At 45.2% G+C, this 68,537-nt stretch overlaps 2 protein-coding genes across 4 annotated transcripts; both read right to left on the bottom strand.

Annotated features, from left to right (window-relative positions):
- Positions 1-8,287: 8,287 nt before the first annotated feature.
- Positions 8,288-17,421, bottom strand: LOC134339505 (zinc finger protein 229-like). 2 transcript variants are annotated; one of them, XM_063036089.1, is made up of 2 exons: positions 17,389-17,421; positions 8,288-12,009 (listed from the first exon to the last, which is right to left on the bottom strand). In XM_063036089.1, the coding sequence occupies exon 2, from the start codon at positions 11,204-11,206 to the stop codon at positions 9,845-9,847; it is 1,362 nt and encodes a 453-aa protein (XP_062892159.1). In that variant the 5' UTR covers positions 11,207-12,009; positions 17,389-17,421; the 3' UTR covers positions 8,288-9,844. The 2 variants fall into 2 exon arrangements, with proteins under 2 accessions (XP_062892159.1, XP_062892158.1); XM_063036088.1 differs by having other exon boundaries at positions 17,274-17,395.
- Positions 17,422-28,281: 10,860 nt separating this feature from the next.
- LOC134339354 (zinc finger protein 229-like) lies at positions 28,282-60,336 on the bottom strand. Of its 2 annotated transcripts, none has more exons than XR_010016381.1 (2): positions 60,284-60,325; positions 28,282-28,617 (listed from the first exon to the last, which is right to left on the bottom strand). XR_010016381.1 is itself a non-coding variant. In XM_063035782.1 (2 exons), the coding sequence occupies exon 2, from the start codon at positions 53,465-53,467 to the stop codon at positions 52,031-52,033; it is 1,437 nt and encodes a 478-aa protein (XP_062891852.1). In that variant the 5' UTR covers positions 53,468-54,170; positions 60,284-60,336; the 3' UTR covers positions 49,039-52,030. The 2 variants fall into 2 exon arrangements, 1 of the variants encoding a protein (XP_062891852.1); XM_063035782.1 differs by lacking the exon at positions 28,282-28,617 and adding an exon at positions 49,039-54,170 and having other exon boundaries at positions 60,284-60,336.
- Positions 60,337-68,537: the final 8,201 nt, after the last annotated feature.

The following is a 68,537-nucleotide window of genomic DNA, read 5'->3' as shown; positions in this document are numbered from 1 at the left end:
AACCGGGGTACAGGCACACAGTTTCCTGAATGTGGAGATATGGATGGACAGGATGGGGGAGGCAGTGTGTATCACTCAGGACACTCCTTACATGATTTGCAACAAAATTGTACAAGTGTACAAGATGACGGCTCAGACTGCTGCATGCAGCTCTGGTCACCTGGGACAGAGTCACAGAGCACTACAATACAGACACTGGTCCTTCGGCCCATCTAATCCATGCCAAACTATTATTCTGTCTCATCCCACCTACCTGCGCCTGGACCATACCGCTCCCATCCACGTGACGATCGAATTTCTCTTAAATGCTGAAATAAAACCCACATTCACTACTTCTGCCATCAGCTTATCCCACTCTCACACCACTCTGAGTGGAGATGTTCTCCTTACATATTTCACCTTTCACCCTTAACCTAGGATCTCTAGTTCTTCTAGAAACATAGAAACATAGAAAATAGGTGCAGGAGTAGGCCATTCGGCCCTTCGAGCCTGCACCGCCATTTATTATGATCATGGCTGATCATCCAACTCAGAACCCTGCACCAGCCTTCCCTCCATACCCCCTGATCCCCGTAGCCACAAGGGCCATATCTAACTCCCTCTTAAATATAGCCAATGAACTGGCCTCAACTGTTTCCTGTGGCAGAGAATTCCACAGATTCACCACTCTTTGTGTGAAGAAGTTTTTCCTAATCTCGGTCCTAAAAGGCTTCCCCTTTATCCTCAAACTGTGACCCCTCGTTCTGGACTTCCCCAACATCAGGAACAATCTTCCTGCATCTAGCCTGTCCAATCCCTTTAGGATTTTATACGTTTCAATCAGATCCCCCCTCAATCTTCTAAATTCCAACGAGCACAAGCCCACACATCAAAGTTGCTGGTGAACGCAGCAGGCCAGGCAGCATCTGTAGGAAGAGGTGTAGTCGACGTTTCAGGCCGAGACCCTTCGTCAGGACTAACTGAAGGAAGAGTGAGTAAGGGATTTACAAGCCCAGTTCATCCAGTCTTTCTTCATATGAAAGTCCTGCCATCCCAAAAATCAATCTGGTGAACCTTCTTTGTACTCCCTCTATGGTAAGGATGTCTTTCCTCAGATTAGGGGAACAAAACTGCACACAATACTCCAGGTGTGGTCTCACCAAGGCCTTGTACAACTGCAGTAGTACCTCCCTGTTCCTGTACTCGAATCCTCTCGCTATAAATGTCAGCATACCATTTGCCTTTTTCACCGCCTGCTGTACCTGCATGCCCACTTTCAATGACTGGTGTATAATCACACCCAGGTCTCGTTGCACCTCCCCTTTTCCTAATCGGCCACCATTCAGATAATAATCTGTTTTCCTATTTTTGCCACCAAAGTGGATAACTTCACATTTATCCACATTAAATTGCATCTGCCATGAATTTGCCCACTCGCCCAACCTATCCAAGTCACCCTGCATCCTCTTAGCATCCTCCTCACAGCTAACACTGCCACCCAGCTTCATGTCATCCGCAAACTTGGAGATGCTGCATTTAATTCCCTCATCCAAGTCATTAATATATATTGTAAACAACTGGGGTCCCAGCACTGAGCCTTGCGGTACCCCACTAGTCACCGCCTGCCATTCTGAAAAGGTCCCGTTTATTCCCACTCTTTGCTTCCTGTCTGCTAACCAATTCTCTATCTACATCAATACCTTACCCCTAATACCGTGTGCTTTAAGTTTGCACACTAATCTCCTGTGTGGGACCTTGTCAAAAGCCTTTTGAAAATCCAAATATACCACATCCACTGGTTCTCCCCTATCCACTCTGCTAGTTACATCCTCAAAAAATTCTAAGAGATTCGTCAGACATGATTTTCCTTTCACAAATCCATGCTGACGTTGTCCGATCATTTCACCGCTTTCCAAATGTGCTGTTATCACATCTTTGATAACTGACTCCAGCAGTTTCCCCACCACCGACGTTAGGCTAACCGGTCTATAATTCCCCGGTTTCTCTCTCCCTCCTTTTTTAAAAGGTGGGGTTACATTAGCCACCCTCCAATCCTCAGGAACTAGTCCAGAATCTAACGAGTTTTGAAAAATTATCACTAATGCATCCACTATTTCTTGGGCTACTTCCTTAAGCACTCTGGGATGCAGACCATCTGGCCCTGGGGATTTATCTGCCTTTAATCCCTTCAGTTAACACCACTTCCCTACTAACATGTATTTCGCTCAGTTCCTCCATCTCACTGGACCCTCTGTCCCCTACTATTTCTGGAAGATTATTTATGTCCTCCTTAGTGAAGACAGAACCAAAGTAATTATTCAATTGGTCTGCCATGTCCTTGCTCCCCATAAACAATTCACCTGTTTCTGTCTGTAGGGGACCTACATTTGTCTTTACCAGTCTTTTCCTTTTTACATATCTATAAAAGCTTTTACTGTCAGTTTTTATGTTCCCTGCCAGTTTTCTCTCATAATCTTTTTTCCCCTTCCTAATTAAGCCCTTTGTCCTCCTCTGCTGAACACTGAATTTCTCCCAATCCTCAGGTGAGCCACTTTTTCTGGCTAATTTGTATGCTTCTTCTTTGGAATTGATACTATCTCTAATTTCTCTTGTCAGCCACGGGTGCACTACCTTCCTTGATTTATTCTTTTGCCAAACCGGGATGAACAATTGTTGTAGTTCATCCATGCAATCTTTAAATGCTTGCCATTGCATATCCACCGTAAATCCTTTAAGTGTCATTTGCCAGTCTATCTTAGCTAATTCACGTCTCATACCTTCAAAGTTACCCCTCTTTAAGTTCAGAACCTTTGTTTCTGAATTAACTATGTCACTCTCCATCTTAATGAAGAATTCCACCATATTATGGTCACTCTTACCCAAGGGGCCTCTCACGACAAGATTGCTAATTAACCCTTCCTCATTGCTCAAAACCCAGTCCAGAATAGCCTGCTCTCTGGTTGGTTCCTCGACATGTTGGTTCAAAAAACCATCCCGCATACATTCCAAGAAATCCTCTTCCTCAGCACCTTTACCAATTTGGTTCACCCAATCTACATGTAGATTGAAGTCACCCATTATAACTGCTGTTCCTTTATTGCACACATTTCTAATTTCCTGTTTAATACCATCTCCAACCTCACTACTACTGTTAGGTGGCCTGTACACAACTCCCACCAGCGTTTTCTGCCCCTTAGTGTTACGCAGCTCTACCTCTATCGATTCCACATCTTCCCGGTTTATGTCCTTCCTTTCTATTGCGTTAATCTCTTCTTTAACCAGCAACGCCACCCCACCTCCTTTTCTTTCATGTCTATACCTCCTGAATATTGAATATCCCTGAACGTTGAGCTCCCATCCTTGGTCACCCTGGAGCCATGTCTCTGTGATCCCAACTATATCATAATCATTCATAACAATCTGCACTTTCAATTCATCCACCTTGTTACCAATGCTCCTTGCATTGACACACATCTCACCCAACCTCAGGGGTAAAAGCCTGCTTGTGTTTACATAGAAAACCCACAGCACAATACAGGCCCTTCAGCCCACAAAGTTGTGCGGAACATGTCCTTACCTTAGAAATTACCCATAGCCCTCTATTTTACTAAGCTCCGTGTACCTATCCAGGAGTCTCTTAAAAGACCCTATCGTATCCACCTCCACCACCGTCGCCAGCAGCCTATTCCACGCACTCACCATTCTCTGCATAAAAAACTTACCCCTGACATCTCCTCTGTACCTATTTCCAAGCACCTTAAAACTGTACCCTCTTGTGTTAGCCATTTCAGTCCTGGGAAAAATCCTCTGACTATCCACATGATCAATGCCTCTCATCATCTTATACACCTCTATCAGGTCACCTCTCATCCTCCGTCGCTCCAAAGAAAAAAGGCCGAGTTCACTCAACCTATTCTCATAAGGCATGCTCCCCAATCCATGCAATATCCTTGTAAATCTCCTTTGCACCCTTTCTATAGTTTCCACATCCTTACTGCAGTGAGGTGACCAAAACTGAGCACAGTGCTCCAAGTGGGGTCTGACCAGGGTCCTATATAGCTGCAACATTACCTCTCAGCACTTAAACTCAATCCCACGGTTGATGAAGGCCAATGCATCATATGCCTTCTTAACCACACAGTCAACTTGCGCAGCAGCTTTGAGTGTCCTATGGACTCGGACCCCAAGATCCCTCTAATCCTCCACACTGCCAAGAGTCTTATCATTAATGCTGTGTTCTATAGTTTGTCCTATCTAAATCTCTAATACTTTTGTATGCTCTACGAAATCTCCCCTCGTTCTTCTATACTCCATGGAATAAGATCCCAACACTAATAAGGCCCTGTCTATCCTCATATTTATATATCCGGCCACTTTGGATACCTCCAAAACTTACACGTTGCTGATTTCAGGCTCACAGTTCTACAACTTCCTGGTGGCTTCTTCGAGCTCTTCCTAAACAATAACATTAGTTATCCCCCAATCCTCCAGCAGCTCACCGATGGCCAAGGGCATTTTAAATACCTCTGCCAGGCCCACTGCAGTTATTGCATTAGTCTCCCACATGGTCTGACAGGACACCTTATCAGGCTCTGGGGATTTATCCACCCTAATTTTCCTCAAGACAACAAGCATCTCCTCCTCTGTAGTCCATATCTGGTCCTTCCTGCTGCTTTGCCATAGCTCACAAAGGTTGGGGCACAAACTCCCCTGTAGTTAGCAGTCACCGTTCTGGGGTGATTGACCATCTTACAATTAAACACCGGCCACATTCCCTGCTCAAGGAGTTTACTGTTGTGTGTTTGGGGAAATGAGAGGGGCCCCAGAGATGGGGAAGAGAATCCCAGAGTTGGGCTGGGGTAGGATGGGGGCATCCCAGAGGAGGGGGGGGGTAGGTGACTGGGAGAGGGAGGAAAATTAGGAAGGGGTCATCCCAGAGACTGAAGCGAGGGGCTGTCTCAGAGATGGGGTGTGGAAAGCTTCATCCTGGGGTGAGATCATCCCAGACACGGGCGTGGAAGTGGGTGGAAGGGGTCATGCCAGAGTTGGTGGGGAGGAGAAAGGGTACTTCACAGAGTTGGGCAGATGGGGTGAATGGGGGCAGAGAGTGTCCCAGTGAAGGTGGAGGGGTATTTAAGAGACAGGGGCAGGACATAGTGGATATCCCAGAGAAGAATGGAGTGAGTGCCTCAGAGACAGGGGCGAGGGTATGAGGGTGACATGATGAGACATGGTAGAGGACACCAGGGAGGAGGGCTTTCCAAAGATGGGAGTTGGGCGCAAAATGGGTGCCCTAGAGATGGGGAAGAGGGGGAGTGGGCATCCCAGGGGCAGAAGGGTTTGAGGGAAGGGAGCCACCAAGAGAGAAGGGGAAAGGGGTGAAGGAGAGGGGTGTAGGGGCAAATCACTGACAAGAAGGGGGCAGAGGCAGACCAGAGATGGGAAGAAGGGGGTGACTGTAGGAGAATTGAGGGGGAAGAGCAATGGGGGAAAGGTACGTCACAGGGAATGGGGATGGGGGGGTGCAGTAAACTGGAAAAGGAAATGACCCAGAGACGGGGAAGAGGGGCGCAGATGGTGGTGGGGGGGGGTAGTGTTGTAAAAGGGACACAGAGACAGGAGGAGGAGAGGGGTATCCCAAAGATGGGATGAAGGAGTGATAGAAGGAGTATTGAGGGGGAAAGTGTGTGTCGTAAAGAACGGGAGGTGGGGTTGGAGAACAGCCAGAAAGGGGGCAACACAGTGTTGGAAGGGGGGAGGGTGGGCAGAGAGACCCAGAGACTTGGGAGACTGTCTAAAAGACAGGCAGGATGGAGAAAAGGACGCCCTAGGAACAGGGTTCGGGTGGGATGTGAAGGTCCTGTGCTCATGATGTCACCCTGGAGAAGGGAGGCAGGGGGAAGGGGTCTTTCAGGGATGAGGTGGGAGAGGAGGCCGGGGGGAGGGGGCATTGGGATTCAGGAGTCCCAGATGGGGGGAGGGCAGTAGGGAGGCAGTGTTCTAGAGAAGAGGAGAGCATGAATGTTCATCCCAGACACCAGATACGAGGGGTGGACACATCACAGAAACAGTGGATGCAGATAGCAAGAAAGGAAAAAAGGGTGAAGGGAGCTTCACAAAGATGGGAGGTTGCTGATGCTGTAGGGGGCCATCTTAGGGATGGGGGGGTGTGTCTCAGAGAAGGGTGGCATGCCAGATACATAGGAAAGTGGTCATCCCAGAGATGGGCGATGGGGGAGATGGGGAGAGGGGAAGGCTGGGAGTGTCCCAGAAAGAGGGGAGCAGAGTAAAGTTGCATCTCAGAGCTGAGGGTTGGGGAATGGGGGGGGGTGAAGATTGGGGGATGAGGGCATCCCAGAGACTCTGTGGGGGGATAGAATGGAAAAGTGGGCTTCCAGAGACAAGGGGTGGAAGGAGGTGTGATAGGAATCGGGGAATGGAATGGGTAACCCACAGAGCAAGGAGGAGAGGAATGGGATGCCACAGACACATGTTCAGCAAGAGGAAAGGGGGCATCCCTGAATCAGGTCTGGGAGTGGGGAAGGGGGAATTCGGGAGAAGGGGATTTGGAGGGTTATTCCAGAGACGCAAGAAGGGACTGACAATGACATACCAGAGACGGGGTGTACTGGGCATCCCAGAAATGGCAGAGTGGTCATCCCAAGAGGGGTCCTTTCCTGAGATGTGGATAGGGGTCATCCCGGAGATGGGAGGGGTAGAGTATCCAGAGATGGTTTCAGGGGTGAGAGGAGGAGAAAGGGGATATCCCTTTGTGGACGGGGAAAGGTTGCCCCAGAGATGAGGAGGTTGTACAAGGAGTGCCTGAGGGTGGGAAGAAGTGGGCATCACGGAGATGAGAGGGTGGACATGGGGCATGTGGTAAGAGGGGAGGGGGATGTTCCAGACACAGCGGGGAGCTGCCCTAGAGACCAGATAGATGAAGGTGTTCAGAAACAGGATGGGGCTAGAGGAGGGAGGAGAGGGTGTGCACCCCAGAAAATTGGGGCAGTGAGACAGACTGACACAGTGACAGAGGGAGGGAGGGGGCAAGAGGGTCGTAGTGAGGGGTGGTAGGAGTGACATAGAGACAAGGGGAGGTGGAACCCAGAGGTGAGGGAGAACGGAGATCCAGAGACAGGGTGTGGGGAGATGAGGGAAGTGGGAGACCAATAGATGGGGGGAGAGGAAATGGGAGATCTGGAGACAGGAGGGGAGGTGGGAAGCAGTGACCCAGAGACAATAGTAAGTGGGGATTTAGAAGGAAGGGGGTAGTTGTGACCCAGTGATGGAAGTTGTCAGGTTGGAAAAGTGGGTGACCTAGAGACAGAGGGGAAGGTGGGGACCCAGACCAAGTGGGGGACTGAATCCACCAATAGACAGGAGTTAGGGGGAAGGGAGTGACCTAGTGAAGGAGAGAGGGCATAAAATGGTGACAGATACATCGGGGGAAGGGGTGACAGATACATCCAGGAGAAAGGATACAGTCCAGAGATGGGGGGGGAGGGAGGGGGCAGCGATACTGGGGGTTATCCCAGAGGCACAGGGGATAGAAAAGTGAGTGACCCAGGGAGGGGGCAAGGGGGTGTGTGAGCAAGCCAAGTACTGGGGACTGGTGAAAGGTTTGACCCAGAGGTTGGGGGGGGGAGGAGTGACCCCAAAATAGGGAGAAGGGGTTGAGATGGGAGGAGGAGAGCAGGTGATGAAGGGTCTCAGTCTGAAACATCAACATTTTATTCCCCTCCATAGATGCTGCCCGACTTGCTGTTCCTCCAGCAGTTTGTAAGTGTGAATTGTGTGCAGCTTTCTTGGTTATTACCACCTGTAAGAATGTATCACGGTAAGTATTCTATGTATGCAAGCAAGGCATTAGAAGCTGCACAAGATTTCAGTTGGCCAATATCCATGTAAAATTGACAATTCTGCGCAGAAATTTCAGAGCAGTTCAGTGACAGGGGCTGGACTGTTGCCCCTGCGCACAAGGAGATAAAGTTTGAAGGAAGAACGAGTGCCAATTGTTAGGGACCAGTTGATCGCTGATGTCACCTCCTCGTCCAGAGTGGTGACCACTGGGAACCTGTCACTACAGGGGCAGCCTGAGGAGAGCAGCAGGGGTGGAGTTCAGGGAGAAGCGAGTGAACAGAGACAAAGAACTTCGCGACTGGATGATGGGAGGAGAAGGAGCAAGAACACCAGCAGGGGGCGGAGGGGCAAAATGGTTTCTATTGCACATTGAGTGTACTGCAGTCAGTAGGGACATGAGACACAAGATTTAAGATAGAACTGATTTATTTATAACAGATCCACAATATTTAACTCTAGTCCAATTAAAACTACTGTCATTAGAACAAACACCTCCTGTGCCCAATGACCAGGGTTCGGTACCAGGTGTGGTGAACAGCAGCAATAACTGCAGAATCTGACACCAACAATCACACTTGTCTGATTACAACTCTTCCCATACACAGAGCAGGTGAACAACTGAATCCCTTCCCACACTTAGAGCAGATGAATGATTTTTCTCTGCTGTGAACTCTCAAGATGTCTCACCGGGTCAGATGACGTAGTGACTCCCTCCCACATTTCAAGCAGTAGAGTGTCTAATCTCTAGTGAAGATATGCTGGAGCGTTCTCAGAGTCCTGGTTCCAGTGGGTTTCAATGAGAAGTTAAAATAGGAAAGTTCATTTCAGACATAAAGCAGATGCACATTTCAAGCTGGAATGAGACATGCCTTCTTTCCTGTGGATTGGCAACTGATACACTGGTGTTACAAAGGAAATATTCATTCACTCCTTTAATAACTTGAAGACAATTTACAAGGTTTACCTCCAGGTTGGTTCATTCAAACCTCACCCCTACTCTGAACACATGTCTGGGTTCTACTTGCTACAATTGGTGTGGTATCTACCTGGATGCTACCTAGCATCGCCAATGCGACATTCAAAGATTGATGGTATTCAAGTGCTGGTGAACTGAGATTCACAGAACTGATGAGTTGTTGTGTTTGAGATTGCCACTCACAAATCCTTTGTTTTCCCACCCTGTAACATTTTACAAAATACATCAATGGGTGAAGGGCTATCTCAGACGAGATAGTTTTGGTCTCCAATGCGAGCTCTGACATCACACAGTAACAGTGAGGCTCCATGGAAGTTAACAAATCCTCATCCTCTGTCTCATCAGACTTCAGGCGTCTGGACTGAGCACCAATTTCCCTGGCTGCCTACCTGTCCTCAGCAGAATGGGATAATCATGCCCGTTGTCCACCTGTGATCTGGCTCCACGTGCCTCTGTCCATTGTTACAGCTCCCACAGCTCTGGGCATGCCCCACTGCCCTACTTGGAGCTCACGGTACTCACACAGCTGCTCCTGCCGACCTTCTGATCACTGTGACCTTGAGGTGATGGTCAATGGCAAAGTCAATGAATGTCAAGGGCAGGTGATTAGAATTTCTCTTTGCAAATTGTTAATGTGTGGGACATTTGTGGTGTGAAATTTACAGACCACTTGTTACCCAGGGCAGTGGTACTCATTATCACTATACACACAGACAGGATAGTATGAACAATGTTCTCACTTGGCAGAAGGATCCAGAACCAGATGATGCTCAACAAAGGTGATTTGCTAAAGAACCAAAAGTGATGCAAGGAGTTTGTTTATTCCATGCCGAATACTAAACTGCAGTCTTATTAAAGATAAACACCGGCAGAAGAGACCTCCCATGCCCAGTGTCCAGGGTGCAGAACTGGGTGTGATGAGCAGCAGCAATAATTGCAGAGTTCAACACCAATGGTCACTTTTAAACTTGCCTCTGGATTCAGCAGCTGTGATGGTTAAGTATCCAGCAGGCAGGATAGTTAAACTTTTTATCTCGTGTGGACTCGGTAGTGCGTCACAAGGTTGGACGACTGAGTGAATCCTTTCCCGCATTCAGAGCAGATGAACGGCCTCTCACCAGTGTGGACTCGCTGGTGCACGTTCAGCTGAAACGACCGAGTGAATCCCTTCCCACAGTCTGAGCAAATGAACGGCCTCACTCCAGTGTGAACTCGCTGATGTACCTTCAGCTGAGATGACTGAGTGAATCCTTTTCCACAGTTTGAGCAGGTGAATGGTTTCTCCCCTGTGTGAACTCGCTGGTGCGCCAGTAGGTCAGACGACTGAGTGAATCCTTTCCCACAGACCGAGCAGGTGAACGGTTTCTCCCCAGTGTGAATAGACTGATGTCTCTGTAGGTTGGATGAGTGCGTGAATCGCCTCCCACAGTCCGAGCAGATGAACGGCCTCTCCCCAGTGTGAACTCGCTGGTGTGCCAGTAGGTCAGATGACTGAGTGAATCCCTTCCCGCAGTCTGAGCAGGTGAACGGTTTCACTCCAGTGTGAACTGACTGGTGTATCTGTAGGCTGGATGACTGAGTGAATCCCTTCCCACAGTCTGAGCAGGTGAACGGCCTCTCTGCAGTGTGAACTCGCTGGTGTGCCTTCAGTTGAGATGATAGAGTAAATCCCTTGCCACAGTCTGAGCAGGTGAACGGCCTCGGTGCAGTGTGAACTCGCTGATGCACCTTCAGTTGAGATGACAGAGTGAATCCCTTCGCACAGTCTGAGTAGCTGAACTGTGCAGTATGAAGTGACTGGTGTAACAGTAGGCGGGATGATTGAGTGAATCCCTTTCCACTGTCTGAGCAGGTGAAGGACCTCTCTCCGGCGTGAACTCGCTGATGTACTTTCAGTTGGGACTGAGTGAATCCCCTCCCACAGTCTAAGCAGGTGAATGGCCTTTCTCCAGTGTGAACTGACTGGTGTGTCTGTAGGTGAGATGACTGAGTGAACTCCTTCCCACTTAAAGAACAGTTGAACTGCCTCTCTCCTGTTTGAACTTGCTGGTGTGCAAGTAGGTTGGACGGCTGAGTGAATCCCTTCCCACAGTCAGAGTCAGTGAAAGTTCTCTCTCTGGTGTGAACTTGCTGATGTAGTTTCAGTTGAAATGCCCGAGGAAATCCCTTCCCACAATCTGAACAGATGAACAGACTCTCCTCAGCGTGAACTGACTGGTGTGCTAGTAGGTCAGATGATGAAGTGAATCCCTTCCCACAGTCTGAGTAGGTGAATAGCCTCTCTCCCGTGTAAACTGACTGGTGTGCCAACAGTTGAGATGACTGAGTGAATCCCTTCCCACAGTCTAAGGAGGTGGAACTGAACAGGTGAACGGAACAGGTAAACGGCATCTCCCCAGTGTGAACTGACCTGTAGGCCAATAGATCAGATGACCAAATGAATCCCTTCCCACAGACCAAGCAGATGAACAGCCTCTCCCCAGTGTGAACTGACTGGTGTGTCTATAGGCAGGTTGACTGAGTGAATCCCTTCCCACATTCAGAGCAGTTGTACAGCCTCTCCTGAGTCTGAGCTTGCTCGTGTGTCAGCAGATTGCATGACCGAGTGAATATCTTCCCACACACAGAGCAATTGAATGGCCTCTCTCCTTTGTGAACTCACTGGTGCGTCTTCAGTGGGCTGGGTGACTGAGTCTCTTCACACAATCTGAGGAGGTGAACGACCTCTCACCAGTGTGATCCTCCTGATGTATCTTCAGGCTGGATGATCGCTCCCACACACACAGCAGGTGAATGGCCGCTCCCCACTGTGAACTCACCGGTGGGCCTGCAGGTCAGCTGAGTGAGTGAATCCCTTCCCACACTGAGAAAAGGAGAATGATTATCCCCCTGCGGTCAGTTCTCTGGCAATTCAGAAGTCAGGCACAGTGAATGCCTGTGTAGTTGAAGAACTGATCTCGAAAATGCTGGTGTGTTTCAGCACCCCGGTTCCAGTGGGATTGCACTGAGTTAGAACAGAAAGCTTCAGTTCAGACACAAGGCTCTTTTTCAGTTGCGATGAGACACTTCTTCATCTTCAAGGATCAACAACAGATATATTGGCATTACAAAGGAAATATCTGGTCACTCCTTAAATATCTGAACAGAGATGCTGTATTTGAAATTCCCATTCAAAATTCATTGTGGTTCCTAACCTGTAGAAAGATTTACAAAAGACATCAATGGGTGAAGGACAGCATTTCAGGTGAGATCATTTTAGCCTCTACGGTGAACTCTGACATAACACCGTTACAGCGAGGTTGGAGGAACAAATCAACTTCTAACTGGGCACGGATCAGGCGTCTCGACTGGCCATCAAATTCTCTGACTGTTTTCCTGTCTCTTTCAGAATGGGCCATTTCTACCAGTTGTGACTTGGCTCAAGTTCTGATCAGGTCCCACAGCACCACAAAGAACACATATCACATGGCCGCTCCTGGAGGTTTTCTAGTTACTCTGTCCCGTCCCACCACCCCCACCCCCCGATGATTGACAGCGATAAACTCATCAATGGCAATGCCAATGAAAGTGAAAGGGGTGGAGCAGTCATCTTTCTCATTGGAGTGTGACGCCTTTGTGATGTGAAAGCTACAAGTCACTTGTTACCCAGGACAAAGGTGTTTGATATCATTATCTACCCAGTGAGAATGGTATAAGGCATGCTGTCACGGCTAGGGAGGCCCAGAACAACAGGAGGGGAGAACAATGGTGATCTTCTCAAGAACTAAAGCTGATGGAAGGATTTTGTTCCTCTTTCTCGTGCAGCACTAAACGACGTTTTCATAAACACGAGAAAGTGTGCATATACGGGAAACTCAAAGCAACTCACACGAAATGGTAGAGGAACTCAGCAGGTCAGGCAGAATGTATGGAAATTAATGAACAGTCAAGGTTTTGGGCCATGGCCCTGCTTTAGGATATGAACATGGGGAGAGGGGAAGGATGATTAACTAGAACAGGGGTCCCCAACCTTTTGCACACCACAGACTGGTTTCATATTGACGATATTCTTGCGGACTGGCCGACGGGTGGGGGTGTGTTCGAGTTCAACAGTGGGCGTGACAGGAATGAGGAAAGGTGCAGCTGACTCATATCGTTTCATAACGTTTCCTCGCAGCCCGGTGGTTGGGGACCACTGAACAGGTGACAGGTAAAGCCAGGTGGGTGGGAAAGGTAAAGGGCTGGAGGGGAGAGAATCTGATAGGAGAGAGGAGGAGGTGATAGGCAGGTAGATGTGGTAAGAGGCCAGACTGGGGAAAAGAAGCAGAGGGCAGGGGGAAAGGATTTTCTTTTCCCATTAAGTAGGAGGCTACTCAGATGGAATACAGGTGTTGCTCCTCCATCCTAAGGGTGACTTCATCTTGGAAAAGGACACTATGGACCAACCTGTCGGAATGGAAACGGGAATGGGAACTGAAATGTTTGGCCACCGGAAGATTCTCATTTTGGTGGATGGAGTGGAAGTCCTCGATGAAGTACTCCCCAGATTTACGACGGGTCTCACCAGCGTAGAGGAGATCGCATCGGGAGCACCGGACACGATAGACGACCCCAGCAGATTCGCAGGTGAAATGTTGCCTCAGCTGGAAGGACTGAATGGAGGTGAGGGAGGAGGTGAATGGGCGGGAGGAGCACTTAGGCCGCTTACAAGTACTGGAAGAAGATTAGTAAAAAGGGATGAATGGACAAAGGAATCACAGAGCGAGCAATCCCTATGAAATTTCATTTTCAGTAACCTGAAGGTAGACTGGTCAACCAAGATTAATTTAAGACTATATATTTGTTCTGAGTTCCTAATCCTTGGCTTTCGATATTTGGAGCCTAGCAGCATCTGAGAAATTCATCTGCCCCCATTCCCTCCACCTGCGACTCCAAACACACCCTACCGACTGGCAGGGCGGGGGGAACACTGGAAGTGTCACCTATCGCTGAAACCACCCCCCCTCCAAACAAGGAATCCACCTTTCAGCCACGGCCCTAGCGATGTGCACGGTCAGCAGAAATGGCACCAGCACTTCTGCTCACGAGCAGATAACTCCCTGGAGCCCGAGCATGGATCTTCGTGCTGAGAGAAAGCCACAGAGTCATAGAAAAGCACAGTACAGAAACAGGAGCTTCAGCCTATCTAGTCCATGCTGAACCATTGACCTGCACCGCGACCATTACCCTCCAGACCCCTCCCACTCACGTACCTATTCAATTCCAGCTCACATGCACCACTTGGGCTGGCAGCTCATTCCCCACTCTCACCGTCAGAGTGAATCAGTTTTCCCTCATGTTCCCCTTAAACTTTTCACCTTTCACCCTTAAACCATGACGTCTAGTTGTACTCCCATCCAACCTCAGTAGAAAAAGCCTGCTTACTTTTACTCTATCTACCCCTCATAATGTTGTGTACCTCTATCAAATCTCCTCTCAATCTTCTAAATTCCCAGGAATAAAGTCCTAATCTATTCAATTTTTCCTTATAACTCAGGTCTTCCAATCCTGGCAACATCCTTGTGGAATTCCACTGTGCACTTTCAACCTTATTTACATCTTTTCCATGGGTTGGTGACCAGAAGTGCACACAATACTCCAAATTAGGCCTCACCAATGTCTCATACAACCTCAACATAAATTCCACCTCAATAGACAATAGGTGCAGGAGTAGGCTATTCGGCCCTCCGAGCTAGCACCGCCATTCACTGTGATCATGGCTGATCATCCACTATCAGTATCCAGTTCCTGCCTTATCCCCGTAACCTTTGATTCCGCTATCTTTAAGAGCTCTATCCATCTCTTTCGTCAAAGCATCCAGAGACTTGGCTTCCACAGCCTTCTGGGGCAGAGCATTCCATACATCCACCACTCTCTGGGTGAAAAAGTTTTTCCTCAACTCCGTTCTAAATGGCCTACCCCTAATTCTTAAACTGTGGCCTCTGGTTCTGGACTCACCCATCAGCGGGAACATGCTTCCTGCCTCCAGCGTGTCCAATCCCTTAATAATCTTGTATGTTTCAATAAGATCCCCTCTCAGGTATTGTGTACCTCCTTGTGTACCACCCATTTAGATTTATGAAGGCAAATCTGCCTAAAGCTTCCCCCATGACGCTGTCTACCTCTGCTGCCACTTGCAATGAATTATAGACCTGTATTCCCAGATCCCTTGTTCTTCTGCACTCTTCAGTGCCCAGCTGTTCACTGTGTAAGACCTACCCTGGTCAGTCCTACCAAAGTACAACACTTCACACTTGTCTGCACTAAATTCCATCTGCCATTTATCAGCCCATTTTTCCAGCTGATGCAGATTCCTCAGCAAGCCATGACAGGCCTCCTCGCTGTCCACTACACCCCCAATCTTTGAGCCATCCATAAATTTGCTGATACGGTTAACCACATTATTGTTTGTCATTCACATCAATGATCTATATAATAATGGACCTGGCACCAGTCCCTGCGGCACTCCACTAGTCACAGGACTCCAGTCAGAGGCAACCCTCTCCCACCACTCTCTGGCCTCTCCCACAAAGCCAATGTCTAATCCAATTTACTACCTCATCCTGAATGACAACTGACTGAGCCTTCTTGATCATGCGGGAGCTTGTCAAATGCTTGTTAAAGTCAACATCCACTGCTTTGTCTTCATCAAGTTTCCTGGTAACTTCCTCAGAAAACTCTATAAGATTGGTTAGACATGACCTACTACAGACAAAGTCAGGTTGACCTTCCCCAATCTGTCCATGTCTATCCACATACTCACATACCTGATTCCTCAGAATACCTTCCAATAACTTTCTCGCTACTGACGTCAGGCTCACCGGCCTATAATTTCCTGGTTTATTTTTAGACCCTTTCTTACACAGCGGAACAACATTAGCTATCCTCCAATCCTCGTGGCTAAGGATGCTTAAATACCACTGCTAGGACCCCTGCTATTTCTGGGCTTGCCTCACAAAGGGTCCAAGGGAACACCTACAGATTTATCCGCCCTAATTTGCCTCAAGACAGCAAACACCTCCTCCTCTGCAATCTGTATAGAGTCCAGGACTTCACTGTTGCTTTGCCTCACTTCTATAGTCTCTGTGTCTATCTCCTGAATAAATAGAAATGCAAAAAATCCAATTTAAGATCTCTCCCATTTCATTTTGCTCCACAATCAATTGCCATTCTAACCTTCCGGTGGACCAATTTTGCCCCTCGCAATCGTTTTGCTCTTAATATATCTGTAGAATCCCTTAGGAATCTCCTACTCCTTGTCTGCTATAGCAACCTCATGCCTTCTTTTAGCTCCTGATTTATTTCTTAAGTGTTTTCCTGCATTTCTTGTACTCCAGAAGAACCTCCTTTGTTCCTACCAGCCTATGCACGTCCTTTGTTTTCTGAGCCACAGCCTCAATATCTCTTGAAAACCAAGGTTCCCTAAATCTATCATCTTTAGCTTTTATTCTGACAGGCACATATAAGCTTTGTACTCTCAAAATTTCACTTTTGAAGGCCTCCTACTTACCAAGTACACCTTTGCCAGAAAACAACCTGTCCCAATCCAAACCTGCCAGATCCTTCCTGATACCATCAAATTTGGCCCTTTTTTTTCCAATTTAGAATCTCAGCCCTCGGACTAGACCTATCATTTTGCATATTTACTTTAAAACTTAATGATCACTAGATACAAACTCCTGTCACCTGCCTGCCTCATTCTCTAATAGGAGATCAAGTATCGCACGCTTTCTTGTTGGGACTGCTACGTACTGATTAAGGACATTTTCCTGAACACTTTTGATAAACTCTATCCCATCTACTCCTGTTCCCAGTCAATATGCGGGAAGTTAAAATCATCTACTATCACAACCTTATGTTTCTTGCAACAGTCTGGATCTCCACAAATTTGTTCCTTTCAATCCCGCGGACTGTTAGGTCGTCTATAATGTATTCCCGTGAACGCAGTCATACATTTTTAAATTCCTCAGTTCTACCCATAAATGCTTACTAGACGAGTTCTCCAGTCTGCCTTGACTGAGCACTGCCTTGACATTTTTCCCTAACGTGTAACGCCACCCGTCCTCCTTTAATCCCTCCCGATGTGTCGCGTCTAAAACAACGGAACCCCAGAATATTGAGCTGCCAGTCCTGCCTCTCCTGCATCCAAGTCTCACTAATGACTACAAAATCACAATTCCAGGCGTTGATCCATGCCCTGTCTTTCCTACAATACTCATTGTATTGAAATATACGCAGCTCAAAACAATAGTCGCACAGCTCTTTGATTCCTGACTTTGTCTGAGGTCTTAACAGCATCTGTCTCCACTATCTGTTCTGGCACTCAGGTTCCCATCCCCCTGGAACCCGAATTTAAACCACCACCCCCGGGCAGCACTAGCAAACCTTCCCGCTAGGATATTAGTTCTCGCCGTCCAGTTCAGGTGCAAAGGGAAAGTACCGGCACTGTCCCGGCATGCGGGGCCACGGTGTGTCCGGAACTCGCGGCTATTGTCCCTCTGTCGCAGTGCGGACGCCGATGCCGCTGAAACCCCCGCCCAGTGCCCCGCTCCTACCTTCTTCTTCAGCTTCTTCTTGTAATGTTTAATGGCGGTTAGCAGACCAAAATCAGGTGCATTACCGCCACCTACTGAGTTGGAGTGTGGAGCAGAGACACGAAGTACATAGACTAAATTCCGCCCCCTCAAAAAAGAATCTCACATAATATCAAAAAAGTCGAATACGTACTTATATTCATTATGATGGCCTAATAAACTTCGGATGTTAAATTCTGTCTGCCACAAAGATCTCAATTTAGCAATTAGAAATTTCTTTTTACACCTCATTGGAATTGCATATAGACGGTATGTGCTGCAGTTTCTTCAACATCTGAGACATGATAGAGGTATACAAGATATTAAGAGGAATAGATAGAGTGGACAGCCAGCACCTCTTCCCCAGGGCACCACTGCTCATTACAAGAGGACATGGTTTTAAGGTAAGGGGTAGGAAGTTCAAGGGGGATATTAGAGGAAGGTTTTTTACTCAGAGAGTGGTTGGTGCATGGAATGCACTGCCTGAGTCACTGGTAGAGGCAGATACACTAGTGAAATTTAAGAGACTACTAGACAGGTATATGGAGGAATTTAAGATGGGGGGTTATATGGGAGGCAGGGTTTAAGGGTCGGCACAACATTGTGGGCCGAAGGGCCTGTACTGTGCTGTACTATTCTATGTTCTATGTTCACTTTGTCTGATAATCTTGTCTTAATAGTCACCTGAAATTGTGGGACATAAACCAAAACAGCTGTGTGGATATGCAAGATTCCATAATATCTGCCTTGTATATATTGCACATATTGTGCCATTGATATACAGTCAATCTTCATATTGATCTTTTCATGAAGGCTTAAATCAACCATGGGCAAGGGGTAAAAACTATATAGGAGTGCCACAAAGAGGGACCATAAGCCACATTAAACAACCCAAAATTTTTGCCCATTCATTTCCCAAACTGAGGATCTTACATATACAATGTTCCCAACTTGCTAAGCTGGAGACCTTGAAAAGTGAAACTTTGAGAGTACAAAGCTTACATGCGCCTGTCAGAATAAAATGTTGCTGATATTGGATGACCAACTTTACGTGCTCTTACATTAACACAATAAACAATTGCTAACTGTAACTGTGCAGGAGTAAAGGTACTTCACCTATCTCTACCAGTAATGCCAAATCTGGGGATGATTTAATAGCACTACATAATATCAGTGCTTGAGTTTGAGCTTTATCGAGAGGCTATAAGGCTGAGCCATAAGCAAAGACAGATCTGATTAAAACAATATACATTTGTTTAAAAAACACACACAAAATGCTGGAGGAACTCAGCAGGTTAGGCAGCATCAGTGGAAAAGGAAAAGACAGTCCATGTTTCAGGCCAAGACCCTTCTTCAGGACTGAGAAGGAGTGTGGAAGATGACAGAATAAAAAGGTGGAGGGAGGGGAAAGAGGCTAGCTGGATGGTGATAGGTGAGGTCAAGTGGGTGGGAAAGGTCAAGGGCTGAAGAAGATAGAATCGGATAGGAGAGGAAAGTGGATCATTGGAAAAGGGGAAGGAGGGAGGGGGCCCAGTGGGAAGTAATAGGAAGCTGAGAAGAAGTAAGAGGTCAGAGTGGGGAGTAGTGGAAGAGGGAAATGAAATTTGGTTACCGGAAGGAGAAATCAATATTCATGCCATCAGGTTGGACACTACCCAGACAGAATTTAAGGTGTTGCTTCTCCATCCTGAGGGTGGCCTCACCTTGGCACAAGAGGAGGCCATAAACCAACAAGTTGGAACAGGAATGAGAATGGGAATTAAAATGTTTAGTCCCATCAGGTTCTTCGTCCACAGCCCTTCTGTTGGTTTTTAAAAAGTTCACAATCCTCTAATTTCCCACTAATTTTTGCTATATCATATGTCCCTTCTTTTGCTTTTATGCTGTATGACTTCTCTTGTCAGCCACAGTTGCCTCATCGTGCCTTTAGAATACTTCCTCTTCTTTGGGATGTATCTACCCTGAACCTTCCGTATTGCTCCCAGAAACTCCAGCTATTTCTGTTCTGCCATTCCCTTCCAATCGACTTTGACCGAATACTCTTCATGCCTCTGTAATTCCCTTTACTCCACTGTGATACTGATGCACCTGACTTCATCTTCTCCCTTTCAAACTGCAGGGTGAATTCTATTATATTATGGTCACTGCCTCCTTTACTTTGAGCTCACTTATCAAATCTGATTCATTACACAACACCTAATCCAAAATAACCCACCCCCTAGTGGTAAACCACAAGCTGCTCTTAAAAGCCATCTCATAGGCACTCCACAAGTTATCCTTCTTGGGATCTAGCACCTTAGTGTGCAGATAAATTGGGAAAATTAGTTTGATGCTAGATTCTCATACCATTGATCTTTTTTCAAGCTTTTTCTATCTCCTGTTGTAATTTGTACCCCACATCCTGGCTACTGTTTGGAAACCTGTATATAGCTCCCATCAGGGTCCTTTTATCCTTGCATCTTAACTCTACCCACAAAGGTTCTACGTCTTCCGATCCTATGCCCAGCTAAGGATTTGATTTTGTTTTTTTTCTAACAGAGCCACTCTATCCCCTCTGCCTACCTGCCTGTCCTTTCAATACAATGCATCCTTGGATGTTAGGCTCCCAGCTATAATCTTCCCTCAGCAGCGACTCAGTGATGCCTACAGTGTCATAACTGCCAATCTCTAACTGCACTGCAAGATTATTTACCATTTGTAATTTATTTCGTAAACTGTGTGCATTAATACATATCACCTTCAGTCCTGTATTCATCACCCATTTCAATTTTGCCCTGTGTTACAGCAAATCATTCCAATGACTGTTATTTTATCCAATCATCTGCCTGTCCTTCCTCACAATGTAACCACACACTTCATCTACTTGTATATCAACTGTCCCATCCTCAGCCCTAGCACACCACTTCCCACGCCCCACCCTCCCCAAATTAGTTTAAACCCTCTCTAACAGCTCTAGTAAACTTGCCCGTAAGGGTATTGGTCCCTGTCAGGTTCAGGTGTAACCCATTCTTTTTGTACAGGTCATAACTTCCCCAGAAGAGATCCCAATGATCCAGAAATCGGAAACCATGCCCCTGCACCAATTCCTCAGCCACACATTCATCTGCCAACCATCCTATTCTTCTCCCTCACTGGTGTGTGTCACAGGCAGCAATCCCGTGATTGGATTGAGAGGCCAACTCCTGTTTTTTGGGCTCCTCTAAATGAAGATGACTTCAGCTGAGGGTTGGAACAGATTGATGGGTGAGACAGACTATCCCAAGGAAAGGTTCGGGCTGTGTTTGGAGGTAATTAGTTGAGAGACACTCTCCCCACACCTCAGATTTCCTGATTGGATTCGCTAAGGAAGACAAATGCAATGCTAGTATTCATTCCAGAAGGACTAGAATATAAAAGCAAGGATGGAATGGGGTGAGACTTTATAAGGCATTAGTCTGATCCACTTGGAGTAACATGAGCTCTTTTGGGCCCCTTGTCTAAGAAAAGATGTGCTGGCATTCAAGAGGGTTCAGAGGAAGTTCACAAGAATAATTGAGGAAATGAAAGGAATAATGTATGAGGAGCTTTTGATGGATCTGGTAGTGTACTTGCTGATGTTTAGAAGAATGGGGGGGGGGGATCTCATTGGAAACCTATAGAATGTTGAAAGGCCTAGATAGAGAAGGTGCGGAGGGGATGTTTTCCATAGTGGGGGAGTCTAGGGCCAGAGCACAAGAGCTCAGAATAGAGGGCACCCATTTAGAAAAGAGATGAGGAGGAATATCTTTAACCAGAGGGTGGTGACACTGGGAATTCATTGCCACAGACAGCTGTGGAATCCAAGTCATTGGGTTTATTTAAAGTTGATGTTGATAAGTTCTTGATTGGTCAGAAGAATGGGGTTGAGAGGTGGATAATAAATTAGTCTTGTTGGAATGCTGGACCAGACATGATGGACCGAATGAGTTACAAAATGCTGGAGGAACTTAGCAGGCCAGGCAGCACCTATGCAAAAAAGCACAAAACCCTTCAGCAGGACTGGAGAAAAAGTGCTGAGGAATAGATTTCAAAGGTGGGGGAATGGGAGAGAGAAACACCAGGCGACAGGTGAAACTTGGAGGGGGATGGATGAAGCGAAGAGCTAGGAAGTTGATTGGTGAAAGAGGCAGAAGGCCATGGAAGAAAGAAAAAAAGGTGGAGGGAGGAGCACCAGAGGGAGGTGTTAGGCAGGTAAGGAGATAACGTGATAGAAGTAAAAGGGGGTGGGAAATGGTGAAGGAGGGGAGGGAGGCATTACTGGAAGTTTGAGAAATCGATGTTCATGCCTTCAGGTTGGAAGCTACCCAAACAGAATATAAGGTGTTGTTCCTCCAACCTAAGTGTGGCCTTATCATGACAGTGGAGGAGGACATGGATGAACATATCGGAACGAGAATGGGAAGTGGAATTAAAATGGGTGGCCACTGGGAGATCCCGCTTGTTCCGGCTGATGGAGCGTAGATGCTCGGCAAAGTGGTCTCCTAATCTAAGTCGGGTCTCACCAACATACAGGAGGCCACACCAGGAGCACCGAACACAGTAGATGACCCCAATAGACTCACAGGTGAAGTGTTGCCTCACCCGGAAGGACTGTTTGGGACCCTGAATGGTAGTAAGGGAGGAGGTGTAGAGCAGGTGTAGCACTTGTTCCGCTTGCAAGGATAAGTGCCAGGAGGGAGGTCAGTGGGGAGGGACGAATGGACAAGGGAGCACGTAGGGGGCCATCCCAGTGGATGTCTTTTCTTTCTAGAATGAAGGAGATGTCCTCCTTTTTCAAAGAAAGGGGCTTCCCCTACTCCACCATCAATACTGCCCTCAACTGCATCTCTTCCATTTCACACACATCTGCTCTTACTCCACCCTCCCGCCACGCTACCAGGGATAGGGCTCCTCTTGTCCTTACCTACCACTCCACCAACCTCTGCATCCAGCACATAATACTCCAAAATATCCGCTACCTCCAACTTGATCCCACCACCAAAAACATATTTCCCTCACCCTCCACTTTCTGCTTTCTGCAGGCATGGCTCCCTACACGCTCCCTTGTCTATTCGTCCCTCCCCACTAACAACCCTCCTGACACTTAGCCTTGCAAGCAGAACAAGTGCTACACCTACCCCTACACCTCCTCCCTCACTACCATCCGGGCCCCTAAACAGACCTTCCAGGTGAGGCGACACTTCACCTGTGAGTCTGTTGGGGTCATTTACCGTGTTCGGTGCTCCCGGTGTATCCTCTTGCATATCGGTGAGACCTGATGTAAGTTAGGAGACCACTTCATCGAACATCTACCCTCCACCCGCCAGAACAAGTGGGATCTCCCAGTAGCCACCCATTTTAATTCCACTTCCCATTCCCATTCCAATATGTCCATCTATGGCCTCCTTCACTGTAGGGCTAAGGCCACACCTAGGTTAGAGGAACAACACCTTATATTCCGTTTGGGTAGCCTCCAACTTGATGGTATGAATATCGATTTCTCAAACTTCCAGTAATGTTCCCCCCTCCCCACTCCACCACCATTTCCCATCCCCTTGTCCCTCTCTCATGTTATCTCCTTGCCCGCCCATCACCTCCCTTTGGTGCTCCTCTCCCCCACCCCCCAGACATTTTTTTCTTTCTTCCATGGCCTTCTGTCTCTTTCACCAATCAACTTCCTAACTCTTTGCTTCATCCCTTGCCCTCCAAGTTTCACCTATCGCCTGGCATTTCTCTCTCCCCTGCCCCCACCTTTCAAATTTACTCTTCAGCTTTTTTTCTCCAGTGTTGCCGAAGGGTTTTGGCCTGAAACGTAGACTGAGCATTTTTCCATAGATGCTGCCTGGCCTGCTGAGTTCCTCCAGCATTTTGTGTGTGTTGCTCGGATTTCCAGCATCTGCAGATTTTCTCTTGTTTGTGGACTGAATGTGTTGAATGTCTCTATGACTCGATAGTAATAAATTTCAAATATGATGGTGGAATTGCTGGCATATGATATTAAGTGCAGGGAAACAAAAAGCGATATATTTTGGTAAGAAGAATGAAAAAAGAGCACAGTTGTGTTTAACGAGTACAGGAACCCATGGTGACCTGTTCAAGGTTTGTTGAAGTGACAGGACAAGTTAATAAACTGGTTAAAATGCCTGCAGGACCTTGATTTTATAAAAAGAGACAAGGATTTTATCAAAACAATTCTTTAGGATGGTGGATTAACTAAAGAGGGTAGGGTTGTTTTCATGAACAACAGAGATTCTGCAGATGCTGGAGATTACAGAGAATGGTGTGAAATAAAAACTAGCGAGTAGCAGTTCTGTGGGTGAAACCGCCTTGCTAATGTGAGAGGTCAGTGGGGAATAGCCACAATGGTTCGAGCTGTCAGGAAGACAACAGTAATAGTAACCTCGCATTACAACAGAAGAGCATCTCTGAATGCACAACCTGTTAGAACTTGAAGTTCTGGACATCAGTACAAAACAACCAACATACATTCACTGGCCACTTTATTAGGTACAGAAGGTACCTAATAAAATGGCCACTAAGTGTATGCTTATATTTTGCAAAGAATTGAAAACGACAAAATATTTTCTGGAAATAGTTGATAGCCTCATCAATCATTTTATGTTAACGCTGTACACCAGTTAATCTGTTAGTCCTGTTAGATTCTGATCTTCAAATCCATGGTTCTTTTAAAAGTCAGGATTGAGGCATAATATTTGTTGTTTCACAATCATTTTACTAGGAGTTGAGAGAACAAACGGGAACAGAACAGAGAGAGGGTGTCTTACTACTTGAGGAGAGAAGATCTAATGATAGTGCCTAGCATAAAACAGCTACTTTTATACCCAAATATAAGGAAAATTCCATTCAAATCCACAGATATCATTTAGATAGTACTTAGTCAATACTGCAGTAAAAATTAACCAATGAGAAAACACGTATTCGTTTAATGGAGTACAAAGAAGTTCAAGAATTATATTTTGTATAGCCACTAGAGGCATATTAATCTGTTATGCATATAAAGGCTACTTAAAATACAAGTAGAGAATTACTTGTTAAACTTCAAAGAAAATGACAATTAAACATGAGAATTTCTGCAGATGCTAGCTATCCAAAGCAACACATACAAATTGCTGGAGGAACTCAGCAGGCCAGGCAGCATCTATAGAAATGAATGAACAGTTGATATTTCAGGACTGGGAAGACAGGGGGAAGGCGTCAGTATATAAAGGTGGTGGGGGGGGGAGAGGGGAAGGAGGATAGCAGGAAGCTGATGGGTGAAGCTGGGTGGTAAGGAAAATAAAGGGCTGGAGAGGAAGAAATCTGATAGGCGAGGAGGGCTGAACACAGGAGACAGATTCAGAGCAAGTTGAGGGGGAGGGGGCAGGTGAGAAGAGGTAAGTGGCCAGAGTTGGGAATGAACTAAGAGGGGAGGGGGAGGGGGAGGGAATTTTTTTTACGACAAGAAAAAATTGATACACATAACATCAGGTTGGAGGCTATCCATATGGAATATTAAAGATTGGTCCTCCTCCCTGAAGGTAGCTTCATCGTGGCCCAAGAGGAGGCCATGGACTGATATGTCAGAAGGGGAATGGGAATCAGAATTAAAATGTTTAGCCATTGGGACAATGAAATCGACTAATTGTAGAATTAAACAGTCGGAGCCGACAACTCTACCCTTTGATTCCAAATCACACATTTAGTATCATTACATTTGACAAATGAGAGGCAGAAAAATATGTTGTATATGTTATGTATTAAATAATCAAAAAACTAATTAGGTTATTAAATATCAAAGGGTATACAGTGCCTATAAAAGGTATTCACCCCTCTTTGGAAGATTCCATGTTTTATTGTTTTACAATATTGAATTACAATGGATTCAATTTGGCTTTTTTTTACACTGATCAACTCTTTCGTGTCAAAGTGAAAACAAATCTCTACAAAGTGATCTAAATTAATTACAAATATAGAACTCCAAATAATATATAAGTTTTCACCCTCTTCAAGTCAGTATTTGGTGGATGCACCTTCGACAGCAGTTAAGGCCTTGAGTCTGTGCAGATAGGTCTCCATATCTGAGCACTGCAACTTTTCCCATTCTTCTTTTAAAATTGCTCATGTTCTGTCAGATCGCATGGGGATTGTGAGTGAACAGCCCTTTTCAAGTCCAGCCACAAATTCTCAATTGGATTGAGATCTGACTTGGCTACTCCAGGACATTAACTTTATTGTTTTTAAGGCATTCCTGTGTAGCTTTGGCTTTATGCTTGGGGTTATTGTCTTGCTGGAAAACAAATCTGCTCCCAAGTCACAGTTCTCTTGCAGACTGCATCAGATCTTCCTCCAGGATTTCCCTCTATTTTGCTGCATTCATTTTACCCTCTACCTCCACAAGCCTGCTACAATGTAGGATTCCCACAACAGGATATAGCCACCACCATGCTTCACAGTCAGGATGGTGTACTTTTAATAATGTGCGGTGTTTGGCTTGCACCAAACATAGCACTTAGTCTGATGGCCAAGAAGCTCAATTTTGGTTTCATCAGACCATAGAACCTTCTTCCAGCTGATTTCAGAGTTTCCCACATGTCTTCTTGCAAACTCCTGCCGAGATCTCATGTGAGTTTTTTCAACAGTGGCTTTCTCTTTGCCACTCACCCATCTTTTCCATAGATGCAGCCTGGCCTGCTGAGTTCTGCTCGCATTTTATGTGTGTTGACTGGTAAAGCACCTGGGCAGCAGTTGTTGTATGCGCCGTCTCTCCCATCTCAGCCACTGAAGCTTGTAACTCCTCCAGAGTTGATATATGTCTCACGGTGGCCTCTCATTAGTCCCCTTCTGGCACAGTCACTCAGTTTTTGAGGACAGCCTGCTCTGGGCAGATTTACAGCTGTGCCATATTGTTTCCATTTCTTGATAGGTGACTTAACTGTACTGCAAAGGATATTCAGTGACTTGGAAATGTTCTTGTTTCCATCTCCTGACTTGTGCTTTTCAATAACCTTTTCATGGCTTGGAGTTCTTTTGTCTTCATGGTGCAGTTTTTGCCAGGATACTGACTCACCAGCAGTTGAAACTTTCAGATACAGGTGTATTTTTACCACAATCAGTTGAAGCATTTTGACTGCACATAAGTCTCAAAAACAGATCCCATTTAACTAATTATGTGACTTCTAAAACCAAGATTTGCTTCATCAGTGATGATTTGGTGTGTCATATTAAAGGGAGTGAATAATACTTCTGCATCAATGTGTGTCCTGTTTTCTATTTGTAATTAATTTATATCACTTTGCAGAGATCTGTACTCACTTTGACATGAAAGTCTTTTTCTGTTGATCAATGTAAAAAAAAAGCCAAATTAAATCCACTGTGATTCAATGTTGTAAAATAATAAAACAAGAATACTGCATATTCTTCAAAATATTCAAAAATAATATTATGTCATAGTTAGGTGGATTAGTAGGTAGCAAGTTTGAACTGTTAGTGATTGCCTTTAAGCAAGTAAAATTATAATAAGGCATCTTAGTATAAATAATATGACTTGTAATATTGAGTTAGCCCAGCTTCTGGGACTGGAATTAATTCAGCTAAAGATATCCCATCTATCAGATTGATTTAGCTGCTTCTTTACAAATATGATCAGCCAAATTAGTTATGTCTTCAGACTCGCCAGGTTTGAAAGTACAAGACTTCTTTCCTATAAATGCATACCTTCACCCCATAACTGCTAAGAAAAAATCTAATGCCATGCAGTTTTGAAGAACCGTCTTATGCATGGTGACCGTTTCTGTGGTTACTTTTCCAAAGGCATCAACATTGTCATAGCTTACTCTTTCTATGGCTGCAGCACCATTTTAATCATTCTTATACTCCTTGCAACACCAAAACAAGGGAATAAAAATTGATGCAACATGATCTCCTTCTGAAATGTCTCACTTACTTCTAGACTCAGCTGGTAAAGGTAAGGTGTGTGTATTTCTCATGGCAGGAAAAACATACCCTAAATAACAAGATCCTAAAGAATTACATGGAAGAGAGGTGTAGGCTCCATTTCTGCACATAAAGAACATATTATTCTATGAACTTAGACAATTTCTTATTACATGACAGGTGCTTTGTTGAAATGCAATATTTGTGATTGTCAATAATACAAGTTTCTATCATGAGTCATCTCAACTGGCATATTAAGAGTAGGAAAAATTGGTAAAAAATATAACAACAAAAATAATATTAGAATAAACTTCATAATGTCCCATTTGTTGCTGACCTGCTTGAAGTCTTCTGGCTGGTTGGTCATTTTCTCGCTGTAGCCCAGCAGCACAGGTACTGTAACCAAGAGGTTACTAGCACTTATCAAATACCACTGTAGCTCACTTGCAGTAGCTGGGTTCTATCCACTTACCTTCTCCTTCTACATTCACCACCAAATTGGTAATTAACAACACTTGATAAGGACCTTCCCATCAAACTCCCAGCGGTACTCCCACAGGAACATTTTGGTAATGAACAGAAAATTGCATCCACCTATATGCAAAAGGAATCTATCAAATCTGAAGGTGCAGAAGCTCTTCAACACTACAGTTGTTTTCTCAGAGGCTGTTGCAATGCCATGGTAGAAGAGCAGTACATGTGATGCCCGCCAATACGTATGTCGATTGTCAAAAAGAAATTGCTCTATATGCCTCGGGATAAATGAAGAATTGTGGTCTGTGAACTCCGAAAAAGACACAAGTGTAACTCTAGCTTCACCGACAGTGTTTATTATATTGAAAGGCAAGTAAAGATTGCTATAGATTATGAAGACACGCAGTCCTCTTTTATTGTCATTTAGTAATGCATGCATTAAGAAATGATACAATATTTCCTCCAGTGTGACATCACAAAACACAGGACAGACCAAGACTGAAAAAACTAACAAAACCACATAATTATAACATATAGTTACAACAGTGCAACAATACCATAACTTGATGAAGAACAGTCCATGGCACAGTAAAAAGTTCAAAGTCTCTTGAAAGTCCCACATCTCACGCAGACGGGAGAAGGAGGAAAACTCTCCCTGCCATGCCCGACCACAGTCCGACTCTGAGTCGTCCGAAAATGTCGAGCTCCGATCAGCCCCCAACACCGAGTACCGAGCACCATCTCTATCCGAACGATTCGACCTCAATCTCGGTCGCCAGCAGCAGGCAAAGCCAAGGATTTTGGGGCCTGGTGTTTGGGAATATACAGTAAGCACAGCTGTGAAAAAAGCTAAATCAGGACTTCATACTAAAACTAAAGGAAGAAGCTTTGCCACTACTGTGGCCACTGTGAGAAGTAAAACTAAAACTGAACCTGGAAATGGTCTCTTCAGCAAAGCTGAACGGACACTGGATTTGTGCCCTCAGCTGGAGAAAAGGGTTCATAGTGAGAAGCACACACAAGATGCTGGAGGAACTCAGCAGGCCAGGCGGCATCTATGGATATAAGTACAGTCGACGTTTTGGGCCGAAACCCTTCAGCAGGACTGGTGGGAAAAAAGCTGAGGAGCAGATTTGAAAGGTGGGGAGAGGGGTGAGAGAAACACCAGGCGATAGGTGAAACTTAGAGAGGGAGGGATGAAGCAAAGAGTTAGGAAGTTGATTGGTGAAAGAGACGGAAGAAAGAAAAAAGGGGAGGCACCAGAGGGAGGTGATGGTCAGCAAGGAGATAAGATGAGAGTGGAAAAAGGAGATGGGAAATGGTGGGGGAGAGGGAACATTACTGTGAGTTTGAGAAATCGATGTTCATGCCTTCAGGTCAGACGCTACCCAGACGGAATATAAGCTGTTGTTCCTCCAACCTAAGTGTGGCCTTATCCCAACAGTGCAGGAGGCCATGGATGGACATCTCGGAATGGGAATGGGAAGTGGAGTTAAAATGGGTGGCCTCTGGGATATCCTGCTTATTCTGGTGGATGGAGTGTAGATGCTTGGCGAATCGGTCTACCAATCTATGTAGGGTTTCATCGATATACAGGAGGCTGCACTGGGAGCACCGATCACAATATAGGACTCCAACAGACTCGCAGGTGAAGTGTCGCCTCACCTGGAAGTACCGTTTGGGGCCCTGGATGGTAGCGAGGGAGGACGTGTCGGGGCAGGTGTAGCGCTTGTTCCGCTTGCAAGGATAAGTGCCAGGAGGGAGATCAGTGGGGAGGGACGAATGGACCAGAGAGTCACATACGGAGCGATCCCTGCAGAAAGCAGCAAGTCAGGGAGAGGGGAAGGCGTGTTTGGTGGTGGGATCCAGTTGGAGGTGGTGGAAGTTTCAGAGAATTATGTGCTGGACGCAGAGGCTGGTGGGGTGGGTAGGTGAGGACAAGAGGAACCCAATCCCTGGTAGAGTGGCAGGAGGATGGGGTAAGAGCAGATGTGCGTCAAATGGAAGAATTGCGGTTGCAGGCAACATTGATGGTGGTTACCTCTTTGCCCACCAATCGCCTCCCTCTGGTGCTCCTCACCCCAACCCCCATTAGGAAGGGTCTCGGCCTGAAACGTCGACTGCGCCTCTTCCTATAGATGCTGCTTGGCCTGCTGCGTTCACCAGCAACTTTGATGTATGTTGCCCCATTAGGAAGGTTGCCCTCCTAAAGGAAAATGGTGTCTGCTTTGACTGTTAGTGGACAGGACACGTCAGCAAGGGGAAGGGTTGCAGAAAGCACCTTTCATGCAAGGTGTACAGTAGCAAGCATCCCAGCACACTTCACCTTCACTCTAACAAAAAGGGTGCGGAATCAAAACAAGCTGTGAAAGAATCAGACACAGCAGTGAGCAGTCCCTAGTATCGAACTTCCCGTAGTTCCAGTACAAGTGAAGTCTAAGGAGGGTAACAGGACAGTGGTTACTTGTGTTCTCCTAGATCAAGGAAGTACAGCAAAGTTCTGCTCATGGGTCTGAAGAACAAGATCAACCTCACAGGAGAAAGGACGAGCATTCTCTTATGCACCATGGGTCAAGAGAAGATCGTGTGTAGCTACATTGTTTCAGGATTGCAAGTGGCTGGCTTAGTCGGTGAAACTATTGCGAACTACCTAAAATCTATAGGCAGGAAAGTAGGCCTGTCCTGACATGGAACATTCCGTGACAAAGGGATTTGCAGGGATGGTCGCACCTGAAGCTTGTTTATTTGCCAGAGGGATGAAGGTGCCTAAAGCATTGGAGCCATTGCGAATGATTCGCAGTGTCAATCATGGACCTCCGGCAACCAGGGCAGTGTTGGGCTGGACCACTGGAAGGAGACAATGGTGATCTGAGAGACTGTGCACAGCCAGGGCTGGCAGCTGATGGGATCTCAGTCTAAACTTGCACGAGGTTTGGCAGCAGCAGTGCAAGGCAGACTTCCCTCGATGCAGTCACCCTGAACAACTTGGGTTGTCAAGGGGAAGATCACAAGTTCATAGAGCTGGTTATGGTTAGGTTATTTAACTTCAAAACTTTGAACTAATTCAAAGGAAGACACAGGAGTTCGCAAACGTGGGTCTAAGTGAGGTACACACATATCATGTGGTAGCATGATGATGTATACAATTCACATATTTTTACATATAACTGGTAGTTAATTATTTAAACAAACAAGAATGCTGAATCAAACAATATATATACAAGATTACTCAAATATTAAATATACAACACTTCTCCCTTCTTAGCTATAAAGTTGAACTCAAAAGAGAATGCATCTCAATTTTACACACAGAATATTACATAACGGTTGGCATCCATCTGTCTTGAAGGACAATGGGTGATGATGATCATCACAAGCCTGGGCAGAAGGTACACACACACACACACACACACACACACACACACACACACACACTTAATTGTGGTAGCTTTTCCGCTGCTCAAGGATTTGTTTCCTGGGATGTTATGCATCTTTCGAATGTTTATCAAGCTTGTGCCTTGAAGTTTGGATTCCTCCACCATTGGGAGAATCTGTCGATCATTTGCCCCACTCTAAAGTGTCCTAGGGAGTGTACCTGCTGTGCCAGATCAGGAAGCAGCTTATAGCTGGAGATACCATACATTTCTTCATATCTCCATACTCCTTCTCTGTTTAACCTCGCACCATTCTGCATCCAGAACCACTTTTCCTGTCTGGAGCACTGGATCTGCATTTCTATGATATCTTGTATGTTCGTCTGTGATACAGAGTTCATTTGTTTCCATAATTCCAGTTGCTGGGTTCCCTGTATATATTCTTGGTACTTCTGTAACTTCTCCCTGCACTGCCCTTTTAGCAATTTCACTCCCAAACTCACTTCCACAGCTTTCCATTGTATTCATTGTGAAGTGGCTTTTACATTTTGATACAACTTCTGACAGCAGTTGGATAACATCCATGAGTTCAAAGAATTCAAAGTATACTTATTATGAAAGTATGTATGCCATATGCAAACCTGAGATTTGTCTCCCCACAGAAATCCACGAAACAAAGAAAGCCAAGGAACCTGTTCAAAGAAAAACATCAACTCACCCTTCCACCCCTTCCATAAACACACAAGAAACAAACCACGCAAATGACAACAAAAGGAACAAGCGAAAACACAGAATATCAAACACGAAAATGAATGAGTTCATATTCAGTTCAGCTCAGTGTTCATTAGCTGCTGGCCACCTTGATTCAAAGCCCTGAAAAAGACATCGGAATGGGAACTACAGTCCAATCCCCAAACGGCATTGGTTAAGCCATTGTCCGATAGCATTGAGGAAGAGAGAGATCATCCTCCAACCATCTTCCAAAAGCATCGAGGAAGAGTGAGATCATTTGAATGCAGGGTCCTTCCTTTGGGAGTAGCGAGTGAAAGGAGGTGAGAGACCGTCACATACAGTCACCTTGTCCGGAAGCAATGAGCGAGAGGCTGGTAGACAGCACTGAACACTCACATGCCTTGATGTTTTCAATCTTCCTCAATGCTTTAATCAGTGAGAAATATAGCTATTAGTTGACCTTGCTTCTGCCAGCTTACAGCCTTCAGTCAAAGCTTTTAGTCCTGCCTGTGTTGTGGGGGTACCAGCAGCCATGCTTCCTGATACCAGCACTTCAGTTCCAGAAACAACCACTCAAATTCTTCTCTCAATCATGGAGGAGCCATCAGTGTACAGAATCAGATCTTTGGCAAAGTGATAACCAACAGGACACTGTCAGCCTCCAGGTTCTTGCATTAAGACTGCTGTCATGTGTTTCTCATTGACATGCAGGGTAAATGGTTTACCTGCATTAGGGATTCTTAACGCAGTTGTTGTATACAATGTTCCTGTAAAGTTTGAAACACTTTGTTGTTCTCCCTTAAAAGTCATCTAAGCAGTTACTGCCCTCCAGCAGATTAGACGATAGACAATAGACAATAGGTGCAGGAGTAGGTCATTCAGCCCTTCGAGCCAGCACCGCCATTCACTGTGATCATGGCTGATCATCCACTATCAGTATCCAATTCCTGCCTTATCCCCATAACCTTTGATTCCGCTATCTTTAAGAGCTCTATCCACCTCTTTCTTAAAAGCATCCAGAGACTTGGCCTCCACAGCCTTCTGGGGCAGAGCATTCCATACATCCACCACTCTCTGGGTGAAAAAGTTTTTCCTCAACTCGGTTCTAAATAGCCTACCCCTTATTCTTAAACTGTGGCCTCTGGTTCTGGACTCACCCATCAACGGGAACATGCTTCCTGCCTCCAGCGTGTCCAATCCCTTAATAATGTTTCAGATTGTTAAATGCTTGAGCAACAATTGATGACTCTGCCACTGGCTTGTCAATACATTGATTAGCAACAGTGTCATCTTCAGTCCTGCGTATCTTCGCTCCCTTGGTCTTTAATGGAGCAAGCTCTAACGTAACTGTCAAACTTATTGTTTCATCGCTGCCATTCTCACTTTAGTCACTAGGAGGCCTTGTAGAGTCCATGTCATGTCCATCCTGTAATACTCGGGCTTTCGATGGTGTCGCTAACTCGGAGGACTGCCTGGCGTAGGCTGTAATTCTCCAGAGTTCAGATGGTGGCGCTCTCTTTGGAGACTAATTTGAGCTGATATTAGCCGAGTGAAGCTTCATAAGTAGGTGTTTCCCGGGGCGGAGCATCAGCAGTTGCGTCCTTACCAACGTCACTGGGGGGGGGACGGTCCTGCCCTCTTTAAGTCGAGGTGGTGCTGTATCATTTTGTTTTAGTTCTCTGTGAAACGACTATGCGTACCATTTGAATTACCGTGTAGTTCATCCGCTCATTCAGTTAATGAATAGTCTCCATCATTCTGTTGTTGTAGTATACCATGTTTACCGTTTCTCTCGATTAATAGAAGACTTTATTTATCCCGTTAACTCTTAACTCTTCACACATTCAGTCAAACCGACCGCGCGACCTTATCTCTAAATCGGTAGCAGCCATTTTCATGCATTCTTGTTCTTAATAAGTTTAACATTGATGGTATTTTTCGTTCTCTTTATCAAACTGAGATTCAGGTTAGAGATCAGTAAGCGTCACGATTTTGGCCATTGTTTCAATCGTATGTACTTCTATCACATTTACCGAGATCTAAACATATTAATAAGATTGTAACTAAATACCACAACGAAATACATTGCTTTGATCCAACAAATATATCGCGAAACAAATAGATTGCAACCAAATAGTTCGTACTATTCTCAACAGGTACCATAATTAGAAGTCCGTGCAACCAAAATAGATCATAACCGAATCGAATAGGAGCAAATCGATTGCAACCGATATTTCCAGAGCTGTTTCTATTATTAAATAGCAACACGGCAGTCCTCAATTCTGATTTTTATCCGATATTCGAAGCCTGAACTTTTCTCTCATACAGACACAGAGAAAGTTCTGACCTCTTTTGTTGCACGCTAAAAATTCCCTCCTTTGTCTTCGAGTGTAACCAGTTTTAAACTCTAGAACATCCTTTCACCGACGATGCCAGTGATGAATTCTGGTGATTAAATCCAAGGTTCTTCTAGAAGTCCGAAATGTGAGATAAAATTTGTTGCTTCACGATCGTTTTATTGAAAGCTGATAGAACAAAGCGAACAGGGACGAAAAAGTGACAGGAGAATTTACTACTTGAAGAGATTGAGTAGCACAAAACAGCTACTTTTATACCATAAAGGTAAGAACTATTCCATAAATAAGAGACAATCAATCGGAAAATAGCTATTCAATACTGCAATAAAAAGTTAATCAAGAAGAATACTAGCCGCTTAATGCAGTCAAGCTTCCAGATTGATTTGTAAACTACTACCAAACTATCATGTATATAAGGCCAGAATTAAAGTCCAACACTCCATGTTGTAATTGTGTCGTGCTGCTACGCCACTGTAGTGCCAATTAGAAAGATCAATGAGGAAGAGGGGAAAAAGCGCAAATAAAACCAGTTGTAAATGTAAAACGTTATAAATGTCTGTAGGTACTGTGTTCAAATTGAAAATAAATGGAAGTGCAGATGAGATAAATAGGCATTCTGCATCTGTCTTACTGCAGATGCAACCATGACTGACAAGGAAAGTCAAAGCCAGCATAAAAGCAAAAGAGAGGACATATAATAAAGCAAAAAATAGTGGCAGGTCAGAGGTTTGAGAAACCTTTAAAAACCAACAGCAGGCAACTAAAACAGGGGGAAAGGATGAAATATGAGGGTAGGGTAATAAATAATATCAAAAAGAATCTCAAAAGTGTTTTCTCAGATATATAAAGAGTAAAAGAATGTGAAGATGAGATATTGGACTGCTGGAAAATGATGTTGGAAAGGTATTAATGGGGGACAAATAAATAACAGATGAACTGGATAAGTATTTTGCATCAGTCTTCACTGTAGAGGACACAAGCTGGAAATTTGAGAGTGCCAGGGGACAGAAATGAATGCAGTTCCTATTACTGGGGAGAAAGTACATAGGACACTGAAAGTTCTGGAGATAGATAAGTCAGCTGGACCAAATGGACTGCAGCTCGGTGTTCTGAAAGAAGTAACTGAAGAAATTGTACAGGCATTAGTAATGATCTTTCAAGAATCACTAGATTCTGGAATTGTTCCAGGTGACTGGAAAATTGCAAACGTCCTTCCACTCTTCAAGAAGCGGGGGGGGGGGGGGAGGCCGAAGAAGGCAAATTATAGGCTAGTTAGCCTGACCTCAGTGGTTAGGAACATGTTGGAGTTGATTGTCAAGGATGTGGTTTCAGGTTTATTGAAGGCACATGATAAAATAGGCCAAGGTCAGCATGGTTTCCGTGAGGGGAAATCTTGCCTGACGAATCTGTTGGAGTTCTTTGAAGAAACAGCATGCAGGATAGACAAAGGAGAATCAGTGGATGTTGTGATTTAGATTTTCAGAAGGCCTTTGATAAAGTGCCGCACAAGAGGCTGCTTAATAAGAGCCCGTGGTAGTGCAGGAGAGATACTAGCATGGATAGAGCTTTGCCTGATTGGCGGGAAGCAAAGAGTGGGAATAATGAGAACATTTTCATTTTGGCTGCCAGTCACTAGTGGTGTTCTGCAGGGTTGGTACTGGGCTTTTCTTTTTATGTTGTATGTCGATGTTTTGGATGATGGAATTGATGGCTTTACGGCCAAGTTTGTGGATGATATAGATAGGTGGAGGGACAGATGGTTTCAAGGAAGCAGGGTGTCGGCAGAAGGACTTAGACTGATTGCAGGAATGGGCAAAGGAGTGGCACTTGGAAGTTCAAGTGTCAGGAAGTGTATGGTCATGCACTTTGGTAGAAGGAATGAAAGTATAGGCTATTTTCTAAATGGGGAGAAAATTAAAACATCGGAGGATTTGGGATTCCTCGTGCCGGATTTCCTAAAGGTTAATTTGCAGGTTGAGTCAGTGGTGAGGAAGGCAAAAAGCATACATTTTGAGAGGACTAGAATATAAAAGCAAGGCTGTAATGTTGAGACTTTATAAAGAATTTGTGGGGCCTCACTTGGAGTATTGTGAGCAGTTTTGAGCCCCTTATTCAAGAAAGGATAAGCTGACATTGGATAGTATTCAGAGGGGGTTCACGAGAATGAGAGCTGGAATGAAATCCTATCTTCTGAGGAGAGATTGATGGCTCTAGGCCTTTACTCACTAGAATTTAGAAGAATGAGGGGGTATCTAATTGAAACCTATCAAATGTTAAAGGGTCCAGATAGAGTAGATGTGGAGAAGATGTTTCCTTTGCTGGGGGAGTCTAGGATCAAAGAGCAGAATCTCAGAATAGAGGGATGTCCATTTAGAGCAAGATGAGGAGGAATTTCTTTAGCTAGAGGGTAGTGAATCTGTGGAATTCATTGCCACATGCATCTGTAGAGGCCAGGTCTTAGGGGGTAATTAAGACAGATGTTGACAGGTTCTTGTTTAGTCAAAAGTGTAAGAGCTTGTGGGGAGAAGGCTGGAGAATGGGGTTGAGAGAGAAATGGATCAACCATAATGAAATGGCGGAGCAGACCCGATGGGCCAAATGACCGAATTCTACTTGTATGTTTTAAAGTCTTATGGTCTCCAAGATCATGGCTCAGTTCATTTTTAGCTTTGTTGGGATGATTTTGGGGGGAGTATTGGGAGTTAAGGTTCAGGTTAGGATTTAGGGACTTGGATGAGAGGGAGTTAGAGATCAGGGTCAGGAGCTAGGCTTCACAGTCCAGGTCAGAGGGACCATGGTCAAAGGTCAGCAATCATAGAGGTGGAGTTGGCAGCTCTGAGACCAGCAATCCCCAAGTTGGTGAGTACCGGGTCAGAGATCTGTACTGCGGGAGTCTTGAAGGCTGGTGACAGTCGCACCCCCAGCCACTCTGCACCCTCTCCACCGGGTCACTGATGTCAGTAGTCCATGTGTGTCAGGAAATCAAGGCCCACAATCAGCGAGTCCTGGGGTTGAGACCCGAAGTTCAAGTCTATGAGCAGTGAGTCATAGGTCAGTGAAGTCCGGAAGTCAAAGCCAAAGGACAAATTCCAGAGCTCAGCAAGCCTGGAGGTCAAAAACTGAAATCAGCAAGTTTGGAGGCAGAGCCCCAAAGGTCGAAGACCGAAATCAGCAAATCTGGAGTAGAGGCCCAAGGGCCAAAGCCCTAGGTCGGCTGGTCCATAGATGAGGAGCTCATAGTTCAAAGACCGAAATCTGCATAACCAGAGGAGGAGCCCTGAAGATTTAAGCCCCTAGCTCAGCTGCAATGGAGGTCAGAGCCTAGTGTCTGTGTGCGGGCTATGGAACCGGATGCTGGAGGCTCAATGTCTGCTGGGGCTGGAGGCCCAAAGAGCTGGCTTGTCCTGTGGTTGGAGCCTCTCTGTATTTGTGAGTGGGTGAGAATAGAGCTTGTTTTGGTGTTTTGTTTTGTTTTGTTCTTTTGTTGTTGTTTGTGTTCTCCTGCTGAATTTGTGTGCATGCTACATTGGCACCGGAACGGCGGCCACACTCACAGGTTGTCCCAGCAGAAGCTTTGGCCTGTGTTGGCTGTTAACGCAAACAACACATTTCACTATTTGGTTCAGAATCAGAATCACTTTATTGCCAGTATCTGAAGCATGCCAGAATTGATTGTGGTTCAGTGGCAAGCATAAAACACAGGACAATACCATAAATGACAACACAATAGCAACCAACAATTTACAAGACAATAGTGCAAATAGCCATGAGCAACCAACAAATAGCAGAATGGTCACATGCACAAATATCAATAATCAAACTTAAATAAATGTGAACATATGAACTGATTAAATAATCAACAGAATAAGGAGAGCAGGAATGACCATTTAACTGATGCTGTGCTGGGATAATTAGGGTATTATATCTAAGTGAGTTTTGTTGAGAAGCTGGAGAGCTTTGGAAAGACAGTTCAAAGTAACTTTATTTTCAAAATGCACGTATATCACCATATACAACCCTGAGATTCATTTTCATCCAGGAATATGCAATAAATCCACATTATAATAGAATCAATGGATGACTGTACCATCTTGGGCATTCAACTAGTATGCAAAAGACACAAACTACGCAAACGCAAAAAGAAATAAATATTAAATAAATAAATAAACAAACAATAAATATTGAGAACATGAGATGAAGAGTCCTTGAAAGTGAGTGCATAGGTTGTGGGAACACTTCAATGATGGGGCAAGTGAAGTTGAGTGAGGTGGCCTGAACTGTTCCTGAACTTGGTGGTGTGGATCATGTGGCTCCTGTACCTTCTTCATGACGGCAGCAGTGAGAAGAGAGCATGCCCTGGGTGGTGGGGGTTCCTGATGATGGATGCCACATTCCTGTGACAATGTTTCATGTAGATGTGCTCAGTGGTGGCGAGGGCTTTACTCACGATGGACTGGATCATATCCACTACTTTTTGTAGGATTTTCCATTCAAGGGCATTGGCGTTTCCATACCAGGCTGTGATGTAGCTTATCAATATACAAATCTCTAGAAGTTTACCAAAGTTTTAGATGTCATGTTGAATCTTCTCAATCTCCTAAGGAAGTAGAGGTGCTGCTATGTTTTCTTCATAATAACATTTATGTGCTGGGCCAAGGATGGGTCCTCTGAAATAATAACACTGAGGAATTTAAAGTTGCCGATCCTCTCCACCTCTGATCCTCCTGAGCCAATGATCAGCTCCTTGGTCTTGCTGACATTGAGTAAGAGGTTGTTGTTATGACACCACTCAGCTAGATATTTAATCTCCCTCCTATGTGCTGATTTCGCTACAATAGCGATGTCATCGGCAAAATTGAATATGGCATTGGTGCTGTGCTTAGCCACACAGTCATAAGTGTAAAGTGAGTAGAGCAGGGGGGCTAAGCACACAGCCTTGTGGTGCACCTGTGTTGACAAATATCGTGGAAGTGATGTTATTGCCAATTTGATCTGACTGGTATTTGCAAGTGAGGAAATCAACAATCCAATTGCACAAGGGGGTTCTGAGGCCAAGGTCTTGAAGCTTATTGATTAATTTTGAAGAGATGATGGTATTGAATGTTGAACTATAGTTGATAGGAAGCATCCTGATGTACACATCTTCAAAGATGTTGTGTAGCCCTGGAGGTGATGGACCTTGCAGCATCTCCCTGATGGCAAATGGTGAATAGGTGACTACTAAGGTGGGTGGAGTCAGAGGTAACTTTTCTCAGGTCTTTTCTTCATTTTGACTATGAACAATTCTTTTAATGTCAGTAGTTGACAGCCAATGATATTGTCCATTAGGTGGACCACTTATAACAACCTGGACTTGGAGAGGGAGGAGGCAGTGGGAAACCAAACAGTAACAGAGGTGGTCACAGCACTCTCAATGATGGCTGAGTAAAATGTCATCAGGAGACACCCTGTGATGTTGCATGTGATAAATAAATCTGAACTTGATTCTGATATTCTTCTTGACATCAATCTGCCCCAGCATACTCGCCCACCCCACACTGATCTCACTGTACTTCACATACTTCTTGGTAAATACTGATGCAAAAGTTCTCATTTAGGACCTCACCCAGATCCTCCACCTCCAGGCACCTTCCCTCCTTGAATCTTTGAGTGGCCCTACCCTCTCCCTAGTTAGCCTCTTGCCCTTGATGTCTGCAATGCCTTGAGATTCTTTCCATTCCTACTTTGCTGAAAACTTTTCATGAGTTCTCCTGGCTCTCCTAATACCCCTCTTGAGTTATCTTCTGGCTTTTTAAAATCCCCAAGAACTCTTTGATTTTAGATACAAGAATCTGAATTGGAATCAGGTTTATTATCACTGACACACAGTCTGTCATGAAGTTTGTTGTTCTGCAGCAGCAGTTGTCTCACAATATAAAGATTGTGACGTCTTCCAGTATAAAGAAACAAACTACAGCAAATTCAGAGTGGATCAAATGATTAATGCATTTATTATTGTACTTGCAAGGGGAGATATACTTCCAGCCATGTTTCATCTGGAAATATAGCTCTGATCTTCTGCCTTAAGTACCTTTACACCTTTTTTTTCCCCCCACAAAGAACAGTAATTTGGTTGCTCTATTCCGTAACATTACATTCCTTTGTTATCTTCTTTCTTATCTCGTTCACACATTTGATCTTTAGTAGTTCCACCAGTTTCCCCTGTTACCAAACATTCCCTCTGGCCATAAAACAAATGCCTGTCAAAAGAAAATAGTTTGTTTCCGTATAACACAAACAACGTGCAAGTTTTCTTGCCCAAACCAGCAAAGCACCTTAGGATTTCATAGACCCCATTTCAATACATTACATTTTACAAAAGTTGCAAATTCATGAAGACTTCTTGGTTACAGATATATTTCCACACAGTATAGTGTAATACATAAAAATTATAAATTACTGTAAGAATATATAAAACATATATATATATATCCCACCTTTATATTTATATAGAGGCGGGAGGAGAAGATGGCAGCGCGACGCAGCTCTCCGGTGAAATGATATCGTTTCTGTTAAATAGGGGCCGTGCACAATTCTGATTTGATGGAGACAGACGTGAGAAGCAGAGGACCATCTGGAGAAATTTCTGAAATGTCCGGTACGCTGCCGCTGCTACTGTGTGATTGAGAATCTCCGGAGGGTAGGCCCCAAAATCCCCGGCTTTGCCTGCTGCTGGCGACCGAGGCTGAGGTCGAAGCGTTCGGATAGAGATGGTGCTCGGTACTCGGTGTCGGAGGGCTGATCGGAGCTCGAAGTTTTCAGACAACTCAGAGTCGGACTGTGGTCGGGCATGGCAGGGAGAGTTTTCTTCCTTCTCCCGTCTGAGTGAGATGTGGGGCTTTCGAGAGACTTTGAACTGTTTTTAACTGTGCCATGGACTGTTCTTCATCAAGTTACGGTATTGTTGCACTGTTGTAACTATATGTTATAATTATGTGGTTTTTGTTAGTTTTTCAGTCTTGGTCTGTCCTATGTTTCTGTGATATCACACCGGAGGAATATTGTATCATTTCTTAATGCATGCATTACTAAATGACAATAAAAGAGGACTGTGTGTCCTCATAAGCTAATCTAATATAGTGTAAGAGAATAAAATAATAAAATTGTGTTCATGGACCAACCTGAAATCCGATGGTGGAGGTGAAGAAACTGCTCCTGAATGCTGAATGTGGATCTTCATGCCTCTGCTCCTTCTTACTGATAGCAGTAACAAAAAGAGGGCATGTCTAGGATGATGGGTCTACAACCCCCTGCAGGCTCTTTAAATCTTATGCATTTGAGCTCCTATGATTGGAGTAAGCATTGATGCAACCAGTCAGAATGCTCCCTACTTTCTATAGGGGCACAATTGAGAGCAATTGTGGGGAACTGTATTTCCCTCAGGTGCAGGTCTCTGCAGAGAGTGGTGCGGACAGCCCAGCTAGTCAGCTATTCCCATTATTCAGGACATTTACAGAGACAGGTGTGAAAAAAGGTCCTGAAGGATCACTGGGGACCCGAGCCACCCCAACCACAAACTGTTCTAGCTGCTACCATCCGGGAAACAATACCACAGCATAAAAGCCAGGACCAACAGGCTCCGGGACAGCTTCTTCCACCCGGCCATCAGATTGATTAATTCACGCTGACGCAACTGTATTTCTATGTTATATTGACTATCCTGTTATACATACTATTTATTATAAATTACTATAAATTGCACATTGCACATTTAGATGGGGGCGTAACGTAAAGATTTTTACTCATGTATGTGAAAGATGTAAGTAATAAAGTCAATTCAATTCAATACTCTACAGATGCTGAAATTTGTTTGAGCTGTTCGTGATATCCCAGGTCTCCTAAAATTCATAATGAAGTAGTGCCACCAGCATGCCATTTTTGTAATTGCATCAAAGTGTTGGGCCGAGGATAGATGCTTGGAGATGTTGACACCCAGGAACTTGAAAGTGCCGATTCCACAGACGCTGAATATCTTGAGCAACACACACAAAATGCTGGAGGATCTCAACACGTCAGGCAGCACCGATGAGGAAGAATAAACAGTTTACGTTACGGGATGAGACCCTTCTTCAGAACCTGCAGAAGTCAGAATAAGGTGGTTGGGGGAGGGGAGGGGAGGAATACAAGCTGACAGGTGGTCGGTGAGACCACATGATGAGGGAGGAAGGGTGGGTGGGGGAGAGGGAGGACCATATGGGAAGCTGAGAGGTGGTCGGTAGGAGAGGTAATGAGCTGATGAAGGAGGAATCTAATCCTCCTGCAGTTATAATAGGGATAGATTTTCCCTTGTCCTCATCTACCACCTCACAAGCCCCCATATCTAGCACACCCTTCTCTGCAACATCTGCCATCTCAAATGGGATCCTATCACTACACACGTCTGTCCTCGCCCCCTCACTCTCCGTAACCCATAGGGATCGTACTCTCCATGATGCCCTTGTCCACATCCCTCCCCATCGATCTCCCTGCTGGCACTTATCCCTGCTACACCTGCTTATTCACCTCCTCACTCGCTGTCATTCAGGGCCCCAAACTGTCCTTCCAGGTGAGACCTGATACAAATTGGGGAACCGCTTCATCGAGCATCTTTGCTCTGTCCACCGCAAAAGGCACAATCTCCTGGTGACCACCCATTTCAATTCAACCTCCCATTCCCATTCTGACATGTGTCCATGGCCTCCTTACTGCTACAATGAGGCTAAACTCAAGTTGGAGGAGCAAGACCTCATATTCCCTCTAGGTAGCCTCTAGCCCTAAGCTATGACTATCTCTAACTTCTGTTAATTTCTTCTACCTCCACTCGCTCTCTTTTTTCCATTCCCCATCCTTGCTTATGCCTTACCCCTTCTCTTCTCACCCGCCCATTACCTCTCTCTGGTTTCTCTCATTACCTTTCTTTCATGGACCACTGTCTTCTATTCCTTCTTTTCAGCCCTTGGTCCACTGAAGAAAGGGAAGGTGGGGGAGCGGAACCAGGGGGAAGCGATGGGCTGATGAAAAGAGGATAGAGAAGGGAATGAGAATGGGGAATAGGGAAAAAAAAGAAAGATGGGATATGGGGGAGAAATTCCCATAAGTTGAAAAAATTGATTATCATGCGATCCGGTTGGAGGCTACCCAACGGAATATGAGGTGTAGCTCCTCTAACCTAAGTCTGGCCTCACCATGATGGTAGAGGAGGCCATGGACTAACATGTTGAAATGAGAACCGGAAGTCGCATTGAAGTGGGTGGTCACCGGGAGATCTTGCTTTTCTCAGCTGCTGAAGGAAACACTTTGTTGAGCACCTTTGCTCTGTCCACTGTAAACAGGATCTTCCAATAACCATGGCGAGGCAGAGAGGATTATGGGTCTGATGTATTCACCAGCTTAAATGTAGGCATCTGGGGAGAATACCAGTGGCTGGGGGGGGGGTGCGAGAGCAGGATGGTGGGGGGCATGAGCAATAATCCCATGTGGGTGTGGGAATATATGTGTGTGTGGGGGACAGAATGTGTGTGAGGAAGAGATAGAGATAGAGATAGAGAACATACCCGAGGTGCGCCAGTGTTGATCAGCGAGGAGAATATGTTATCACTAATCCACATAGATTGTGGTCTTCCAGTTAGGAAGTCAAGGATCCAACTGCAGAGGGAGGTACAGAGGCCCAGGTTCTGCATTCGTCTTCACTGTGGAAAACACCACAGAAATTTGAGAGAATCACGGGGCAGACGTGAGTGTAGTCACTATTACTACGAAGATGGTGGTTGAGAAGCTGAAAGGTCTGAAGATAGACAAGTCACCTGGAACAGATGGAGTTCTGGAGTTCTGGAAGAGGTAGCTAATATGATTGTGGAGGCATTAGTAATTATCTTTCAAGAATCACTAGATTCTGGAATGGTTCTGAAGGTCTGGAATATTGCAAGCAGCCCCTCACTCTAGATTGGGGTACCATTTCATTGATCACTTTCACTCTATCTGCCACAAAAGATGGAATTTCCTGGTGGCCACCTATTTTTATTCTACTTCCCATTCTGACATGTCAATCCATGGCATCCTTTATACTCACAATGACGTCACCCTCGGAGGAATAGCACCTCACATTTCATCAGAGTACCCTCCACCCTGATGGTATGAACATCAATTTCTCTAACTTCCAATAATTTCTCCCCTTTCCTCTTCTCTCTTTTACCAATCCTCATTCTGGCTCCCCTCATCTTCCTTTCCTTCTGCTCACCTATCTTTCCCCTCCCTCTGATGCCCCTCCTCCTTTCTTTATCCCATGGTCAACTGTCCTCTCCTATCATATTCCTTCCTCTTCTGCCCTTTTCCACCTGTAATACAAAATTGTCCCTTCATTTCCCCCCCCCACCCACCCACCCACCTGGTTTCACCTATCACCTGCTAGCCTGTACTTTTTCCCTGCCCTATTCTGGCTTCTGTGTCTTTCCTTGCCTGTCCTGATGAGTGGTCTCAGCCCAAAACATAACTGTGTATTCCTCGGCTGGAAACATCGATTGTTTACTCTTCTCTGTCTGGCTTGCTAAGTTCCTCCAGCATTTTGTGTGTATTACTTTTAGTTCCAGCATCTGCAGATTTTGTCTTGTTTGTGAACTGTCTATTCCTCTTTATATTTGCTCCTCAATTTGCTGTTTGGTTGAGGGGTAATAACTGTTCCTGAATGTGGCAGTGTGAGTCCTAAGGCTCCTGTATCTTCTTCCTCATGGCAGCAGTGAGAGGAGAGCATGACCTGAGTGTGGGGGTCCCTGATGATAGATGCTACTTTCCTGTGACTAGGCTCTGCATGGATGTTCTCAAAGGTGGAGAGGGCTTTACCTGAGATGGACTGGGCCATTTCCACTACTTTTTGGAGGATTTTCCATTCAAAAGCATTGGTGTTTCCATACCAGACTATGATGCAGCCAGTCAATATACTCTCCACTATACATCTACAGAACTACAGCCCTATGTTCTGCTTAAACTCAACATTCCAAAGTGAATGACTTGATACTTTTCCAGCTGGAACTCCATCTGCCACTTCTCAGTCCAGCTCAACTTCTTATCAATGTCCTGTTGCAACCCGTGACAATCTTCTTACATGATCCGCAACACCTCCGATCTTCATGTCATCTGCAAGCTTACTAAAGCACCATTCCACTTCCTCATCCAAGTGATTTACAAAACTCACAAAGAACAGGGGTCCTAGGACATGTCCAGATAGAACATCACTGGCCAGAGTATGCTCCATTCACTACCACACAATACTTTATTTTGAGCAAGTCAATTCTGAATCCATGCAGCCAGGTTTCCATGGATCCCACACTTCCTGACTTTCTCAATAAGCCTACCATTGGACACCTTGCATTACTAAAATCTATATACACCACATTCACTCCTCTGCCTTCATCAATTTGTTTTGTCACTTGCTTAAAGAATTCAATCAGACTTGCGACGGACATTCTGCCTCTCACAAAGCCATGTTGCCTATCCCTAACCAGACTAAGCTTCTTTCAATGCTTATATATCCTCTCTCTGAGAATCCTCTCCAATAGTTTGCCCACCACTAATGTAAGTCTCACTGGTCTATAATTCCCATGGTTATCCCTTTTAACTTCCTTGAATAATCCCTATTATCTTCCTCGAATAAAGAAATAACATTTGATACTCTCCAATATTCTTGTATTATTCCTGAGGCCAGTAAGGAAGCAAAGATCAATGCCCAAGGCACAGCAATCTCTTCCTCTTCCTGTCATAAGCTGGGGTATATCCCATCTAACCCTGGATCCTAATGTTTTTCAAAATTTCCAGCATATCCTCTTTCCTAATGATTACATGTTCCAACATATCAGCCTGTTCTACACCGATTTCACATTCCTCAAAGTCTCTCATTTGTGAATACTAAAGCAAAGTATTTATGAAGAACCATCTCTGTCTTGTTTGACTCCAAGTTTCCTCTTCCATTCCTGGTTGGTCCTACCCTCACCCTAGTGATCCTCATGGTCTTCACGTATGTTAGAATGTCTTGGGACTTCACGTAATCCTACTCGCTAAGGCCTTCTCATACCCCTTTCCAACTCTGCTAGGTCCATTTTAAAGTTCCTTCCTGGCTACCTTGTAAATCTCTAGAGCCCTGTCTAATCCTTGCTTCGTCAACCTTAAGTGCCTTCTTCTTCACTACATGTTCCACATTTCAACAAGTATTAGTATGGTTCCTTCACCCTACCATCTTTTCCCAGCCTCAATGAGATAAATCTATTCAGAACCCTATGCAAGTGCTCCCTAAAGAACCTGCATTTCCCATTGCCATTTCCCTGAGCACACTCGTTTCCAATTTATGCTTCCAAGATCCTGCCTAATAGCATCATAATTTGGCCCCCCCATTAAATACTTTCCCATACCATCTCCTCCTATCGCAGTCCAAGGCTATGGTAAATGATTACCCACTAAGAGATCTGTCACCAGACCAGGTTCATTGCCCAGTACCAGATCCAATATGGTCTTTCTTCTAGTCAGCCTGCCCATCTTTCCTGGACACACCTAACAAATTCCACCCAATCTCAATCTTTTGCTCTAAGGAGGTGCCAATCAATGTTAGGGAAGTTGAAGAGCCCCATGACAACAACCATGTTTTTTTTTGCACTTTCCAAACTCTGCCTGCCTCTCAATCTGCACCTCAGTGTCTCTGTTGCTATGGGATGGTGGGGAGAGGGTGTCTACAGAATACTCCCAATAGAATGAATGATTGCTTGTTTCTTGTTTCTGACTTCTACCCACACTGATTCAGTAAAAGAACACTCCATGATGTCCTCCCTTTCTGCAGCAATGATATTATCCCTAATTAGCAATGCCACACCTCTGCCTCTATTACCTCCCTCACGGTCCCTTATGAATCTTCGAACCCCGGAACGTCCAACAGTCAATTCAGCCCTTGTGGCAGCAGTTTATGTAATGGCCACAACATCGTAGTTCCATGTTCTTTGCCCATGTTCATAATACTTCTCGTATGAAACACGTTTTAACCCGTCCAAATAACTTATTTATGACCTATCTACTGCCTTCCTTCTTCACGGTCTCTCAACATGCTGAATCTACCTTTACAGAAACTGCACCATCATCTGACCTATTACTCTGGTTCTGATCCCTCTGCCAAACCAGTTTAAATCTTTCACAGAAGCTCGCATCAAATGGAATGCCATCCTGACAAGTACTGCACGTAACACTCCAGCTGTGGCCTGACTAATGTTTTCTAAAGCAAAGCAGAGGAAAAGAACAAAATGAAGCTACACTCACAACACGCTGGAGGAACTCAGCAGGTCGGGCAGCGTCCGTGGAAAAGATCGGTCAACGTTTCGGGCCGGAACCCTTCGTCAGGACTGTAGAGGGAAGGGGCAGGGGCCCTATAAAGAAGGTGGGGGGAGGGTGGGAAGGAGAAGGTTGGTAGATTCCAGGTGAAAAACCAATAAGGGGAAAGATAAAGGGGTAGGGGAGGGGAGGCAGGGAGGTGATAGGCAGGAAAGGTGAAGAAAGAATAGGGGAAAACACAATGGGTAGTAGAAGGCGGTGGAACCATGAGGGAGGTGATAGGCAGCTGGGGGAGGGGGCAGAGTGACATAGGGATAGGGGAAGGGAGGGGAAGGGAATTACCGGAAGTTGGAGAACTCTATGTTCATACCAAGGGGCTGGAGACTACCTAGACAGTATATGAGGTGTTGCTCCTCCAACCTGTGTTTAGGCTCATCATGGCAGTAGAGGAGGCCATGTATGGACATATCTGAATGGGAGTGGGAAGCAGAGTTGAAGTGGGTGGCTACTGGGAGATCCTGTCTGTTTTGGCGGACAGAGCGGAGGTGCTCGACGAAGCGGTCCCCCAATCTGCGTCGGGTTTCACTGATGTAGAGGAGGCCGCACCGGGAGCACCGGATGCAATAGATGACCCCAACAGACTCACAAGTGAAGTGTTGCCTCACTTGGAAGGACTGTTTGGGGCCCTGAATGGTGGCAAGAGAGGAGGTGTAGGGACAGGTGTAGCACTTTAAACAAAATGAAGCTGTTCTGTAGCATATTCTCTGAAGACAAGCATTGCTTGTGCGTTCTCGACCAGCTGATCTGCCTGTGCTGCCACTTCCAGGGATCTGTGAGTGTTACCCCAAAGTTCCTCTGTTCATCAACACTCTAGTGTCCTACCGCCTACTGTCTGTGTCCTGTGGTTGTTTGCCCCCCCAAAAGGTATCACCTCACATTTGTCAGCATTAAATTCCATTTGCTATTGTTTGGGCTGGTCTACATCATATAGCCTTAAGCACCCTCCCTTGCTACCCACAGCACCACCAATGTTCATATCATTTGCATGTCTATCAGACTTTGTACATTCACACCTTGATTGTTAATGAACATCACGAACATTAGGGGTATCAGTACTGATCCTTGTTGTACACCTCTGGTCCCAGCCTTCCATTGAGACAGGCAACCCTCCTCTATCTACCACTCTCTGCCTCCTATCACCAAACTAATTTTGGATCCAATTTGCCAGCCTGAACTGGATATCATGGACTACAACCTTCTTGACCAGACTGACATTTGGGATCTCTTCAAAGGCCATATGGATAATGTAACCTGCTTCCCCCCTCTCTTTCTCTCTTCTTCTTAACCACGCAAATGTTTGCACACACCCCCTCTGTCCACTACACCCCCAGCCCCTGGTTACCACGTTCCCTTACCCTTACCCACTTCTTCCATTGGCCATAACTCACACCCCTCACACTGTATCCCATCCCCATACTGTTCCCATTCAGCAATCATCCCTTCCTTATGCTGTTCTACAATCACCTTCCACATCAGTCTCCACCTTCACACTCCCGTTACCCCAGCTGGCTCCATCTGCTCTTATTTTTCTTCTGTTTCCATGTCACTCTCCTGTCCCTGTTCCCCCAAATCCACCCCTCCTACTGCCTCTCCTGACACCATCTGCCTATCAATCTTTACCCCTCCTTGAGTCTACATAAAACCTGCTGGACTATTTCTATCCCTCCATGTTCCTCTTTAATTCTGGCAAGCTTCCTTCTCTATTGTCATCCCTGAAACAGGGTCACAGTCTGAAAAGTTGTCTCCCCATTTCCCTCTAGATGATGCCTGCAGTTCCTCCTGCAGCTCATATTTTGCTTGAGATACCAGCATCTTCAGTCTCTTGTGTTTCCAATTTATTGCACGTTTTCTCATCAATATGTTTAGTTACCTGTTTAAAATATTGAATTACATTTTTGAGGCAGGATTTCCAACAAACAAAATCATGCCGAAGATCCCTAATCAACCTTTGCCTTTCCAAATGAAGGTAAATCCTGTCATTTAGTTTATCCAATAGTTTCCCTTCCACTGATGTGAGACTCACTGGCCTGTGGTTACTGGGCTTATCTTCTTGAGTAAAGGGATGATGTTCACTGTCCTCTAGTTATTGGTCCCTAATTCACAGCAGCATGGGATATATCTTATCTGGTCTGGGCATTTATCCACTGTTATTCATCCCAGGACACCCAGCATCTGCTCCTTCCTCACGCTAACATACCCTTCCTCAATGGGACGTGTATTGATCCCATTTGGTTACACGGTCTCTGACTCACATTTCCCACTTTCCTCAGGACTCCCCATTCCACAACAGGGTTGGTGAGACATTACCACCCCCGTACCACTGTGGAACAGGCTCTTTCCCAAGGGATCTCTTCAACCTGCTGCTTTGCGATCCTGCATTCATTGTCACTTAATTGATGGTATCATAGTCCCTGCTGCTGTGTGACCTCTGGCCAGTGTATCGCTGATCTTGGCTCAACCGGTCCAAATGACAATGGTGTCTTCCCAAAATAGTGCCATTTTGCTGTGTTCACATAAAACGCTACACAGTACAGTCCCTTCAGCACACAGCATTGTGCCGACTTTTTAACCTACTATAAGATCAATCTAACCTTCTCCTACAACATAGCTCTCCATTTTTCAATGATTGTTGTGCCTAAGAGTTTCTTATATGTCCCTAATGCATCTGGTTCTACAACCACTACATGCACCCAGCACTCTGTGTAAAAGATTATCTCTGACATCCCCCCCGCCCTATATTTTCCTACTAATAGCTTAAAATTAGGTCCCCTGGCATTAGCTAATTCTGCCCTAGGAAAATATCTCTGGCTGTCCACTCGATTCATGCCTCTTATTATCTAGTACACCTCCATCAAGTCACCTCCCATTCTCCTTTGCTCCAAAGAGAAAAGTCCTAGCTCGGTCAACTTATCCTCCTAAGGCAGCGGTCCCCAACCACCGGGCCGAGGACCGGTACCGGGCCGCAAAGCATGTGCTACCGCGCCGTGAGGAAACGATACGAGCCAGCTGCACCTTTCCTCATTCCCTGTCACGCACTGTTGAACTTGAACATAGGGTTGCCAACTGTCCCGTATTTGCCAGGACATCCCGTATATTGGGCTAAATTTGTTTGTCCCATACGGGACCGCCCTTGTCCCGTATTTCCCCCACTAAGGTAGAGCGTTCCTATGAAGCCTTTCATGCCGAAATGGCGTGAAGTGAAGAAGCAATTACCATTAATTTATATGGAAAAAAATTTTGAGTGTTCCCAGACCCAAAAAATACCTAACAAATCATACCAAATAACACATAAAACCGAAAATAAGTAACACTAACATATAGTAAAAGCAGGAATTATATGATAAAAACACAGCCTATATAAAGTAGAAATTAAGTATGTACAGTGTAGTCAGGAAGATGACGGCAAAACCGATTTGTGGGGACAAAAATCAGTACATACACACATGCACACACAGGTGCCCACGCAAGGCTTCATGGTCATGGTAGTCTTTCCTGGGGTAAAGTGTCCCGGAATTTGACTGCTACTTTTGTCCCTTATTTGTGAGTGAGAAAGTTGGCAACCTTAACTGTAAAAGACATGTTGAGGTGAGTTTAACCCTACTTGAACACCCACCCAGTCGGCTGGTCCACAAGAATATTGTCAACCTAATTATTTTCTATCAAAATCAGCTTCCAAATTTTGCTACTCCATCATTTGTTGCTATACGCCGTTCCTCATTATACGTTCTTACCCCTACCACTGTCCAGAGCCCCTAACTCTGCCCTATGTTGTCCTATCTCTAGTTTCTGACCTTCCTCCATTGAACATCCAACTAAAGGTTGGAATATTGAAATGAGCAGGGGATAAGGAGGTTAACTACCAATGTCATTCTTCCTTGGCCAGAGATTTGAGAGATGAAGAACATGTCAGACATAACTGCAGTCAGCTCATTTTCTTCAGTCTGTAGAAAGTCATGCAGGAAGTTCATGGGAAACCTCTTCACCCACAGAGGGGTGACTGGCACCCAACACCATAGGGAGAACAAGAGGTGAACAGCAGGGATGTTGAAAAGAACTGTCGTTGAACAAACAGACAGACAGGAAGCAACAGGACTGAGTTAACTCCCTAAATGTACACTGGGTGTGTTGTAGATTCACTAAGTAGAGACAGAGATTAAAATATAACTAATTTATTTGTCACAGATCCCAAACCTTAAACTCCAGTCCCAGTAAAGGTGAACACCAGCAGAAGAGACTCCTCCCATGCCCAGTGTCCAGGGTGCAGAACTGGGTGTGATGAGCAGCAGCAATAATTGCAGAGTTCAAAATAGCAGTCACTTTTGAAATTGTTTCTGAATTCAGCAACTGTGATGGTTAAATATTCAGCAGGCAGGATACTTAAACTTTTTCCCTAGTGTGAACTCGATAGTGCGCCACAAGGTGGGATGACCGAGTGAATCCTTTCCCACATTCGGAACAGATAAATGGCCTCTCTCCAGTATGAACTCGCTGATGTACCTTCAGTTGCGATGACTGAGTGAATCCCTTCCCACATTCAGAGCAGGTGAATGGTCTCTCCCCAGTGTGAACTCGCTGATGTATCTTCAGCTGAGATGAAAGAATGAATCCCTTACCACAGTCTGAGCAGGTGAACGGTCTCTCACCAGTGTGAACTCGCTGGTGTATCTTCAGCTGAGATGACTGAATGAATCCCTTCCCACAGTCTGAGCAGGTGAATGGTTTCTCCCCAGTGTGAAGTGCTTGGTGTGCCAGTAGGTGAGATGACCGGATGAATCCCTTCCCACATTCAGAGCAGGTGAATGGCCTTTCTCCAGTGTGAACTCGCTGATGTTCCCTCAGTTGAGATAACTGAGTGAATCTCTTCCCACAGTCTGAGCAGGTGAATGGTTTCTCTCCAGTGTGAACTCGCTGGTGTGTCAGAAGGTGAGATGACCGAATGAATCCCTTCCCACATTCAGAGCAGGTGAACGGCCTCTCTCCAGTGTGAACTCGCTGATGTTCCTTCAGCTGAGCTGACAGAGTGAATCCCTTCCCACAGTCTGAGCAGATGAATGGTTTCTCCCCAGTGTGAACTCGTTGGTGTGCCAGTAGGTGAGATAATTGAGGAAACCCCTTCCCACATTCAGAGCAGGTGAATGGGCTTTCCCCAGTGTGAACTGACTGGTGTGCTAGTAGGTGGGATGACCGAGTGAATCCCTTCCCACAGTCTGAGCAGGTGAATGGCCTCTCTCCAGTGTGAACTCGCTGATGTAGCTTCAGTTCAGATGACTGAGTGAAACCCTTCCCACAGTCTGAGCAGGTGAATGGTTTCTCCCCAGTGTGAATTAACTGGTGCGTCTGTAGGTGGCATAACTGAGTGAATCCCTTCCCACACACAGTACACGTGAACGGCCTCTCTCCTGTGTGAACTCGCCTGTGTTTCTGTAGGTGGGATGACTGAGTGAATCCCTTCCCACAGTCTGAGCAGGTGAACGGCCTCTCCCCAGTGTGAACTCGCTGATGTAGCTTCAGTTCAGATGACTGAATGAATCCCTTCCCACAGTCTGAGCAGGTGAATGGCCTCTCCCCAGTGTGAATTAACTGGTGTGTCTGTAGGTGGCATAACTGAGTGAATCCCTTCCCACACACGGAACAGGTGAACGGCCTCGTTCCTGTGTGAACTCGCTGATGTATTTGCAGGTGAGATGACTGAGTGAATCCCTTCTCACAGTCTGAGCAGGCGAAAATACTCTCCCCAGAGTGAACTTGCTGGTGTACCTTCAGTTCAGATGACCGAGTGAATCCCTTCCCACAGTCTGAGCAGGTGAACAACATCTCCTGAGTGTGAACTGACTTGTGTGTCAGCAGATCAGCTGAAAGAATAAATCTCTTCCCATCTGTGGAGGAGAATCTCTCTGAGTGAATCTCTTCCCACACATGGAGCAAGTGAACAGTCTCTCCCTGCTTGAATTTTCTGAGATATCTTCAGCTTGGATGACAAAGAATTGCTTCCCGTCGTCAGAGCAGGTGAACTGTCTCACTGTGGTGTGAACTTGCTGATGTATCTTCAAGCTGGATCACTCAGTAGATCCCCTCCCACACACAGGACAGGTAAACAGCCTCTTCCCACTGTGAACTCACTGGTGTGTCTGCAGGTCGGCTGAGTGAGTGAATCCCTTCCCACACTGAGAAAAGGAGAATGATATCTCCCTGTGGTCAGTTCTCTGGCAATTCAGAAGTCAGACATAGTGAATCCCAGTGTAGTTTAAAAACTGATTTCCAGTGAACAAATGCTAGTGTGTTGTTAGCAGCCTGTTTCCATTGGATTTCACTGAGTTAGAACAGAAAACTTCAGTTCAGACACAAAGCTCATTTTCAGTTGCAATGAGACACTCCTTCATCTTCAAGGACCAACAACAGATATATTGGCATTACAAAGGATATATCTGGACACTCCTTAAATATCTGGACTGAGAGAGCAAATCTGACATGTTGTTGTGTTTGAGATCCCCACACACAAATTCTTTGCCATTTTAACCTGTAAAAAGATTTTCAAAAGACATCAATGGGTGAATGACAACATTTCAGATGAGATCATTTTAATCATTACGGTGAGGTCTGACATTACACTGTTACAGCAGGGTTCAAACCAAGTTGGAGGAACAACTCCTCATCTTCTTACTGGGACTGACCATCAAATTCTCTGACCGTTTTCCTGTCTATATTGGAATGGTCCATTACTTTCTGTCTTCGATCTGTGACTTGGCTCAATTTGTCTCTCTCCAATACAGGCCGACCTTCTATAATCCGGCACCATAGTGAAAATGCTGAATTACAGAAGGATTACATGAAGCAATAGCTAACCGCCTCATCATACCTTCAAAATATCAAACGATTCAAAGGTTCATGTAATGTCAGAGAAATGTACACAATATACACCCTGAAATGCTTTTCCTTCGCAGCCATCTATGAAAACAGAGGAGTGCCCCAAAGAATAAATGACAGTTAAATGTTAGAATCCCAAAGTCCCCCCACTCCCCTCCCTCCCACACGTAAAGCGGCAGCGAACAACAACCCCCCCTCCCCATCGGCAAAAAATAAAGCGTACCCACTACCAGCACTCAAGCGTGAGCTAAGCGACAGCAAAGACTCAGACTTGCAGTTACCCCAAAGACTACACTGCACTCGCAGTTACTGAGGGAATCCTCGTCAGTTTCGCTTCCTCCGCTGAGCAACATGCTTAAATTCAGCGGGTCACCACGTCTGGTCTGAGGTCGTAGGCAGAAGAGAATGGAGCACCAGCCGAGTGACGCCGGAGGGCAGTGCGCGACTGCCGGCAGGCGGGCGAGAAGGTGGACCGACCCAGCGTGCGCCAGCTCTCCCGCCGCTGGCGGGTGAGACAGGCGGGTACTGGGTGGCCACGCCTCACACAAATGATATTAATAAATGCAGGAAAACAAGCAGGGATCGCCTGTCTGTGCTTACAAGAGCGCGCCAACACGTGAACAGATCTAGCGCAACCAGAACAATGCACAGCAGATTGGTACAGTGGCCCAGAAAATTTGAAATTACAGTTGCGCGGAAAATTTGAAATCAGTGCGGATTATTGAAGGAACCGATTACAGGTAGTTGGATTAGTGAAGGTCAACCTGTAGTATCATTTCAAATTCTATGATGTCCTAAAGCACAAAGGGGCAAAGCCTTCAATCGTTGCTCATATGAACACTCATTTCATTCCTAAAATCATTTTTGTGAACCCTCTCCAATGTCAACATACTGTTTTCTAAACAAGGGGCCAAAAACTCCTCACAATACTACGAATGAGGCCCACTAGTGCTTATAAAGCCTCAGCATTACATCTTTGCTTTTATAATCTAGTCCTCTTGAAACGAACACTAACATTGCATTCACCTTCCTCACCACGAACTCAACCTGCAAATCTAGAGAATACTGCATGAGAATCCCTTTGCACCTTAGATTTTTGAATTTTCTCCACATTCAGAAAATAGTCTATGCTTTTATTTCTTCTTCCAAAGTGCATGCCCATATGCTTCCCAACAACGTATTCCACCTGCCCACCTCTTTGCCCCCCGTTATTCTCCTAATCTGTATGTCTTTCTGCAGCCTCTCTGCTTCCTCAACACTACCCAACCCTCCATCTATCTATATTTGCCCATAAAGCAATCAATTTCATAATCTAAGTACAATATAAAAAGCAGTCCTAACACACACCCCTGTGGAACACCCCTAGTCACCGGCAGCCAATCTGAAAAGGATCCCTTTATTCCCACACTTTGCCTCCTGCCAATCAGCCAGTACTCTATTCATGGAACACACACACAAAATACCGGAGGAACAGCAAAGCAGGCCAGCATCTATGGAAAGACTAAACCATCTACATTTTGAGCCAAGACCCTTCATTTGGGCTGGAAAGGAAGCGGAGAAGTCACGATAAGGTAGCAGGAGAGGGGGAGGATGAAATACAAGGTGGCAAGTGATAGGTGAAACCAGGAGAGGGGGAGGGGATGAAGTAAAGAGCTGGGAAGTTGACTCATGAAAGAGATAAATGGCTGGAGAGAGCCTGATACAAGAGGACAGAAGCCTATGGAAGAAAGGGAAAGGGGAGGAGCACCAGAGGGAGATGATGGGAGGGTAAGGAGAGAAGGTATAAGAGGGAATGGTGAAGGAGAGGGGGAGGGCAATTACCACAAGTTCGAGAAATCAATGTTCACGCCATCGGATTGGAGGCTACCGAGACAGAATATGTGTGGCAGTACAGGTGGCCATAGAGGGACATATTGGAATGGTAATAGGAAGTAGAATTGAAATGGGCAGCTACTGGGAAGTCCGGCTTTTTGTGGCGGATGGCGTGAAGGTGCTTGACAAACTGATCTCCCAGTCTGCAGCGGGTCTCACTGATATCCATGCTAGCATCTTTCCTGTAATACCATGGGCTCTCAACTGGTTTAGCAGCCTCATGAGTGTCACCTTGTCAAAGGCCTTCTGAAAATCCAAGTACACAACATCCACCGATTCTCCTTTGTCTGTCCTGCTTGTTATTTCTTCAAAGAATTCTAATTGATTTGTCAGGCAAAAATTCCCCTTAAGGAAATCATGCCTATCTTAGCCTGTTTTATCATGTGCCTCCAAGTACCCTGAGACCTCATCCTTAACAATTGACTCCAACATCTTCTCAATCATTGAGGTCAGACTAACTGGCCTATAATTTCCTTTCTTCTGCCTACCTCCCTTCTTAAAGAGCGGAGTGGCACTTAACATGCCAGAACCAATTGGTTCTTGAAAGATCATTGTTAATGCCTCCACAACCTCATCAGCTACCCCTTTCAGAACCCTGGGGTGTAGTACATCAGGCCCAGGTGACTTATATACCATCGTACGCTTCAGTTTCCTAAGCATCATCTCCTTAGCAATAGCAACAGCACTCACTTCTGCCCCTTGACGCTCTCAAACCTCCAGCATAATACTAGTGTCTTCCACAGTGAATACCGACACAAAATACTTGTTCAGTCCATCTTTCCATTTCCTTGTCCCCCATCGCTATCTCTCCAGCATCATTTTCCAGTGGTCCAGAATCTAACCTTGCTTCTCTTTTACTCTTTATATATCTGAAAAAGCTTTGAATATATTTTTGATATTATTGACTAGCTTACCTTCATATTTCATCTTACCCCCTTCCTTACGGTATTTTATCTGCCTTCTCTTATTCTTAAAAAAATGTCCCAATCTTCTAACTTCCAACTAGTTCTGTTATATTATATGCCTTCTCTTTTGATTTTATGTTGTCCTTGACTTCCCTTGTGAGCCATGGTTGCGTCACCCTGCCTTTAGAATACTTCCTCTTCCTTTGGGATGCATCTATCCTGCGTCCTTCAAATTGATTCCAGAAACTCCGGCCATTGCTGCTCTGCCATCATCCCTGCTAGTGTCCCCTTTCTATCAACTTTGGCTGGCTCCTCTCTCAAGTCTCTGTAATTCCCTTTATTCCACTGCAATATTGGATCTACTGCAATTTGCCTATCACCACAATAGGTCTATAGCAGACACAATCTCAACGGCTCTTCACAAAGCCCTAGATCTCCTGGATAATACAAACACCTATGTCATTATGCTGTTCGTTGATTATAGCTCAGCGTTTAACACCATCATTCCAGCAATTCTGATCAATAAGCTACAGAATCTGGGCCTCTGTACCTCTCTCTGCAATTGGATCCTTAACTTCCTAACCAGAAGACCACATCTACAGATTGGTAATTATATCTCCTCCTCACTGATGATTAACACTGGTGCACTTCAGGGATGTGTGCTGCTCTACTCTCATTATACCTACAACTGTGTGGCTAGGTATAGCTCAAATGCCATCTATAAATTTGCTGATGATAAAACCATTGTTGGTAGAATCTCAGATGGTGACGAGAGGGCGTACAGGAGCGAGATATACCAGCTAGTTAAGTGGTGTCGCAGCAACAACCTCGCACTCAATGTCAGTAAGATGAAAGAGCTGATTACATCAACCAATCCTCATAGATGGATCAGAAGTGGAGAGAGTGAGCAATTTCAAGTTCCTGGGTGTCAAGATCTCTGAGGATCTAACCTGGTCCCAACATATCGATGCAGCTATAAAGATGGCAAGACAGCAGCTATATTTCATTAGGAGTTTGAGGAAATTTGGTTTGGCATCTAAAACACTTGAAAACACCTACAGATGTGCCATGGAGAGCATTCTGACAGGCTGCATCACAGTCTGGTATTGGGGGAGGGGGTGCTACTGCACAGGATCAAAAGAAGCTACAAAAAACTGTACAATTAGTCAGCTCCATCTTGGGTACTAGCTTCCAAGACCTTAAAGGAGTGGTGCCTCAGAAAGGCATCATCCATTATCAAGGACTGCCATAACCCAGGACATGTCCTCTCCTCATTGTTACCATCAGGCAGGAGGTACAGAAGCCTGAAGGCACACACTCAACAATTCAGGAACAGCTTCTTCCGCTCTGCCATCCGATTCCCAAATAGACATTGAACCCATGCACACGACCTCACTTTTAAAAATATTATTTCTGTTCTTGACACTATTTTTAATTTAACTAATTAATATACATATATTTACTGTAATTGATTTATTTTTCCCTACATTATGTATTGCATTGTACTGCTGTGCTAAGTTAACAAATTTCACAACATATGCCAGTGATATTAATCCTGATTCTGATACATCTGACTTTTGCTTCTCCCTCTCAAATTGCAGGGCGAATTCTATTGTATTATGATCACTGTTTCCTGAAGGTCCCTTCACCTTAAGCTCCCTGATCATATCCAGTTCATTACTCACACCCAATCCAGAAATGCTGATCTCCTAGTGGGTACAACCATGTGCTGTTCCAAAAACCCTTCTCATAGGCATTCCATAAATTCTCTCTTAGAACCCAGCATCAACTTAATTTTTCCAATCTATCTGCAGATTAAAATTCACCATAACTAACGTAACATTGGCATGATTTTTCTCTCTCCCGTTGTAATTTATAGACCACATCCTGGCTACTGATCGGAGGCCTGTAAATAACTTCCATCAAAATCTTCGTAAGCTTGCAGTTTCTTAACTCTACTCACAAGGATTTTATATCTTCTGATCCTATGTCATCTCTTTCGAAAGATTTGATCTCATTTTTAAACCAGCAGGGCCACTCCTCCTCCTCTTCTTAAATACCTGTCCTTTTGATACACTGTTTCTTGGATATTAAGCTCCCACTACAATCATCTTTCAGCAATGACTACGTCATATCTGCCAACCACCAACTGTGTTACAAGATCATCTATCTTATTTCATATACTGTGTGCATTCAAATATAACACCTTCATTCCTGCATTTATCTCCCTTTACAATTTTGTCCCCGCTTATACTGCAACCCATTGCACTGCCTGTAGTTTTGCCATATCATCCACCTGTCTTTCCTGACTGATGGCAATGCCAATGAATGTGAAGGGTTGTAGTCCTTCTCACTGAAGTGTGGCACTTTTGTGATGTGAAAGCTACAGGTTACTTATTTCCCAGGATAAAGGTGTTTGATACTTTGCACACAAAAAGACTGGTACAAAACTTGCACTCGCAGGTAGAAAGGACAGAACAAGAAAAGAGATAACGAACGTGATGTTCTCAAAAACTAACGCTGATGGAAGGAATATATATATATATTTTCCCCTGTGGAACACTAATTAACATTTTCATTAACTGGAAAGTAGACTCTTCACTGAGATTATTTTTGTTCCGAGTTCCTATCTTTGGATTTAGAAAGCCGAAACTCAGCTGAGAGATCCATCCGCTCCCAATCATACCCTAGGGATTTGCGGGGGGAAACGTTGCCAGTGTCACCAATGACTGCCTTCATACCCAGAATACCCCACGAAACAGATACCCGTCTATCCGCCTCGGTTGTAGTGCTGCGCATGCGCGGCAGAAATGGCGCAAACACTTTTGTTCATCAGGAGAAAACTCCCTGGACCCGGATCGTGGGCCTGAGAGGAAAGTGATAGACTGGGACTGCCAGGGTTTGTGGGATCACAGATTGTGCGGAGGTCACAGTAATCGTTCTTTTTGTCGGGGAGGGGAAGCCGAAGCAGATGAAAACCCTGTCCTACCTGCTGCCGGTTCTGCCGAGGTTTTAGTCCATTGAGCGCATGCGCGATTTCCCGGCCCGAGCTGTGACCCCCTGCGCCTGCGCATTTGATCAACTGGTCACCACGTGAATTCTGAGGCGCGGAGGTTCCTGGGTAAATTTAATTGCTGTGTCGTTGTTCTGGTTGTTTTCTCCACGGAAGTGGTTTGCTCTTGCCTTCTTCAGGGTAGTTTCTGCAAGAGGGGTGACCCGAGCCATTATCAATACTCTTCAGAGATTGCCTGCCTGGCGTCAGTGGTCGCATAACCAGGACCTTGTGATATACACCAGCTGCTCATACGACCATCCACCACCTGCTCCCAGTGCTTCCCGTGGCCCTAATCGGGGGATTAAGCATCTGTTACTCGGGCCGAAGGGTGACCTGCAGTTATCGGAGGGAAGGAGCGCCTTACACCTCCTTTGATGGAGACGTATTTCTACTTCTCCATCAAAACCAGGCTTCCGCGGAGTGTTCAAGCACCGGCTCCACGCCACATGCCACAAAGGCAGTCCATACTTTTATGTAGAACACTCAGCAGTAAGCTGGCACAGATCATATACTCAATGTCAACAGAGACAAGAGATTCTGCATTTGTAGGAAATATAGAGCAGCACACACGAAGTGCTGCTGTAACTCAGCAGGTCAGGCAGCATCTAAACCGAGGAATAAACAGACCAGACATGGAGAAGGATCTGTGCCCGAAACGTTGACTATTTATTCCTCACCATAGTTGCTGCCTGACCCACGGGTTTCTCTAGCATTTTTCAGAAATAACCAACATTTTTTCAGTCAATCAGTTTCCAAATGTTGCTGATCTTTCATTCGTACCCAAATCCTTCTGGTCTGATTTCCTTCTCACCAATAAACTCTGGCCCCCATCTCTTTCTGGGGCCCCAAAGCCCTGCATCATGCTGTACCCTCTTTGGTTTCTGACCCTGCTCCATCAAATATTTGCCTACCAATCTGCTCTCATGCTTTAGAGGTGAGCGTTGTATTGAAACAACAAGCTGTGTGAGATACAGCCCTTTGAAGTCAGTGAAAATGAACCAAAATTCGGTTAAGAGCATGGAAGAAGGAGTTTAACTACCCTTGGCATTCTTATTTGGCCGAAAGCCATGAGGAATGCCTGGGACAAAACCACAGAGAACTCATTACCTTATTCAGTCTACAGAAAGTCAGGACAGAAGTCTCATCACTCACAGAATAGTGACCATTGCAATCTGTTATCACGGAGAGCAACAGGTTCAAAGTTCAAAGTAAATTTATTATCAAAGTATATATATGTCACCATCTCCAACCCCGAGATTCATTTTCTTCCAGGCATACTCAGTAAGTCCATGATAGGATAATAATCACAATAGAATCAATGAGAAGACTGCAGCAACGTGGGCAGTGTGCAAAAGACACAAACTGTGCAAATAGAGAAAGAAACAATCATAATGAATAAATAAACAACAAATATTACAGACATGAGATGGAGTCCTTGAAAGTGAATCCATAGTTTGTGGGAACATTTCAATGATAGGGCGAGTGAAGTTATGCCCATTGGTTAGGAAGATGATTGTTGTGGGGTAATAACTATTCCTCACCCAGATGGTGCGAGTCATGAAGCTCCTATACCTTCTTCCTGATGGCAGCAGCGAGAATAAAACATGTTCCGGGTGGTGGGGGTCCCTGACGACGGGTGCTGCTTTGTTGGGGCACCATTTCCACGTAGCTGTGCTCTGGGTGGGGAGGGCTTTACCCATGATGGACTGGGCTGCATCCACTACTTTTTGTAGAGTTTTCTGTTCAAGGCCATTGGTGTTTCCGTACCAGTTTATGATGCTGTCAGTCAATGTATTCTCCATTGCACATCCATAGAAGTTTGTCAAAATTTTAGATGTCATGTCGAATCTACGTAAATTCCTAACGAAGTAGGGGCCTTGACGTGCCTTCATTGCAAATGCACTTGCATGCTGGGCCCAGGACAGATACTCTGAAATAGTAACACAGAGGAATTTAAAGTTGGCGACTCTCTCCACTGCTGATCCTCCGACGAGGACTGGCTTGTGGAACTCTTGTTTCCTCCTTCTGGTCAATAGTCAGCTCCTTGGTCTTGCTGATTTTGGGTAAGAGGTTGTTATTATGGCACCACTCTGCTACATTTTCAATCTCCTTCCTATATTTACCCTTGCAGTTTCTTAACTCTACCCGCAGGGACTCTGCATATTCCGATCCTATGTAACCTATCTAATGACTTGATTTTATTCTTACCAACAGAGCCATCCCACCCTCTCTGCCTTCTTGCCTTTCCTTTTGACACAACGTACCCTTGGAAAGGCTTTATGTGTCAATGCAAGGAGCATTCGTAATAAGGTGGATGAATTGAAAGTGCAGATTGTTATTAATGATTATGATATAGTTGGGATCACAGAGACATGGCTCCAGGGTGACCAGGGATGGGAGCTCAACGTTCAGGGATATTCAATATTCAGGAGGGATAGACATGAAGGAAGGGGAGGTGGGGTGGCGTTGCTGGTTAAAAAAGAGATTAACGCAATAGAAAGGAAGGACATAAGCTGGGAAGATGTGGAATCGATATGGGTAGAGCTGCGTAACACTCAGGGGCAGAAGACGCTGGTGGGAGTTGTGTACAGGCCACCTAACAGTAGTAGTGAGGTCCGAGATGGTATTAAACAGGAAATTAGAAATGTGTGCAATAAAGGAACAGCAGTTATAATGGGTGACTTCAATCTACATGTAGACTGGGTGAACCAAATTGGTAAAGGTGCTGAGGAAGAGGATTTCTTGGAATGTATGCGGGATGGTTTTTGAACCAACATGTCGAGGAACCAACTAGAGAGCAGGCTATTCTGGACTGGGTTTTGAGCAATGAGGAAGGGTTAATTAGCGATCTTGTCGTGAGAGGCCCCTTGGGTAAGAGTGACCATAATATGGTGGAATTCTTCATTAAGATGTAGAGTGACATAGTTAATTCAGAAACAAATGTTCTGAACTTAAAGAGGGGTAACTTTGAAGGTATGAGACGTGAATTAGCTAAGATAGACTGGCAAATGACACTTAAAGGATTGACGGTGGATATGCAATGGCAAGCATTTAAAGGTTGCATGGATGAACTACAACAATTGTTCATCCCAGTTTGGCAAAAGAATAAATCAAGGAAGGTAGTGCACCCGTGGCTGACAAGAGAAATTAGGGATAGTATCAATTCCAAAGAAGTAGCATACAAATTAGCCAGAGAAAGTGGCTCACCTGAGGACTGGGAGAAATTCAGAGTTCAGCAGAGGAGGACAAAGGGCTTAATTAGGAAGGGGAAAAAAGATTATGAGAGAAAACTGGCAGAGAACATAAAAACGGACTGTAAAAGCTTTTATAGATATGTGAAAAGGAAAAGACTGGGAAAGACATGTAGGTCCCCTGCAGACAGAAACAGGTGAATTGATTATGGGGAGCAAGGACATGGAAGACCAATTGAATAATTACTTTGGTTCTGTCTTCACTAAGGAGGACATAAATAATCTTCCAGAAATAGTAAGGGACAGAGGGTCCAGTGAGATGGAGGAACTGAGTGAAATACATGTTAGTAGGGAAGTGGTGTTAGGTAAATTGAAGGGATTGAAGGCAGATAAATCCCCAGGGCCAGATGGTCTGCATCCCAGAGTGCTTAAGGAAGTAGCCCAAGAAATAGTGGATGCATTTGTGATAATTTTTCAAAACTCGTTAGATTCTGGACTAGTTCCTGAGGATTGGAGGGTGGCTAATGTAACCCCACTTTTTAAAAAAGGAGGGAGAGAGAAACCGGGGAATTATAGGCCAGTTAGCCTAACGTCGGTGGTGGGGAAACTGCTGGAGTCAGTTATCAAGGATGTGATAACAGCACATTTGGAAAGCGGTGAAATGATCGGACAAAGTCAGCATGGACTTGTGAAAGGAAAATCATGTCTGACGAATCTCATAGAATTTTTTGAGGATGTAACTAGTAGAGTGGATAGGGGAGGACCAGTGGATGTGGTATATTTGGATTTTCAAAAGGCTTTTGACAAGGTCCCACACAGGAGATTAGTGTGCAAACTTAAAGCACACGGTATTGGGGGTAAGGTATTGGTGTGGGTGGAGAATTGGTTAGCAGACAGGAAGCAAAGAGTGGGAATAAACAGGACCTTTTCAGAATGGCAGGCGGTAACTAGTGGGGTACCGCAAGGCTCAGTGCTGGGACCCCAGTTGTTTACAATATATATTAATGACTTGGATGAGGGAATTAAATGCAGCATCTCCAAGTTTGCGGATGACACGAAGCTGGGTGGCAGTGTTAGCAGTGAGGAGGATGCTAAGAGGATGCAGGGTGACTTGGATAGGTTGAGTGAGTGGGCAAACTCATGGCAGATGCAATTTAATGTGGATAAATGTGAAGTTATCCACTTTGGTGGCAAAAATAGGAAAACAGATTATTATCTGAATGGTGGCCGATTAGGAAAAGGGGAGGTGCAACGAGACCTGGGTGTCATTATACACCAGTCATTGAAAGTGGGCATGCAGGTACAGCAGGCGGTGAAAAAGGCGAACGGTATGCTGGCATTTATAGTGAGAGGATTCGAGTACAGGAACAGGGAGGTACTACTGCAGTTGTACAAGGCCTTGGTGAGACCACCTGGAGTATTGTGTGCAGTTTTGGTCCCCTAATCTGAGGAAAGACATCTTTGCCATAGCGGGAGTACAAAGAAGGTTCACCAGATTGATTCCTGGGATGGCAGGTCTTTCATATGAAGAAAGACTGGATGAACTGGGCTTGTACTCGTTGGAATTTAGAAGATTGAGGGGGGATCTGATTGAAACGTATAAGATCCTAAAGGGATTGGACAGGCTAGATGCAGGAAGATTGTTCCCGATGTTGGGGAGGTCCAGAACGAGGGGTCACAGTTTGAGGATAGAGGGGAAGCCTTTTAGGACCGAGATTAGGAAAAACTTCTTCACACAGAGAGTGGTGAATCTGTGGAATTCTCTGCCACAGCAAACTGTTGAGGCCAGTTCATTGGCTATGTTTAAGAGGGAGCTAGATATGGCCCTTGTGGCTACAGGGGTCAGGGGGTATGGAGGGAAGGCTGGGGCGGGGTTCTGAGTTGGATGATGAGCCATGATCATAATAAATGGCGGTGCAGGCTCGAAGGGCCGAATGGCCTACTCCTGCACCTATTTTCTATGTTTCTATGTTTCTATGTTAAGCTCCCAAAGATGATATTTCAGCCACGACTTGGCGATTCCCAGATCATAACTGCAATCTCTAGGAATGCCAAAAGATAATCTACCTTATTCTGCGTTCTTTGTGCATTCAAATATAAAACCTTCAGTTCTGTATTCATCACCCTTTTCGATTTTGCCCCCATGTTTCACTGACTGCGATTTTACCCAATCGTCTGTGAGTCCTTCCTCAGTCTCACTGCACACTGCATTACACCAACTTCCCCATCCTCAGTCCCATCCACCTTCCAAATTAGTTTAAATCCTCGCCAACTGCTCTAGCAAACTGCCCACAAGAATATTGATCTCTCTCGGGTTCAAGTGTAATCTGTCCTTTTCATACAGCTCAAAACTTCCCCAGAAGAGATCTCAATGCACTGGAAATCTGAAACCCTGGCCCCCCTGCGATAATTTCTCAGCCACGTCAAATCATCTCAAGCTCACTGGCAAGTGGCAGAGGCGGAAATCCAGGGACAGGACTGAGGGGCTTAGTGGTCACCTTCTGGTTTTCAGGCTCCTGTAAATGAGGATGAGAGTTTGTACAGATTGATGGGCAGAATGGCCTATCCTGAGGAAAGGTTCAGGTTGTGTATGAGGTAATTTATCCTGACCCACTCGTCCCTTCAGATTTCCTGGCCCTGCCTGGATTTACTAAGGAAGGCATGTTAGTATTCATTTCAAGAGGACTAGAACATAACAGCGAGGATGTAACGCTGAGGCTTTGTAAGGCATTAGTTAGATTGCACCTGCAGTAATGTGAGCCGTTTTGACACCTCTTATCTAAGCAACGATGTGCTGGCATTGGAGAAGGTCCAGAGGAAGTTCCCAAGAGTAACTCTAGGAGTGAAGGGGTTAACATATGAGCTGTTTCTGATGGCTTCAGCCTTGTACTTGCCAGAGTTTAGAAAAGTGAGGGGGGAATCTCATTGAAACCGGTCACATATTTAAAGGCCTAGATAGAGTGGATGTGGAGAGGATGTTCCCTTAGTGGGGGAGTTTAGGACCAGAAGGCTTAGCCTCAGGATAAAGGAACGTCCATTCAGATGAGATCATAAGACCATAAGACAAAGGAGCAGAAGTCGACCATTCAGCCCATCGAGTCTGCTCCGCCATTTTATCATGAACTGATCTGTTCTCCCATTTGGTCCCACTCCCCCGCCTTCTCACCATAACCTTTGATGCCCTGGCTAAGATGAGGATTCTTTAGCCAGAGGGTGGAGAATCTGTGGAATTTATTGCCACAAACACTTGTGGAGTCCGAGTCATTGGGTATATTTAAAGCGGATGTTGAGAGATTGCTGATTAATCAAGGTGTCAAAGGCAGGAGAATGGGGTTATGATGGATAATAAAGCAGCCATGTTGAAATGGTGAAACACACTCGATGGGCTGAATGGCCTGTATTTCTCTATGACCTTGATAGTAATAAATTTCAAATATGGTGGTGTAAATGTTAAACAGCTCTCATGTGATATTTAGTGCCAAGAAACAGGATGTATTCTATAAGAATGAAAAGAGAGCACCATTCTATTACAAGTACAGGAAACCATGATGATCATGGTTTGTTTGAAGCGACAGGGCAAGTTGAGAAAGCGGTTCAAGATACCTATAGGATCTAGCCTTCAGAAATAGAGACAAGGATTTTATCAAAATGTTTCTTTGGAAAAGTGGATAAACTAAATTGGATTGTTTTCATGAACAAAAGAGATTCTGCAGATGCTGAAAATCCAGAGCAACACACAAAATGCTGGAGGAGCTCAGCAGGTCAGGCAGCATCTATGGAGGGGACTAAACAGTCAACAGTTTGGGGTGAAACCCTAACCCAATTTCACTAGCCTAACTAAAGCAGTCGCCTTAAAGATGCCAAATATGAAATTTCCCAATTTTGTCTGCACTGTCTGTCCCTGCAGAACTTTTATTCCAATTACTGTGTGCCTTCACATAACGTGTTTATCAGTATTTGGGTTTCTATCAGCAGTTCCTCCCCAATAGCCAATCACTCGAACAGAGCATTAACCCTTTGCTTGTTTCTGTCCTTCCACTATAAAGTGTTAACTACACAAGGTCTCAGCTCTCCCCTGGTGGAGGGGCTCCATCATTCTGACTGCCAGGAGACCCTGGCCAACAGGCTGGGGGATGCTGTACCTACCCGCACCCATTAACTTGCCCCTGCTGTCAATCATTGTTTTCACTATTCTTTCTACCTCAGCCTGGGGCACTGGGCTCAGCTCCCTTATTAGAAGAGGCTTCCTCCTCATCACGATGATGTTTCCATACAGCATAAATGGTTCCGTGGGCTTATCATCGGTCTTTGCCTTTTTCACTCCTGGTATCAACAGGGTCTGAAACATCTCTCTGCAGGCCAGGTGGGGGTTACAGCCTGTGCTACTTTTAGTTCCACCCATACCTCCCTTTGACCTCAAAACCCTTTGCTTTCCATCAGCGAGGTGTTACACTGAGAAGATGCTTCTGGGAGACACGGCCCACACACTCTGCCTTGGTATAACTGATAATGGTGGATGCAATAAACTCCTGTATGATCAGGCCATCATAATTCCCTCACCTGAGGTGTGCCCTGTTTTTCCTAGTCTACTGTGGAAGGGTAAACCCTCAAAAGAGCATGTCAGTCTCACACAAAGAAGTCTATAGGGCTCCCCATTTTCATTTCATATCTAATTGTTAAGAATATCCTATATAGAAAGAGAAAGAAAGTTGTTAATCTCCTCCATAGTTAGATGCACCCTTAACCCACAATCAAGTTAACCACGTATTGTGGGGTTTCCCCAGTCTTTTGCATATATTTATCCCACATTGCCCCATTCTCTTCAGACTTCCATGTTCTGTTCACTCTTTCCTCGAGTACCATTTGTTCGCCATCCAGGGCAATTGTTGTTTTATGACTATGGAGCATCACCGGGCAGATGAATACTGTCAGATTCTTATGCGTGAAACTCCACACGTGCGCTGCTGGGGGTGGTCCTGATGACCATCGCAACACCG

This window comes from Mobula hypostoma, chromosome 29, assembly GCF_963921235.1.
Source record: "Mobula hypostoma chromosome 29, sMobHyp1.1, whole genome shotgun sequence".
Taxonomy (NCBI): domain Eukaryota; kingdom Metazoa; phylum Chordata; class Chondrichthyes; order Myliobatiformes; family Myliobatidae; genus Mobula; species Mobula hypostoma.
Note: the sequence above shows the minus strand (reverse complement) of the source record. Positions and strands in the feature narration are given on the sequence as shown.

Excerpts from the sequence above, each read along its gene's own strand:
- LOC134339505 (XM_063036089.1), bottom strand. The coding sequence starts at position 11,206 with ATGCCGTTTACCTGTTCCGTTCACCTGTTCAGTTCCACCTCCTTAGAC.
- LOC134339354 (XM_063035782.1), bottom strand. The coding sequence starts at position 53,467 with ATGTTGTTCACCTGCTCAGACTGTGGGAAGGGATTCACTCGGTCATCT.